At 35.3% G+C, this 72089-nt stretch overlaps 1 long non-coding RNA gene across 1 annotated transcript; it reads right to left on the bottom strand.

The window, feature by feature from the left end:
* Nucleotides 1-29361: 29361 nt before the first annotated feature.
* Nucleotides 29362-66937, bottom strand: LOC120316801. Its single transcript, XR_005559058.1, has 4 exons — nucleotides 66822-66937; nucleotides 45965-46026; nucleotides 35838-35939; nucleotides 29362-29505 (listed from the first exon to the last, which is right to left on the bottom strand). It is a non-coding gene; the product is annotated as an uncharacterized LOC120316801 (long non-coding RNA).
* Nucleotides 66938-72089: the final 5152 nt, after the last annotated feature.

Genomic DNA, 72089 nt, shown 5'->3' with positions numbered 1-72089 from the left:
ACTTGGGTAAGCTTACACTTCTTCCTTTCCAGGTGATGTAAGGCATCCCACCTTCGTCGCCAGTGTTGAGTCCTTGGCGAAAAAGCAAACACGAGAAGCAGTTGTAGTTCTCAGTTTTCTTTATTCTGTGTTCAGCTCACAAGTAGATGGCTTCAGCAGCTCCCAAAACCTCCCAGCTTCTTATATAGGCATGTCCCGGGTCAATGCGATACTTTTCCCGCGCCAGCACCCGCGCATGCGCACGGCGCTGGCGACAGCCTGTCTGGTCCCGGGCAGCTTTGCACCTGCCCAGGACCGCCTGCAAACGCCCCGAGCCGTTTGCAAGGCTCGGGACATAACAGAAGGAATTTTACCTTCCTGATTGCTGCAGAAAAATAAATGAAATTGCCTCTTAAACTGAAAATGATCATCATATCTCTCAGCTGATCCAAATGGAAAATTAAAAATATTAAATTCAAAATATGTTTAATCCTAGATTACACTAATAAATGCCCATGCCTTCTTATTTTTGTTGCTTCTTATTTTTGTTGACTTTCCTTGTCAGAAGGTTGCAAAAGGTGATCACCTGATCCCAGGACACTGCAAGTATCATAAATATGAACCAGTTGTCAAGCATCAGAATGCAAATCATGTGACCATGAGGATGCTGCAATGGTTGTAAATATGAAAAATGATCATGTGACTTTTTTCCATGCCGTTGGAACTTTGAATGGTCATTAAACTGTTGTAAATCGAGGACTACCTGTATTTTGGCTTGCTGACTATTTAAAAAAATTAGGTAGGCATTATGGAACATTGTAATAATATTATTTTCTCATTTTGATTCTGAGGATCTACAGGAAATTTCTCTGCACCCCAGAAGGCTACAGTGAAATTCTGAAATCCCACTACTATTTCCTTATCCAAAAGAGAAGGAAAATAATGTTTTCCCTCTCTAACTGGAATGTATAAATTTATTTTTTTAAATCCCTTTTGTTATTAAATAAAATCCCTGAAGCTGCTTTAAAAAGAATTGGGGAAATAAATAAGGACAATGCATTACTAAGCATTGTGTTATAGACTAGGGTAAAGCTACATATATTACTAGCCATGTGAGCTCCACTAGTTAGAAGCACCAGTTGATAATAAATGTGCATACAGCCTTTTCTGCCTCATGTATGCAAATCCTGATTTAAGAAGGAAGAGGAACAGAAGGATCAGGATTAAGAGCTTGCCTAACCTTATCTTAAAAAGCTAGACCTATATCTGACAGTGATGAAATTGCATTCTTCAGCCTTATGAACTCTTCTGCATAGAAGCACCAATATGCTTCCCTCCTGTCTTGGATAGTGTATAAAGTACAGTACTGCATTCACAGCCTATCTCACTGCCTTGGCAACAAGGCCACTCAGTGCTGCTGCCCACACACACACAGTTTAACAGAGAATAGTTTCAGGATAACAATAGGTGGGCTCCTGGCTGGTTTTTCTCTGCCCTCCCTACAAATTACTCCCTGGAATATGAGAGAAGGACAGCTGGGCAGGCAAATCCTGATCAATGAGTCAGGGCTGCTAATTGCAAAATGCGTTTTAAAAAGTTATATACAGAACTTAATATTCCTGTGGTAGGAATTTTTAAAAAGAATACTGTGACTTTAAACCCCCCATTCTCCCCCCCCCTTCAGAAGGCTGTCAGGGCTGATGGCAGATTCTCCCTTTGTTCAATGTAGATCAAATCCATTCCCATTCCAGTCTTAACTATCCTGGTCAGTTTTACTTTCTCTTCCTCCCTTGTTTTCCTCCTTTGCAAACAAAAGGGTGGGAGAGGGGATAGAATAAAGAATGAAATTGGTCAGGGAATAAGGAAACCAGTGGGAAATGTGGAATGGAGATTGGGTACCAGGAGATCTTAAATTAACTGTTTGATCTGCACTATGAACATTAATACTATTGCATTCAGTATTATATAAGGTTGATGTTCCCACCCCTGAATCCTTTTCAAAAAGGAGTCCAATGTTCAGAGACAGTGTGTTTAGTAGCTATAGCATAAATGACAATTAAACCTCAGAGCATAATAGAATCTGGAGGGGGTAGAGATCCTACAGCAGATCCCACAGATCATTGACTTCTATATAATGTTCTTCTATATGCTATGGATTATCTGGATGGGAATCCTTTTTGGTTTTACCATTGGATTAATGTCAGAAAACTTTAGATAGGTTTAACCTATCTTAATAGCAGGTGTCTATAAGAATGGATATTCTTATGAAGAGACAAAAGAGAATTTTGACAAAATGAAGAAAGAAATCCATGACTTGAAATCCCAACTAGAAAATTTTCAGCAGAAGATTAAAAAGAATGAGCAAAGGATTCAGACAATAGAAGACAAGTCAGTAGAAACCAACCCAAAGTTGGAAGAAATAAAAGATAAAAACCAAAGACTGATGCAGGCAATTAAAGAATTAGGTTCTGGAAATAGAAAAGGCATCCTATTTTTAAAGATTTCAATACATAATGGAAGACAAGGAAGAAGACCTTGCTGATTTGATAAAACTGTTGGCTGAAGCGTTGGAAGTTGGGAAACAGGAAATGGAGGGAGAGATAGATCAAACATTTAGAGTTAGCTCAAGTTATGCAAGAAGAAATAAAATCCCCAGAGAGATACATGTTAAATTTGTTAAAAGATCAATAAGAGATGAGATATTGAGAAGAGTGAGAGATGACCCATTGCAATACAAGGAAAAAGAAATTGTAGTCTTGAAGCAGATACCTAGGACAATAAGGGACTCATGAAGAGAATATCAATTTATGACCAAAAAATTAATTAAAAAAGGAGTAAATTTGACTTCCAGTTCCAGATTGTGGAGTATCCATCGTACAGACAGATTCATCTCTTTGCTGGCTGTTTTCCCTCTGCCGGTAGACCCCTAATCGGGTCGAAAAGTCACCCTGGAGGGGCAACCACCATTGAGGAGGCTCTCATCTGATTGTGGAGGGGTGGCAGCTCCCTCCGCAGTCTGATCCAGCTCTGTAGGGCTGACGGAGAAGAAGATCAGCCAATAAAATGGCCAATCACCCAGCCGCACCAGCTGAAAGTCAGAAGAACAGCTAAGCATAAAGAACCTCCATGGTGAATCTGGGTGAGACCTTTCCTTCCCTCTCCTTGCACTAACTACTTTCCTGTAAAAAGCCTTTGAACTATTTCCTTGTGTACTGGGGAAGAAGAGCTTAAAAGAAATAAAATACTTAACTTTTTATTGACTATTTAATTTTTGGGATACCTAGGGGTCCTGAAAAAAAAAAGAAACATTATTACTACTCTACTTATTATGCTGGAGATACCTGTTTTTCTTCTTCTATTTTTCTAATGAGATAAAATTTTACTAACTTTGAAAAAAGATTTTACAGTCCACTGAGGACATCTTGTGGTGAAAAGTATCATTGCAATTGTATTTCCTTTTGCTATTTGAAGATGATTTGATCTTCAAATGATAATAAAAGGGAAAAGAAAAAGGACTTGGAACAGCTGGGTGGTGAATTTGTCTACTAGAAATTTTGGAGGTGGATATTTGTTGACTTTTATTAAATACAGCCTCCATTAAAAGATTAAAAGACTATTTTACCATTGAAATGGAGGAACCCTACCCACAGCTTGATTATGAACTTATACTGGAAAAAATCTTGGAAACTATGGAGTATATGAAAACTTATATGAAATCTTGGAGAAAAATTAAAGATGATATTTCAGAACCACAAATTGACTGTCAAATAATGGACCAAGCTATAAGCCAAAGAATAATAGAGGAAGAACAGATTAACCCCAAAGAGGCCTCTACTCACCAAGATATACAACTTAAAGAGATAGAGGAATTACATCTACAATTCAGTTATGAACTTACACCGGGAGAAATCATGGAAACTACTGAGCAAATCAATTCTACACAACCCCATATACAATCTATGGAGAATTTTGATGATCAAAGAATAACTTTAACTGAGCTACCTGAATTGCCAAAAACAACAGAGATTGACATCCAGGTACAAGTCACCAAAAGTTGTGATAATGTGGACATCAACTAGTAATTACAACATGGGATAAAATTGATTATATCATTCAGATGATATTGGAAGAAAGGGAAGAGAACCTTGACCAGTTTGAAGTATTGAGAAATACTTCCATTCAGGTGTTGAGATTTGATGACTCAGAAGCTTTACTATGGAAACCGGTTTGGCATAGAAAGAAAGCTAGAGTTAGGTTTAAAAATGTGTTTCAAAATTTCATTTAATGGGTTAAAAAGGCTTTAGAGATTTTGACTGATTTAATAACAAACAGAGTACATGAATTCTGCAAAAGGATACTTCTTGTAATAAAACCTTGTATTAGAGATAAGAATTTAAAGGGGTAAATTTTATTTAATGGGTTAAAAAGACTTTTTATAGATATAGACTGATTGATACGATATATATTTAAAATAGATAGAAATGTATTTTGTGGACTGATATTTTTATTTTAAGTAAGACAATTATTTTGTAATAAAAGGAGAAGAAGAGGGATTTGTGACAAGAGAAGAAATGATATTAATAAATGATTTATTAGATTAAGAAATAGGTTATATGTGAAAAATATAAGAATGCTGTTCTTGGAATAATATATCTATCTTAGATAGAATTATTATGTTAGGGAAAAGGGAAATGAGGGATACCCGAAGTGTTAATAATTTGTTTATTTAAGCCTAATTGGAATATGGTAATTGTAAATTAGTAAAGCTGAAAAACAGGATCTGCTCTTTTATAACTGAAATGTGATTGATGGCTGATTTGATTGATTGAATTCTATTTAGAAATGTATTAATTGGAATATGTAATATTATATGTGGGAAATAGAGAGGGAATTTCTAGTGAACTAACCTGAGTTATATAATATATGATTTTGCTTTTGAACAATTGATATCCCCATTACCGCGTTGTTTCTTAAGCACTTTGATGTAAAAATGAAAAAAACAATAAAATTTCTTATTAAAAAAAAAGAAAAAGAAAGGAGTAAATTTTAGATGGCTGATGCCGGAGGGGATACTAATCAACTGGGATACAAAAAGATACAGATTGGACTCTCTTTAAAGCAATGGAATTTCATGACAGATATAGAGCTTTCCTTGAAGAAGGAAATTCAGAATTCCAACCAGAATGGGAATCTAGAAAACAGGAAGAGACAGCAATAGAATAGGCGGCTAAGCAAAGGAAAGAAGAAGAAACAGAAAATATAAATCAAGAAGAAGGGGCAAAAGGGAAAGAACAGAGACAGATAAGAATAACTAGGAGAATAAAACCTAAATATAATTGAAGAAGATGGAGAAGGACAATGGGATTCTTTCAATGAATATAAATGGATTGAACTCCCCATTAAAAAGGAATTTTTTTTACATGACTACAAAAACTAAAAATGGATATAGTCTGTCTTCAAGAAACACATATTAAAAGACAACATTATAAATTGGAATGCCTGAAAATTGGGAAATTTATTTTTCATTAGCACAACAAAAGAAAAGAGGAGTAGCTCTATATGTTAAAGAAACTATGAATCCCAAATAAATCTACTCAGATGAAGAAGGAAGATTACTAATGGTAGAAATAACGATAAACCAAAAAGAGACATTGATGTTAGCAATTTATGCACCGAATAATAAACAAGAAGAATTTTACCAAAAATTACATAAGAAAATAGTGGAAACGAAATACGAAAATATCTGTTTAATAGGAGATTTTAATGCAATTGTAGATGAAAAGCTAGATTATAGAAGTAGTAAAATAGGGAAAAAAGGAAGGAACATTTTACGTAAGGCCTTTTTAAAATAGCAGAAGAAATTTGTATACAGGACATCTGGAGAGAAAAAATCCTAAGAAATCTCAATATACATTTTACTCAAATAGCCATAAATCATGGGTTAGAATTGATATGATATGGATATCTCCTGAATTAAGAACAAATATACAACAGATTGAGATAGAAACTAATGTATAGGCAGATCATAATCTGATAAAAGATGACATGGAGAGGAACAAAGAAAAAATTAAGATGGTCATTAAACCAATCTTTATTGAAAGAGAAAAATTTATACAAAAACAAAGGAAATGGAATTTTTTTTAAAAGAAAATAAGAAAGAAGATACATCACTCCAAAACGTTTGGGATATAGCCAAAGCATATTTTAGAGGATTAGCCATAACTTATATAGCAAAAAAGATCAAAGAAAAACAACAACAACAAATGAAGCTAAAAGAAAAACTCACGAAATCAGAATCAGAACTACAAAGAGACGCACAAAAGAAAACTCTTAAAAAACAAATGGAGATAATGAAACACAAATTAAACTTCATAGAAGCTGAAGAAATGGCTCAACAAATCAAAAGAGCAAAACAAAGCTTTTTTGAAAATGCTAACAAGCGGGATAGATGGTTAGCTTATAAACTGAAAAAAGAAAGAGAGAAAAAACTGATAAACAAACTGCAAGATGCGAGCGGCGATTTAAAATGTCAAAATGATGCAATTAAAAAAATAAAGAATTTTATGAAACATTTTATGAAATAGAAGAAATTCCTCAGGAAAAAGTAAGGCAATACGTAGAAAACACTAAGCTATCAAAAATTTCAGAGAACTTTAAAAACATGCTAAATGGAAAAAATAACAGTGATGGAGCTGATGGAAGCTATAAAAAGACAAAAAACTGACAAGATACTGGGCCCAGATACTGGGCTACTGGCAGAATTTTACAAGTGTCCTCAAGACATATTAAGCCCATGAATGCAAGACGTATGCAATGAGGTACTATTAAAGACCAAATTACCAAATACACGGATAGAAGCCAATATTACTTTAATACCAAAAGAAGACCCAGACCTGACCCAGATAAAGAACTATGGACTAATATCTTTCTTAAATGTGGATTATAAAATTTTTGCTTCAATAATAGCAGAAAGATTGAAGAGATTTCTGATTGAATTTATACATCCAGACCAAAATGGATTCTTACCTAAGAGACAAATAAAGAACAATCTAAGAATGATTTTAGATACACTGGAATATTATGAAATGCATCCAGGGAAACAAGTGGCCTTAATTTTTCTAGATGTGCAGAAAGCCTTTGATAATGTTAACTGGCAATTTATGGTACAACAGCTAAACTATATGGATTTTGGAGAAAACTTTATAAATATAATCAAAACAATCTATCATAGACAAATGGCTAAAATAATTGTGAATGGAGATTTTACAGAGAAATTTAATATTAAAAAAGGTACAAGGCAAGGGTGTCCATTATCTCCATTATTATTTATTTTAATCTTGGAAGTGTTGAACAGAAATGTTGACAGGACCCAGAAATTAAAGGAATAGAGATGAAAGATGAAAAATATAAACTACAAGCATTTGTAGATGATTTGGTATTTATATTAGAAGATCCCTCTAAATTATTAACAAAGATTGAAGAATTTGGAGAAGTAGCAGGACTGAAATTAAACAGAGAAAAGACTAAAATGATAGTTAAAAACCTTACAGACAAACAAAAAAAACCCAACTGTCAGAAAAAAAAAACAGACCTTCAGGTAGTTAAGAAAGTTAAATATCTTGGGATATATTTAACAGCCAGGTGTGCAACAATAAAAGAAGATAATTAAATAAAACTATTAAAACAAATAAAACTAGACCTGGAAAAATGGAAAAATTTACAACTATCAATTTTGGAAGAATAATGATAGTGAAAATGAATATTCTACCAAAACTACTTTTTTATTTCAAACAGTACTTATAAAAATTGAGAATTTTTTTTGATGAGTTAAATGTATCAATTTTGAAATTTATCTGGCAAGGGAAAAAAGCCAGAATCAGATTGAAAATGTTATAAGAAGCGAAAGAAAATGGAGTATTCGGGCTACTAGACTGGGTTCTATACTATCAAGCAATAAAATATTAAAAAAAAAGAATGGAGATTCCATGTAAGGACAATTCCTCAGCAAAAAATAAACGGGCATCCTTATGCTATAGCAAGTGGGCCTGATTGATGAGCTACAGAGAGTTGACAGTCAAAAGGTTAAAATCTGGAAGGAAGGACACTATGGGAATAATGTTTTATTTTTTTTCCTGAGTACTTGTAATTTTGTATCTTGTTTCTGTTAAAACTGGATGAATTTGGATGGATTTAGGAAGTTTTCAGTATAAAAGCTTCTGCTCTGAAACCATCCAATTTCTGAAACAATTCTGCAGCAACCTTATCTTGTGTTCTCTTTAAATTTGGTCCTTTTAATTTCTGGATAATTGATCTTTGTTATTATTTAAATCATAGAATACTTTATTATCTATTCATTGGCTCCTGTGCCGGTACTTTGGCTCTGCATCTTGATCTTTTTAACCATATCTTTTCATAATTCTCCTATGATAAATGTGATAACAGAATATCAGACATCTTAACATGTGATAACTCAAATCTGATCTTTTAACATGGAAACTTGTTGATGAAAACTTCAAACAAGATACCAATGTTGAATTTTATTATTTAGATGTTGACAACTGCAATTTAGTGTCGATGCAGATTTATATATACAATCTTACAAAGAAATTGGACTATATACTTCTCAATTCTCAGATTTACTGTTATCAATCTAAAATTGCCTTCTTCCAAGCCAGCGGCCCCCAACCTTTCCAGTTCCATGGAGAGAGGTTTTTCCACGGACCAGAGGGTGCATGGTTTTGCATACTACCTGCATCCTGTGGATGGAACTTCATTTATTTGTGTGGCCTGGATTCTGGCATGCCGCAGCCCAGTGCTGATCCATGGACTTGGACCCTGCTCCAAGCTTCTGTATTCCTATGTGTATTTCTATAGTCACGGTATATGCTCATAATCTCTATTAGCACAGCTAGTTGGGCGATGATGAGGAACAGCTGGGGGCAAATCCCAGATGCGCAGATGCGCAGAGAGGAAAGGCGAGCAAGACAGAGGAAGGTAGTGGAGTGGCTCCAGAGGCAAAAGAAAATTCATTAAGAAGCCACGCCTTGGCTGGACTATAAAAGGGGGAGGTGTGATAGGTGCTGATTGCCGAAGGGAACCGTTCATGCTGTGGCTTTGTGTTTTGTTGATTGGGTTGTTTGCCTCCGAAGTCTTGGACATTGAGTCAGGTGTGTAAAAATAAAAAGGGGTTTGTTTTTCTTGTGGGTCCTGCCTGGTTCCATGAAGAGGGGTTTTTCCTCATGAGTAAAGCAGTTGAGCAACTACTTGCATAGGCTGGGACAGAACAGTAAGTACATTGACACCTGGGAATAATGTTGTATCCTTACAAATAATCTTTCATTTTCCTTTTGATTTGTGTAAAGGTCTTTTTATGGTACTGGTTGGAATGTATTTCTAGAAACTGAAAACATAAGAGCTGCTAATCCCTACTGCTAAGCCCTTCTTGGGCTTGCTGTCCACATCTTCTGATTCAGTTTTGGGCTGGATCTTTCACAACAGATCCAACAGAAAGAATATATAACTTTTTTTTTTTTTTTTTTTATTGAAAATTTTTAAATTTTACAAAAACAAATCCCCTTCCCATACCCCCCCCAACCCTACCTCACCCCCCTCCTACCCAACCTCCCAAACCCTCCCCTGGACTTCCCAGAGCTGAATACAGGCTTAATTGAGAAAAAAAAAACTTAAAACACTTTTAAAACCTAAACAAATTTAAATACAATCATCATTCTATATAAACTCCCTCCAAAAACGCAAATTTAAACATTACTTTCTTTGAATATCTATACCTATAATGTAAAATCTAATTTCTCCCTCTTTCTTTATCCTAATACAAAAAAATAAATATATAAACCTTTGTTATACCATCAAAACTAAATACTCTTAGAAAACTTAAAGTAAATACATATTTCCTTCAATCTTCATAATCTTCTCACCTATCCAAAAAAAAACTTAAAAATCCTAAACAAATCTAGACACATTTAGTTAAACAAATTATTTTCTCTTAAAGATATTAATAATATTTAAAAACTTGAAACACTTTTGAATCCTAAACAAATCTAAATACAATCATCATTCTATATAAACTTCCTCCAAAAACACAGATTTAAGCATTACTTTCTCTCCTAAACAAATCTAGACATTTAATTAAACAAATTATTTTCTCTTAGAAATATTAATAATAATATTTAAAAACCAAATTTAAGCTTTACTTGGAACTTAAACAAATTATACTCCCTTCAAAACACAAATTTATTAAAATCCCCTCACTTTCCAAAAACGATATAAGTTTTACTTCTCCCACAATCTCAATAGTAAACTTCTTGTCTAAAATTCTCATTCAATGTCCATAATTTTCCAATAACCAGTTGCACCCACTATAAACACAAACTTCTTATCTAAAATTTTCATTCAATATCCATAATCTTCTGTCTAATAGCCAGTTGCATCTACTATAAGCACAATCCATATCGGTCTCTCTTGCCCGCAAGCATCGAAAAAAATGCGTGGAATTCTGCCCTTGAAGATCGCTCCAAAGAGTTTGTAAGTCCTGATTGACCCACCAGCTCAGGAATCAGTACCTGTGAAACTTCCTCAACCTCCTTCTTCTGTTGGTCTTTCTCTTTACATTTATATGTTACTTTTTCTTTACATTTATATGTTGCACAAGTCTCAGGGACCGATACCTGTAAAACTTCCTCAGTGAATTCCTCCTTGTGTTGATCTTCACAGTTGTAAGTTGTACAAGTTATCCTCTGCCCGTTCCTCTCTTGTTGGTGCCCCTCAAGCTGAAATTTCCCAATTTCAATTTCAGGCAGCAATTCCACCCTTGAAGATTGCTCCAAAAACTTTGTAGGTCTAACTTCTCCCAGAGCCACCCTTGAAGATTGCTCCAAAGACTTTGTAGGTCCAACATCTCCCAGAGATTCAGAGACCGCTGAATATGAAACTTCCTTAACCTTCTTCTGTTGCTGCTTTTCTTTGGAGTTATGTACTATACAAGTTGTCTTCTGCTCCTCAATCTGGACTTGTTGAGACCTAATAGATGGCGATGGACATACCCCCAGGACCGAAGTATAAAAATCTTTTGCTTGAGAAACAGTATTAAGTCTATGACATGTCCCCAGGTAGTTCACCACCATTCCAGTCGGAATATCCCATCTGAATAGAATTTTTCTCTTTTTAAGTTCATTTACTAGAAAAGCAAACTCCTTTCTTCTTCTTAAAATTTTAGATGGGATCTCCTTAAAAATTATGACATCTTGTGAAGCAATTTGAAATCTCTTCTTATAATAGGCTTGCACAATTTGATTGCGTAAGGATCTTTTACCAAAGTAAATTACCACATCTCTTGGCAGATTCTTCTGTGCTGCCACCACAGAGTTAACCCTAAATAATTTTTCAATTTCACTAAGTATTCCCTCTTTTTCTTTATTCAAAATCAATGCAAAGTCCTTTGCAACCATTTCTTTCAAATCTTCTTGCAAAGACTCTTCCAGGCCTCTGATTCTTAAGGCATATTCCATTTGTCCATATTGAAGCATAAGAATCTCATTTTCCATTTCTTTTTCCATACTTTCAATTTTCCCCTCCATTATGTCCACTTTTTCAGCTACCTCTTCCACATGGGAGTTCACCTTTTCAAGAACAGAAGCAACTCCTTCTAAAGCCAAAACAAAATCTTGTCTCAAGATCTTATTATTTTCCTCTAAAATCTTTTTCATTTCTGCCCTAATTTGAATTATAACATCTCCCATCATGTTTTGCAAATCCTTCATAGTTATTAGCTGACCCCCAGAAGAGGGTGAAACTGTTGATTTAGAAGCTGTAGAAATCCCTGGACGCTTTGGAGCCATCTTAAAGAAAAACCTTTAGCCCTTCTTAAAAAATTATAAAAATTCCTTCAAAAATCATAACTCCCTCCAAGGAAGGTCATTATAGTAAAAAGAAAAAAGGGAAAAGAAAAAAAAAGGAAGAGAAAAAGAATTGAAAAAAGCTTTACTCCTTCTTAAAAATTACAAAAAATTAAACAGAAAAAAGTCCTTCAAAAAAGAGTCATTACAATAAAAAGAAGGGAGAAGAAAAAAAAATAATAATAATTAAATAGAAAAAGTCCGTTCCAAAAAAAAAAATACTTAGAAATACCAAAAACAACCATTCCAATCATAAGAAAATAAAAAGGGAAAGGGAAAGGAAAGAAAAAGAAACACCAAAAAGCCTGCCGGTCAGCATTCTAACTTCAAAAAAAAAAAAACACCGAGAGATTTGCCGATCGCCATTTTACTTTCCCTTTCAACAAAGAAAAAAAAATAAAAAGAGAGAATAAAAATAGAAGCAAGTCTTAAAACTTAAAATCCAAATAAATCAAAGAAAGCAAAAACTAAATCCTCTACTCAGCTCTGTCCGTTTATAAAAAAAAAAACTCACCAGTTCTCTTTAAGCACGGAGGTGTTTGCAACGGCTCGTTTTGTCCCTAAGGACAAAAACAGCTGGGAAGCGGAGACAAGTCTGAACTCCGTGGGAGCACTCCTTTCACCCCCCCCAAAAAAAACTTGGGGGGTGCAAAAGAGGCTCTACCACTATTCAGACACTCTCTACCCCCCCCCTTTGCCCGGGAGGGGGATTTTGAACCGCTGAACAGCTGATGTCTGCTGTTCATAGCGGTTCTTACACTTACCCAGGAAAGACGGCTACAAAGTAGCCGCCATCGCGCGCGCAAAATCCACCGGAAGTCAAGAATATATAACTTTTATATAGTAGATGCTAGCTCTTCAGGCAGATGGACTATACAATACGTTTATTTTCAGATATTTTACCAGTCGGAGTGAAAAGTGTCATCCATGCTGACAGAGTAAATTCTAATTTTGAAAAGTCATCGTGATTGAGAAACAACAGCTTATCTTAAATTTATAGTTAAAAAGTAGCATAATATCTTAAAAATCAGAAAATATTTTCTTTTCTGTTTTGCTAAAAAACTTTAGACTGAGGACAGAAGACTGAGAGATCTCTGAGAGCTGATTGCTATCAGATTTATAGATGCATTTCTATGGTATGTCTAAGCAAGTAGTTTCTGTTCTCTGCAGGATGTTGCTTCAAACACTAAAAACTCACAGTGTTAAAATGAGGGCAGGGATCTTGTTCCAAATGACAGAAACCCAGGAGTTCTGATAAAAGCATGGAACTTAGCTTTTTATTCAATCTCCATCCTGCTGCCCTCCCCATATGCTATGTGATAACAGATGCCATGTCATTAACTATTTGATGCTTAAAAATAAAATAAGATTAGCCAAATTCTTTAGTGGAAAGTAAAAATGTCTGCATTCTGGAAATTTAGCCTTCACATATCTGATGGATGCAAAGTTAGGGAAACATAAATGTTTTAAGTATGCCAATACATTGCTGGTACTGTATAATCTGGGACAGAGCGATTGGGTCTCAACTTAACAATGCTCAAACCATCTTTTTATATGGATTCTATGAATAATTAAAAGCAAGGGCCTGTTGGATATCTGCTTTGAGCAGATCAAATAAAAAGAAGTACCATCTATAGATACCTTGATTAAAATGATTTAATATGACTGATTGTGAAAATTAATATTTGACCTTGAAGAATGGAATGTATCACCTTTAATAGATTTTTTTAAATCAAAAAGATGGCACAGAAAATATATTTTGCTATGATTATATATCCATACAGTCAATTTAATAAAATCTACACTTTTAAAATAATGCATGAAAGAGCATTTCCTACAAATATGAATCAATATTAAAGGAATAATCTGGATCTTAGGAAGAAAGTAATAAATAGTTACATCCTTTTGCTAAAGCAGTACTACCTTTTCTATTGCAAATCAGAGCCATTTTTCCTTATGAAACAGAGTGAAAGCATAGTAATGTATATGGAAAATTGAATGGAAATGTTACAGAGATAAAATGATTTTACATTGTGCATTAGAATATCAACTCATGTTGATAGAATATCTGTCATGTTAATAGAGAAGATTTTTTTAAAAAAGCATACGGTTTGAGACACATCATGGTGTGAATAAAAGTGAGTTATAATATGGAATATAGGCAGTTTTGCCTCAAATGTCAATTTATAAAGACTCTGAAAACTGTTCTGTAATGATGAGATTCATTTTATTGAAGATGCTGATATTGATGTTATTGATATGTTGATGTTATTGATGTTATTTGGACAAACATGCAGTTATGACAATATGGAGCTGCCCAGAAATACATCATTGTGTGATCTGGAAAATTTTTTCGCTGTTTTATTAATATTGCCATTATCTATGGAAGCTACTTCTTAAACTCTGGAAATGATCTCATCCTATTAAACCTCCAGAGAAATGGGGAAAGATTATCCTTTCCTATCACTATGATTCTACTTGCACATACAAATAGTTAAGTGTGCAGTTTGCACTGATAAATAAGGCCACATTATAAATTGCTATTTCTAATTGATATATAATGTATAACATCTAGGCAATACCAGGCTGGGAAGGGCTGATTTAAAAGCATTTTGGATTTTTTTAAAGTCAAGGTTCACATTTCTCAACCTCAATTCTCCCTCCTGCCCAATATAGTGCATTATTCCGATTTTGTAGTAGATAATTAGCTTTCTGCTTTTAATCTTTTCTGTCAGGTTACTGAATTTAGTAACTGGAACAGTAACATGTACGACAGACAGAACACACAGTTGTAGTTGATTAGCTAGAGAATGCTGACTCATACATGAGGCAAGCTATGCTATGATTGGTTGCCATAAGTATAAAGGGGGAGTTTCCCTCCCCCCCAACTTTTTCTTCTCTTTGTTGTGTATACTGTTTAATTTACATCATGATATCCCTCTGTTGATAACTATCTTGTGTTCTTTCTTTCTGGATGATGACAAAGACTGTTGTAAATTTAAATGTAAAATATATTTATATGTAAATAAAGAAACTACAAGTTTGTGTTTCTCTGACTTCATCTGGACAGATGCTACACAATTCCTTGACATTTTCTTCTAACTTAATTATGAATCACACAGCATACCCAATGGTCAAGGAACCATGAGGGTTTGGGTCAAACAATATCTGGAAGGCTCTTGATTTGGCAGATCTGGTTACATTTAGAAAGCAAACTGTGTATGGTATGGCAGAAAATACTTGCAGGATTACTTCTTCAGCTTCCTGATAAAGATATCTTGGAAGAATTTGCTAGTGGTCTCCCACCTCCAATAATTGAGAAGATTGAGTTTTGCAGCCATGATTTGACTGTCCTTTGGAACAGTTTCCCCCCAGGAAATTGATCTGCCCCTACACTGTCAGCTTTTTGTAATCTATTAAAAAGTGAGCTTTTTAAGGAAGCCTTTGATGTATGAGTTGACATGATTATTGATAGTATTTATAATGTCACTTTGTTTTATTTGCATGTACCATGGATGTATTACTATTCTGTACTGATGGATGTAAGCTGCTGAGAATTTCTTCTATTATAGAAAGGCTAAATAAATAAAAAAAATCGAGGGTTTTCTCAAGCCAACTCAGATTTTGATTTATAATAATTGGATAAGGCTTTCTTACAATTAAAATACTAAAATTCAATCCACTAACCAATTCCTTTATATCTCTATTGTCCGAGCCCAACAGCTTTCAAATATGGATGGAAAAGTCTGAATGCAAAGTTGGTGGTACTAATTTTGGCCAACTCTGTTATGGTACCTGGCCTTTAAAACAATATAACTTGATCCATCTTTAAGCACTATTTAAGAAGTTGGTCTTTTCCTTGCGCCTTGAGTTAGATGGGTGGGTTTCAGATGCTACAGAGGAGACTATTGCAGGTATCTGTATTCCAGTACATGGTGTGATATGAAAGGATGGAGTCTGTGAATGCACACCCCCATTTTGTTGAATGTGGGAATTCAGTGGTCCTGTCCCTTTGGTACTTTCTCATCTACTGACCACAAGAAAGCAGTGGAATGCTTCCTTGGGATTTACTGAGTGTCCTCTCTTGGTGCTTCCTGTTCTTTGTTTAAGGGACTGATACTTTGCAGTTGCTTCCACTTTCTTCTGCCTTTGTTCCCAGTCACACACAGGTGTGTGCATACACATACATACAAAAAAAATATGTTCTCTGATTCTCCTCCTGGTAGGATGTAGCTAACTAGATTCTGATCTTTGCCTATCTTAATGCATTTCCATACATAAATACTCTTTCTATTATATTATAAAGCCTGCTTAATTAGTCATTATTCAGTTTATATTTTCACTCTAAGAAATATTCACATGCACACACAGAATTCTGTCACCCTTCAGCTGATTCTTTCCTCATCACACTAGTTTTTGAACTCCTGAATAGGGCAATTGTTATGCCACATTTTGACTGAGATCACTTTCTAAGAGTGAAATCTAATACATTGAGGAAGACTTCTGGTTTCAGGATGAAAATAAATTACTATACTTGCTAGGAGCAGAAGTTGTAGACAACTCTGAGATAATAACAGAGGGCTGGCTTTGTTGCCAGGAAGGATGATAACAAGGAAACATTATTTGGATCCCAGATATTTTTCAAGGCATAGGACAGCCAGTCAGCATAAATATATAGTCAAGTGTAAAAGACCAGAGCTGGAAGCAAACGTTTGAGACCATTGTGCAAAACATTTCAAACATAAAGTTGAATAAACATGGAATAACTCATGGTGTGACACAAGAAATGTATGGTGCCTATATTGACATGCACATAACTCTAGTTGTTATTTCTGTCTGTTCTCCTCTTGGACAGGACATGGGATAGAGTAAAATATAATAATGGAATATGTGATGAACAAAAAAAATGATATCAAATAAGGAATGGGGACAACTAAGTTGTTCCCAACAACATTATGAAAGAAATCTGATAGTGATTTATTTTACTGTAAACAAACTCTACATTCCTAGTCTGCCATTATCAATAATTGTAGACCAGAAATGTTTATAAAAATTAGCATATAAAGTTGGGAATATTGAGTAAAGAAAATGTTTGGGCTAGGTTGTGTTTTAATAAGTTATAACAGAAAAAAACTAAAATGGTTAAAAATACATGCATTGTGGAAAAATCAATATATCAGTATCCCTACCTATTCAGAGAGTTTAAAAAAGGCAGTTTACTGGGAACTTAGATAGAACAGGATTCTCCAAAGTTGACAATTTAAGACTTGCGGTCTTCAATTCTCAGAATTCCTCAGCCAGCATAACTGACTAAGGAATTCTGGGAGTTGAAGTCCACAAGTCTTAAAGTTGCCAAGTTTGGAGACCTCTGGGATAGACCATGGGAACACATGAAGTACTGGTACCAAACAGTTTTCTAGTGATCTACATATACTTATTTTCCACCACATCAAGTGCTTCAAATTGAAGAAAATGATTTGTTCCTAGATTAGACCCCATACTGGAATCATGCTGTGCCATACTTGCCGACAATGGGTCATATTCTAATCTAGACAATGCAATGACTCTTATGTCTGGACCATTTTTTTTTAAAAAAGTGCAGTTTGATTCACTATTTAGTTTACAAAGGAAAATTAGTAATAGAAAGGTTGCTCCAATTTGCTGAATTTGGTCCCTTGGTTTCAATAAGGGAGAATCAGTTAGAGAAGTCCATTTTTTTCAGAATTTAAAGATGGGGTTTTTATTTAAGTGTATGTTTGTGTGCATGTACACACACACAATGTTCAAAAAGACAGTGAATGATGTATGGCTTTCCAAGACATTTCTCCCCCTTATCCTAGCTTTAAATGTCAGTTAATTTGTCATGTTTATGGCAGATGGGGGAAATGGTGTCAAGCACAGCTGTCACCCTCTGTGTTTGGCCTTGGCAGTTTTTCTGCAAAGATTGAATATTCCATCTTGTTTACCATCCAGCCTTTAGTTAGCTGAAAGTGCTTGTAACTCTGCTGCAATTAAGAGGGCATCTGAGATTTTGTGAATTCCTTAATCCGTTAGTTTGATCTTAGCCTAATTACATTGGGGAAAGCTTCTTTCTGTTCTTTTAATTACTTAAATTTAGTTTACTCAAAGAGAGATCTGAGTCGGTTCATTCCAGATTTGCCACTTAAGAAGTTTAGACTAAGAAACATTACTTTCAAAAATTGGTTCAGTAGGAACTTTTGTGCATTTAACAAATAGGGTAAAAATCTATAATTACTTTTATTTTGCATACTCTACTGAAATGAATGAGCAGTGAAAAAGGATTTATTTCTTCTTTCATGGGATTTGCAAAGAAGAATTTCTTGCTAAATTATGCCCATGGTTTGCACATTGATTCGCAAGGCAATGACTGAATTAGTGTTCATGTCTGTTTTATCATTTTTGAATTTTTATAAAGCCTGGCACATATTTTTTGATAATTTGTAGAAGCTATTTTGAAAACATAGATTATCTATACATCTGCTGACCCTGTTTCTCCAATATCCCCTGCTTTATAGTATATAGGCTTTTAGATTAGACATTGCTTGTATACATCTCTGCTGATGTAGAGGTCTTGAAATGGTGTCAACAAGGCATTGAAGTGAGGAATATCTTTCATTCATTCTCATGGTGTATTTGACCTTAAGTAAGGCTAAACTAAGTTGAAATATTATGAAAAGGGAAACATTGTTTGCTAAAATTGCTCATTATCTTAATTTCATTTGCTTGAAAATAACTTTTGTTCATCTCTCTTTCTCTCTCTCTTTCTCCCTCTCCTCTCCTCTCCTCTCCTCTCCTCTCCTTTCCTCTCTCAGGCAATCAGTTTTATCAGTATATTAACCTACATTATCCTTGCCAATTTTGTCATTATTATCTCAGTACTTGTATCTGCTTGAACAAGTTAATATTGATAAAATTTAAAAAATTAGTTGGTTTACTGTTCCTAGAAAGAGCATAATTGTACTTATAATTACAAATTTTAGTTTGATTTGATCATGCTCTATCTCAAATAATAGGAAACAGGCTGGCTAAAAAAGTAGTGGAACCAGTTAAATTGGAGGCTTTAAACAGTTTTGTGGTTGATGCATTTTTCCTAAGCTCTTTCTCATAATCTCCCATATTAATGATGTTGCATTTAATCACTTTACCCAAAACAAGTATTTAAGTACTTAATTTGATGCATGGAAGTTGATAGGAAATGCATCCTATCATTCAGAAGGACAACATCTTATAGACAGCTAATTTCTGAAATGTACATGTACTACAGAGCCATGGAATAAATCACTTTGCGTATGGATTCATATAATCTGAATTCCTCATCTCTTTTAGTACAATTTACTTCCATGAGACTACACTGAGTTCAGCCTCATTTAATTCTCTATAAAATTGACGAGAGACTCTTAGCAAAGTAGGAGATCAAGAAATTATGTCTTTATGCTGCCCATAAAATTTTGGAGAAGTATATGCCAATTCATGCATTATCAAGTTTATCTGCCACCGTAAGCAAATGTTAATATTTTGGATAATCAGTTGTGGGCAAAGTCTCCTTCACAGGTATTTTCTGTTAGCCACTCAGAGTTCAGACTGCAATGTTATTTGGATCTTAAGATATCTGAATGATGGAGCAGTACGTTTAGAAAGGAAATCTAGACAATTAATTTGACAAATTTTTTATCCCAGTTTTTTAAAATATATATCTATGACATATTACCTGTCCAGTCATGAGTAATATCCGTAGATGACAAATCAGTTCAAGACAGGCGGCTTGTGTTTAACATTTTGGTTTGTAATTTTGAAGACTTTGACATGACTGATTATGGCTAAGGCTTGGGGCAATTTACTAAATTAATGAATAATTGCTAATACATGAGAATGATTAATTGAGATGCTTATTTGGATAGTATTCAGTGTAATGAAGCTTGAGCAATGACAGGTGCAGAGATATGGGCCAGATTCTGTACACTTTACTCAGTTGAACACTTATTAAAGGCAATCAATCATCATGCAGTGGGTAGTGCTGAATTAGCCCATGCATGAAATAATGCAGAAAATGCTTGGGGCATAAACCTAAACTGACTGTCCTGGTTAACACTTTTTTTTAGGTTAATAAAAAGCATATTCTGCTCTCAGGTTGATTAATAACTACAATTCAGGCAAATTCTTGGGATTATTACTTTCTCTTCTGAGGTTCAGCTTTTCAGGGTCATTTCATACATTACTTTGTCCATCACATAATTAATCTGTTAGAAGAGTCACCAAATGCTAAAATCTATTTCAGTCTATGGTAATATTTTTGTTATTATTCTGTAATTATTATTGTTCTTGACAGAGATGTTATACTATTTTATCCTATGGAATTTCTAGTGAATATGTCTGGAAATTCTGGAGTCACACAGTGATAGAATTTGCATTACAGAACTACAGTTCAGTTTGTTTCTAGTAGGGGTGCAGTAGCTGAGTGGTTAAGATTCTGGGCTTCTTGACTGGAACGTTGGCTGTTTGAAACTTAAGTACTGCGTGACAGTGAACTTCCTTACTTGCTCCAGTTCTTGCCAACTTAGCAGTTCAAAAGCATGTAAATACATGTAGATAAACCACCTTTAGTGGGAAGATAACAGCGTTCCATGTGCCTTTGGCATATGGTCATGCTGGGTACATGACCATTTTTGGACAACTCTGGCTCTTTGGCTGTGAATATGATGTGAACACCACCCCCTAGAGTCAGACACGACTGGCAGGGGAAACCTTTACCTTTTTATCTTGTTTCAAGTGCATTTTTTTTTAAAAAAAATCTCTGTTAGATGAGTCACAGATGAAAAGCAATATAGTATTATTTGGGTCAAACTCCTATTAACTTTATGGACAAGCACCTAACTGGCAATTCCATTTAAACATGATTGGATTCAGGTTAGTAGCTGGAAAGGACTCAATAGGTAGACCAAATGCCAAATCCAGTCTGAACATCTGTCTGACTGTGCGATGATCCATAATAATAATAATAGTAATAATAATCCTTGACGTGGTTGTGGGGCTTGTGTACTCTGAGGAAGATGAATGCTATGCCAGAGGTTCAAACATACTGGACAGGTCTCATCAGAGGAGTCAGATAAAGAGTGTCTCTCCCATAAAAATATGGTGAGACGTAAATTACAGAATGCCATACCGGCTCGGATGTTGCCCGGGTTAACAAGGTCCACGCTAGATATTGGAGTTCCTGGATATCTGGTGAAAAATGGGTTACAGGATTCAGGACTGTTGGCTGAGCAACCAGGGCCAGCAGCTGCAGAACTACTGGAAGAAAAGGTGTTTACCCGTCGCAGATACACAGTGATGGAAAACAAAGAAATAATGATCTGTTACTACAGATCAAGTCCAACAAAAAGAGGATATCTAAAACGAATGCACCAGTTCTGGAAAGAACAACATCCAGAATCAGAAATAACAGAACAGAGACTAGCAGATCAACGCCGATTTATAATACGAAATAAAGTATTCACAGAAACAGAATTGGATGAACTGCAAAGGTTTACCCAGGGCAAAGAAATCAAAGCCTTACCAGAAGTAATTCAGAATGTAGAGGCAAACCAGGGGGAGTTGGCAGTGAAGGAATCCTGCAGAGATATACAACTGTTCTCATTTGGAAACCAGGCACCTCTTCCTCAGGAAGAACAAAACCCTCTAACTAAAGAAATAAAAGAATTGAAACAAAGAATAACTGAGCATCTAGAACAGCACAAAAACAACAGAATAAGGCTGCCTGCATTGAAGCTTGTTCCAAAGAAACAGCTAGCACAAGCATTAAAAGATGCAAATACTGTAATATCAAGTATAAGCACCAATTCACTGCAAGAAACAAACCAACTAATGTACAGCACAGCTGCAGTTATAACTGAATACCTGGGATGCAAAATCAACAAAGAAGAAAAACAAACAAACAGTGCACCAGAAAAATGGAAGGTTAGACTAGAAAATAAGATCAGCAAGTTAAGATCACATGCAAGCAAGCTAGAACAGATGAAAGAAAAGAAGCTGAAGAACAAGAAGACCAAAGAATACCTAATCAAGAAATACCACTTAGAAACAAGGAAGATCAAGGAAGCACTGGAAATAATAAAGCAACAAATAACAGCTATAGCCAGGAAAATCAGTAGATATGAAGCTCGAATTGCAAACTATAGGCAGAACCTCCTATTTCAATCCAATCAGAAACATTTCTACCAATCCATCAATGGTGAAACTGCAAGGAATCAGTCAGTACCCGACAAGAAAGAAACAGTGCAGCTCTGGAAGCAGATATGGGATAACCCAAAGAAATACAACAAGGATGCGGCTTGGTTAAAAGAGGTGGATGCAAATAAAACAGAAGTTGAAATGAAAGAACTAGTAATAACAACAAAAATGGTAGAAAAAAGAGCAAAGAAAATCAAAAATTGGTCCCCACCAGGTGAAGATGAACTGCATGGGTTTTTGTTGAAACATCTAACTGTTATACACCCACTCATTGCCAAGCAGTTCAACAATATATTACAAGGAGGAGAAATAGAAAAGTGGCTAACAACTGGGAAAACCTACCTAATAATGAAAAATCCAGCAAAAGGGGCAGCACCAGGCAACTACAGGCCAATTACCTGCTTACCAACAACTTTCAAATTACTAACTGGTGTGGTAGCTGATGCAGTACAACAGCATCTAGTTGAAAACAATCTCTTTCCACCTGAGCAGAAAGGAAACCGCCCCAATAGCAGAGGAACAAAAGATCAACTCCTAATAGACAAAATAATCTTGGAAAACTGCAAGAGAAGGAAGACCAACCTGAATGTGGCATGGATTGACTACAAAACGGCATTTGACTCTCTGCCACATGATTGGATAATAAAGTGCCTAGAAATAACAGGAGTCAGTAGAAACATCAGAAAATTTGTGCAAAGATCGATGGCACAATGGAAGACCCAGTTGCAGATCAATGGTGAGAGGCTGGGAGAGGTTAATATCAAGAGAGGAATATTTCAAGGAGATTCATTATCACCATTACTATTTGTAATTGCACTGTTTCCTCTGTCAACAATACTGAATAACTCAGGACATGGCTATCAAACATCAAAAACATCTGCCAGACTATCCCACCTCCTTTACATGGATGATCTGAAGCTGTATGGAAAAACATCATCTGAAATAGAATCGCTGCTCAACACTGTCAGTATATATAGCCAAGATATTGTAATGGAGTTTGGCTTGGACAAATGTGCCACACTTACTATCAAACAAGGAAAAATAATGAAAACTGAAGGAATCAAGATGCCCCACGAAAATAACATTAAGAGTCTGGATGAGGAAGAGTACTACAAATACTTGGGTATTCTTCAAGCTGACAACATCAAGCACACTGAAGTCAAGAAAAAGATTAGAAGTGAATACATCAAGAGAGTGAAGAAGATCTTAAAGTCCAAACTCAATGGAGGAAATACCATAAAGGCAATCAACACTGGGCAATTCCAGTCATTAGGTACACAGCTGGAATAGTGGACTGGACTCAAGCAGAACTAAAAGCAATGGATAGGCAGACCAGAAAAATAATGACAATGAATCATGCCCTTCATCCAAGCAGTGACATTGATAGACTTTATCTACCAAGGCAAATAGGTGGGCGTGGAATGCTACAAGTACATCAGATGGTTGAAGAAAAAAAAATGGCTTTGGAAGAATATCTGAAGAACAATGATGAAGATGCACTGAAATTAGTATATAAGGAAGGCTTACTAACTACTGGAGAGACCAAACTGGCCTACAAGAAAGACCAAATGAAGAACAGAATAGAGGCATGGGAAGACAAAGCACTACATGGCCAATACATGAAAAACATAGCTGGGAAAGCAGATAACAATAAAACCTGGCAATGGCTAAGAGCAGGAAAATTGAAGAAAGAGACCGAGGGACTAATTCTGGCTGCACAAGACCAACCCTTAAGGACAAATGCATATAAAGTCAAAATTGAGAAGACAGCAACAGACAGTAAGTGCCGCCTATGCAAAGAAGCTGAAGAAACAGTGACCACCTGGTAAGCTGTTGCAAGAAGATTGCACAGACTGACTACAAGCAGCGGCATGACAAAGTAGCAACAATGGTGCATTGGAAGATCTGCAAAAAATATCATTTGCCTGTAAGCAAAAACTGGTGGGATCATAAAATAGAGAAAGTCATAGAAAATGATAAAATTAAACTGCTCTGGGACTTCAGAATTCAAACAGACAAGCACCTGCAACATAACACCCCAGACTTAACAACTGTCGATAAGAAAGACAAAAAAGTCTGGATAGTAGACGTGGCAGTGCCTGGAGATAGCAGAATAGACGAGAAAGAACTGGAGAAGATAACAAAATACAAAGACCTACAAATAGAAATAGAAAGACTGTGGCAAAAGCAAGCAAGGGTAGTACCAATAGTAATAGGTTCCTTGGGTGCAATCCCAAAACAACTGGAGCACCACTTGAACACCATTGGCATTGACAAATTCGCTATTAGTCAATTGCAAAAGGCGGCCTTACTAGGAACTGCTTCCATCCTGCGACGATATCTGTAATACCATCAAACATCCACATCTGCCTATCCCAGGTCCTGGGTAAGGACTCGATAGGTAGACAAAATGCCAAATCCAGTCTGAACATCTGGCTGACTGTGCGATGATCCATAATAATAATATTGCAAAAGGCAGCCTTACTAGGAACTGGTTCCATCCTGCGATGATATCTGTAATACCATCAAACATCCACATCTGCCTATCCCAGGTCCTAAGGACCCAATAGGTAGATAAAAATGCCAAATCCAGTCTGAACATCTGACTGACTGTGCGATGATTAATAATAGTAATAGTAATAATAATAATGGTTCTGCAGAATTAGCTTGAGAGATTAGATGCTTAGCAGAGCTCCTTGTTAGTAGCTCCTGGACATTTGCCTCTCTTTCATAATAGCATGGTTTAATAATAGTCAACTGGGTTAACTAAAGATTCCATATATTCCAAATGCAGACTGACATCTACAGAAAATCTGATTTTTCACCAACTGGACCTAGGACAGATCAGATGGCTAAAATGCTTTGGATCTTTCACAGGATTCACATCCTTCAGTGAAGATCTTATCACAGAATGACTGAAAAAGAAATCAATGCATGCTGCGAGTGTAATCTTTGGAGAAATGTACAGGAACATCAATCTGTAAATTGCAAGTGCAGTGCTTCATTTTAAAATATGTTCTCTACGCCCTGACCTCTTCAGTTGCTTATCAGTTCAAATTATTTTATAACAACCTGCCTTCAACATCAAGCCAAGCTTTGACTAAATTTGGTGTCCCTTTAAAAGAAAGATAATTAAACAAGGAGCTGTCCTTTCCAATTTCAATGATTCAAAAGAAAGGCTACCTGCTTGCTGAATATACTGGACAAGTTGATTATGGTAAATGACTGACTTTTATTTATATGTTGATAAAGAGACAGAGCATACATTTATTATCACAATTATAAATAGCTTGAAGATGATATTTGGCAAAATCAGATGGATTATATACAGTGGTGGGATTCAGCCAATTCACACCAGTTCAGCAGAACCGGTAGCTAATTTTTTGTTGCTCAGGCCCAGAATGAACAGCATCCACACAGAGAACCAGTTGTTCATATATTTAAATCCCACCACTGATTATATATGAAATGTTATATTGACCTACTGAGCTTTTTGAAACTTCTGAAGCTCAATTGCTTTAGGAAATTAAGGGATGACTAAAAAGAGGATGAAGCTTTCTCCTATGGTATGTAGGACTCTACGTAAACCACTTTCTAACACAATCTTGGCTATATCAAATAATTGCTTTGCCCTTTCAGTGTTTCAGTGTCTGTAAGTTGGAGTCCTGTATACACTTATCTTGTTTGATCACTTATTATTACTAGAGATGTAATATGTCTCATTACTTTGTTCCAGATCTTGCCAGGTATTGTGAATATGTAACTTAGAAGAATAAAGGGTACTCGGGGAAATGTGAATTCTAAATATGGATTTGTGAATAAATGCACTTTCCACTAAAGGCAATCATCTTAAGATATAATCCAAGTTTCTGCCAGGCAAGGAGACAGAACACAGACAGGAGTTCTTTGTGACTACTTTTCAGTTATGGAACTTTAATTCTGTGGCTATTCTCCATATGAAAATGTGTCTGTTCTGAAATGTATTCCATGACAAACCTTAGAATCTTAATTCAAATTTGTTTAATGGATTTTAAATTGAGGTTAAGGGAGCAGAAGCTCATGTACAGAAATGTTGTTCACAGAAGAGTACCAATTTGTCATCTACTAAATTCCAGGCAAGCTGTTGATACCACAGTTTGCAATTTGGGAAACAACTACACTTCTCCATTATGCAGTGTGGGAAAGTGTTTTGAATGTTCCCTATATAGGTAAGCCCTTGACTTATGATTGGTCGCTTAACAGCTGTTCAAAGTTATGATAGACTTTAAAAAAACCTGTCCTTGAAATTACAACTGCTGCACCCGTCCACAGTACATGTTGCATTTTGGTGGTTGGCAACTGGGTCACATTTATGACCTATTGAAACATCCTGTGGTCATGTGACCTGAATTTGTAACCTTTTTTTTTTGCTGTTTTAGGTACTTTTTTCTGTTTCTGGAAAAAAGAAATCCATTAGATATGCTAGATTTGCTGACCACACTTAATGACCATGTGATTTGCTTGGGTGAGTGACTCATTTTATGACTGTAATAAAAATGGTAGTAAAATCAAGCTTGGTCATGTGGTTCCTCAACGACAGCAACACTTTACTACTGCAATTCAAGACTACACTGTGGTTATAAGTTGAGGACTACATGTTATAAATAACAGCTATTAGCTGGAATGTTAATATCACTTCCAGCTTCAGAGTATAAAACTCATTTTATTATAATACCTGTCCTGTGGTATAACAAATGTGGTACTTTGGATATGGTGGTAAAATGCTATCAGATAGTTCCCCACATTCTAAATATTAACAACTAAAATATACAAACTGACGCTCTAGTTTCAACTTAGGCTGTGCAGAGATTTGCTTATGGTTGCTACATAATAAAATAAGTATGATTTTTTTTTAAAAAAGTCTAATTGGGTAATAATATTTTTAATTTGATTGTTATTTGAGACCATTATTTAAATACATATATATAATATTGTGAACCCACCTTTGTGTAATATTAAAATTCTAAACAGAATAGTGTAAAAGTGATCCATTTATGAATGGAGATTCATGTGCCCAATCCATTCTGAGGGTGCACATTCTGCAACATTTCTTGGGACAAGACAATAGCATATTATTTCCTTAGGGTTTGGTTGACTCAACCTTCCATCTTTCTAAGATTGGTAAAATGAGGAGCCAGATTGTTGGGAGCAACATGTAAATAATGCTTCTACATTGTAAACTTCCCAGAGAGCGCTGTAAAGTGCTATGGGTCTAAATATAAGTCTAAATGCTATTGTTATTGCTATATTCCTTCCTGTATACATGGTGCGAACAAAGAATTCTGATTACCAAGCATAATAATTTAAAAAAGGAAATTAAGTTGTCCATTTTAAATTCATTTAAATCAGGAATGTATAAGTTACCTGTGTTCCCAAGTGCCCCTCCTTTTTTTCCCATGCTTTAGAAATCTTTTGGAATATCTCATTAACAATTAGCAAAGGTCCTAAATATTGGTAATCAGTGTGTGCGTGGGGCGGGGGGCGGGAGGGACTTTAAAAAAGTGAAGATGTCAGCCACAGTTATAGCCAATATTTTGCCTGTTTTATCTCCCCCCCCCCCATTCACTGTGCAATTTTCTGTTGCTGTCTGGTAAGAAGAAAACCAAGCAAAAGCTGCATTAAATCTTAGAGGATAAACTTAATCAACTTAAAAGGTCAAATCAGCTATGAGTAGCTCCAATCACTTGTATTAGCCACAAAAAGAATAGAGAAACTGGTTTCCTGTCCCTGATTTAAATTACAACACGAATATGACTACAGAATAAGATAGCCTTTTTAAAATAACAGTATTTACCACTTTGTTATGAAAAGGGTACGATGTATTAAAAATTAAAACCAGGAAATGAGCCCTGTAGCTTCTGATTATGCTAGATTTTAAAGGTAAAGTTATCTACAGGGAGAAGCATTATTCCTGTCAGCCTCAGATGATGATAAGGAATTTGCATGCAACTTCCACATTACTTCTTCCATCCTGTACTTTCTCCTTAGCTTGTAGAGTCTTTAGACTTTTTCTCCAAGATGGTATAGCCCTACTTTCACCTCTCTGAAAGTATCATCAATCATGTTCTGGACCTAAGATATTTTTCTTCATATTCACAGCATTTTATTTTTAATATTCAGGCTGTTATGAAGAAATCTAGACATAAACATTTAGGAAGATTGGAAGCAAGGGAATATTGACTGCATCATATTAAAACTGAAATAAATACATCAAACTGTATTGTCAAATAGGAAGCAAAAATGGCAGAGAATAATTAAAGACAATTCTGTTCTGACAGGAGTCATAAGGAAGAGATAAGCTTCCAGTTCTCAAGGGCTGCTGTCAAGGTCATATTTATCAACTTCTTGGAATGAGTTGCAGAGAAACTAGCTGCAAGTCTAGTTTAGCTCTAGTGGGTGGCTTTCAAAAATGAATTTAAATACTTTGAAAACAAAAGTATAGAAAATCTGCATTTAACCTCCTTCCCCTTTTGAGCTTGAGGCGAAGGCCAAATGACCATCTCACTTCCTTTCTGATTAACCTCATTCTTCCTAGCAGTTGTATATAGCACTGTGACTCCAGCCAGCCACACATCTATTATTCTCACAATTTGCATCATTGAAAACAATAATCCTCAACTGGAGATCTTGGCAATTGGAAATCTTGGCCACTGCTTTCCAATGTTTCATTATTTCATGCTGTCTGACTAGTTTATTTTCTTCTTCCAACAAATAGCAAATAAAAGAGAATAAAGAAAGTATAGTATACAGCTTTTTAAGTACCCGAATAGCTGTCACACAGAAGTTCCTAACTTGTTCTCTATTCTGGAATATAGAGCACTGAATAAATACAGGAAGACCAATTCTAATTGAATATTAGGAATTATTTTCCAACTCTGAGAGCAGCTAGATAGTGGAATTATCTATCCATAATTCAGTGATTTTATATACCATTAACCATGTATCCTGAATTTCCTGGGAAACTTGGAAATAGGAGACCCTGGTTGTAATGTTCCTATTTCTCAGGTAGTTTTGGATAATATGACTTGAAATTAGTTGCTTCTCACAACAATTATTATATGGTTGCCCTCCCTGTTTCATGCTCTTCTTTTCAGCATTTTTCGGTATCAATATGCAAATTCTGAGTAAATATCAGGAAATTTGTATTGGAGTCATGCCTATATTAATATTTCAATAACATATATGGGTAACAAGGTGGTTTACTAGAACTTCAGTTAGACTGGAGACAGTTAAGTCAGCCTCATTCTATTTCAAATTGCATTAGGATCAGCTCTTGGTATTCTCAAACTTCTCCTTTATCCACTTGACCTTGTTTTCTCTGTTTGACCTGGCAATAAAGTAGAAAAGGAAAAATGGTCAAACTCATAAGCAGATATTACTAGTGTTCATTCTATTTGCACTATAATCTTGCAACTGAAATCTAGTTTGGTAGAAACATATATAAGCTTGGGTAAGGCCACTTATCTACTTATAAGTGGCTAGCTGAATCAAATTAATAGGGTTTTGTGCAAATAAACTTTTGCAGGAAAGAGTAAATAGTGTTCCAGGCTGTGAGTTAACATTTTTTTAATCCTGTACTTTCTGAAGGCTTTGCAATTTCCTTTTAACTGTCCATTGTAGTCTACAGTCCAGGTAGTCTCCTATATTTCTCCTATGCACCAGGATCAAATCTGGGTCATACCTGGCCAGGAAATCACCAGAATATCACCAGATTAGTTTCAGCAGATTTTATAAAGGAAAAAGAAAAAGAAATGAAAACTATTTTTAAAGTATGTTAAAAAGTATGTAAAGATAAGAATGCAAGATAAGATTAAATGTTATTATTTGACAAATTCCATCCATCTGTCTATCATCTATTAACAGTATCTTACCACTTTTCTAGTCTTTTCTTAAAAGCAAAGTTTGAGCCCCTGTTTGCTTGGTTGCCCTCTCCTACACTTCTTTCAGGTCCATTGTAGCCTTTCTAAAGGCAGTTATCAGAAAGGCACACATATTATAGATGCATACGTGTCATGGATTTGTATAAGAAAACAACAAAGTTAGCTGTTTTATTTTCATCACTATTCCTAAACATCCTTAGCATGAAATCTTCTGTTTTCATATATGTCTCATAGTGAGTTGACATCTTTATTGAGATATTGTCAACCTTTAGCTTGAGTATCCAAATAAAGCCCACCATGATCTACAATATTTTTCCAGATTAATTATAGACTAAATTCATCAATATGTGTGCATAACTGAGAGAGAAATCTCTCACAATACATAGAACATAGAATACAAGGGTTGGAAGGGACTTGGAGGTCTTCTAGTCTAACCACCTGCTCAATCAGGGGTGTCACTCGCAGCGTCATGTGACATGTTGCAATGTATCACAACTTTTTTTTGCCATTGCCGGCAATGGGGTGCTATGATCCATCTGGCCCATGGGCTGGCAGTTTGACACTCCTGCCCTATGCCATTTCAGACAAATGGCTGTCCAACCTCTTCTTGAAATCCTCCAGTGATGGAGCAGCCACAACTTATGGAGGTAAGGCATTCATTAATTAATTGTTCTCATTGTCAGGAAATTCTAGGTTGGATTTCTCTTTAATGATCTTGTACCCATTACTTCTTATTCTGTCCTCAGGTGCCTTAGGTCAGCCCTTTCTTCTCTGTGACAGCCCCTCAAATACTGGAAGACTATAACACTCTTAGTCTTTTCTTTGTTAGACTAGACATACCTAATTCCCTCAATCGTTCATTGTATGTTTTAGACTCTAGATGCCTTATCATCTTTGTTGCTCTTTTCTGCATTCTTTCTAGGGTCGCAACATCATTTTCGTATTGTGATAACCAGAACTGGACACAGAAGTATGGTCTCACCAGTGCACTATAAAGTAGTAATACTTCATGTGATCTTGAAACTATCCGTCTGTTGATGCAACCTAGGATTGCATAGACTTTTCTGGAAGCTGCAGCACACTTCTGGCTCATACTTAAGTGCTGGTCTAATAGGATACCTAGATCCCTCTAACAGTTGCTACTATTGAACCAGATATCACCTATTCTATACCTGTATAGGATCTTATTTTTCTTACCACTGAATTGCATTTCATTGGCTAGGGCTGAGGATTCAAGTCTATCAAGATTGTTCTGAAGTCTATCTGGTGTTAGCTATTCCCCCCAGCTTGGTGTCATCTGCAAATTTTATGAGTTCCTCTTCTATTGCCTCAACAAGATCATTTATGAAGATGTTGAAGAGCACCAAGCCCAAGAAAAGAACCTTGAGATAGCCCACTGCATGCTTCCCTCAATGTAGAAGTAGTTCCATTGAGGATTATATGCTGAGTGTGGTTGATCAGCCATTTGTCAATCCATTTGGATGTGGTACTGTCTATCCCACATTGTTTTACCTTACCAAGAAGTAGGCTGTGGTCTACTTTGTCAAATGCTTTACTGAAGTCCAAGTGTACTATCTCCATAGCATTTCCTTTATCTACTAGATTAGTCACTTTGTCAAAAAAGGGCAATAAGGTTTTCTTTTTCAGGATTTTCTCAAGTCAATCTGTAGCTTTCTGGATCCACTCCCCCCCCCCTTTTGTAGATTGGAACTACATCAGCTCTTTTCCAGTCCTCTAGTATTTCCCCAATATTCCAGGAACTTTGAAATATTGTGTTCAATGGTTCCAGGATCACATTTGCCAGATCTTTTTGAACCCTGGGATGTAATCTATCTTGTCCTGGTGATTTGAACTCATCTAGAGTGGAAGATTCCTATTCCATGCTGTTGAAAGGAATTAGAAAGCTGAATTAATGTCATTTTAGAAAGGAAGTTAGGACACTTCATTGTTCCACAAAAATAAAAGAGTGATGTAGGACAGATAAAGAAGGAGCATGAATAAATGTTAGGCTTCTAGCAACAGGAAATAAGACATGTCAGTTAAAAAATAAGAAATGAGGCTTTTCCTTATTAGGAAAGTTAAAGTTGATTTTAGTTCAGATATGTGCAAACTGGTTGTTTATATATGATTACAAAATAATTTACATTACTTGCCAAGGATCAGCTGCATTCAATGTTTTTGTCTTGTGTGCTAATAAACTTTTGAACTTTGCCATCTGGTGTTTTGTCTTGAGCAGATAACAAATTGTAGGAAAGGAATTCTTCAAAGATACTTAGGAGAAAGTATTAAAAAATGCCCAAGATTATAGTGGCAGTGACATGATAAAAGACCCATCCATTTGTAAGTGCACATGATATTGATGCCTGTACAAAAGACCAGGGCTTTGATCAGGCTGTTATGATTGCCATTTTTTTTTACTATTAATACAGTAAAAAAAAAAACCTAATAAAATAAGCATGATCAAGAAATCATGATTGCTATCTTGTTCTGTTTACCCCCTTCAGCAACCACTGGATGTCACTGATCTCAGCAAAACTGTGAATGAAATAATGCTCATTCTGAAAATGCAGATCTAGCTCTTAGAAGAATGCAGCTTCATAAGAAGCTGCTAAAAACACAACTCTAATAATGTTAATTTGAACAATCAAAAAGCTGTAGTGACCACAATATTGATAAAATGTTTCCTAATATGCCTTATAGACTAGGTATAGAGCAGAAATTTGTTTTATTTACATTTGAAAATAATCTTAATGAGACGTTCATTCTTATATTTTTATATAACTTGAAAGTAGTATCCAAATTTTGCAGCATGGATTGCCAGTAACATACAATAAATATATGTAACAAATCTGCATAAAATGTATTTGTTCATAATATTTCAAGCTAACAAATAAACATAGGAATTTAATGTGAACTTTCTTTAAAAAAATAAACCTTTGATATGTGAATGGGATGAATCACATTTACAGATGGAAAGATTAGATGAAATTAATAGATTTGTTCATTCCAATACTACCGTACACATAGACAATATTTTTCTCAACCCTTCCAACTGGAAGCTGCTTGCATTGAAGCAGTGCTCAGAGAGAATAACAAAGAGATGATGTAGACCTCGCAGGACAGGTTGTCATATTCATATGTCCTTTATATCTGTAGGTTCAATGATGCTTTTTGATTTTTTGTTAATTTCAAGGAATGTGATACTGAAATTCTGTAGAACCTTAAGCTTTTGAATACTTTTTTTTGTTTAGAGAGAGCTAATTACAGTTAAAAAAATCAGGAAGTCTCCAGGCTTTTCCATGCTAGGAGAACCTTGCCAAGTTGAATTCCTTCAGAGCTCTATTTCCGCAGAACACCCACGATAGCTCTTTTTCTACTCATACAGGACCTGAATTTTCAATTAGAGATTACAACTAACTCCAGAAATAAATAGCATTTTAAATTAGAATTTTAATTAAGGCTGCAATTACAAACATATTTACTTGGATGTAAAACCAGAAGCAGTGTAATTTATTACTAGATAGGTATGTTTTATATTGCATTCGTGTGAAATAGAGATCTGTTTCTCATTGGAAAAATTCTGGTAGTTGGAAAGTATTGATTTTTGCTTATCCTTTTCACTTTTACATTGCTTTTCTTTCTTTTTTTCTAGTACTTTTACAGATGTATTGGAAGAGAAGAAATTGCAGAAGGGAAACAAACAGCCTTAGCTAAGATAGCAATCTTTTCTGGGATGCTCTAGGAAAAAAAGTAGCACAGGTGTTTTATTTAATTGTTTATTTGTAATCGCTTTTATGATGCTTTTTCTGGTGACTCTAGATGGCTTACAAAACAACCATGAATTATTTATAAAAATAATGAGTAATTAAAACCATCAAATGCTATTAATAAAAATGGCAGTACAAACTGTTGCTATTGATAACTTGACCTAACTATGAGAATATCTGCCTGAAGAGGACTGTCTTCATCATGTTATAGGACCAGGGCACATCTGGCCTCAAGAAAAGCTGTTTCAGAATGATGAAGCTGCTACAGAATATATCATTTTTGGGGAGGTTACAACTGCCATAATCTCTTCTGAGGTGAGGTATCTACTTTAAGCATTCTCTCCCTACTAGATTGGTAGATGAATATAATCTTGAATGCAAAGGTCCTAATTCATGTAATATATTTCCAGTGTAAGTTAGATAGATTCAGTGACAATATATAGCCTTATAGGAACAGAGTATCACAGAGAAAATTTACCTATGTGATTTCTAATTGTTGACAATTACTTGATGGCATATAATCAAACAATTGTGAACCATTTTGTTTCTCCAATTTCACTCTTCCAGTAATTTTTGACTCATTGTAATGATTATTACCATGATATTTATAATTGTTCTCTAATTACACTGAAAATAGGCAGTATTTATGGTATTCTAAATACTCAACCTTTGTCTTTTTAATAGTAATTTTATTGAATATTACAAGTAAAAAGATAAGAACCAATACAAACTAAAAAAATAGTGGCAAAAAGCAGAGAAAAATAGAAAAGAAAAAAATAAGAATATTTTACATACACACACATAACTTTCTGCTTAATAGGAACAATTATAAACAATTTTAGCAATTTACCATCTTCTCTTAAAATACAACAAATGATCTTTTCTCCCAATATCTCATCTCTTATTTATAAACAAATCTTTAAAGCCTTGTCATTCAATCCTGGTCAGCAAAAATCCTTTAAGAATTACTAGAGATAATCCAATTAACTTTGATTAAATAAGCCAACTTTATATTCCTTCCTTTTACTTTTAACAACCTATGTTTTTATTTTCCTTGCCTTTTGACAATCTTGGTCTTTAATTCCCTTAAATAATGTTCTAAAATTTTATTTATTCTCATTTTTCTTTGTTGTCAGAAATTTTTTCAAAATTTTAACAAGTTTTGTTTGTAAGTCCAATATAAGAAAGTTATCCAGATCACTTCAGCTTTCCATATCAGAAATTGTGTGCGTGTGTATGTGTGTGTGTGGGGGGGGGGAAGAGAGAGAGGGGGGGAGGGAGGGAGGGAGGGAGGGAGAGAGAGAGAGAGAGAGAGAGAGAGAGAGAGAGAGAGAGAGAGAGAGAGAGAGAGTTATTTAGATATTGAATCCCCTTGTAAATATCTGGGGGAAGAAAGTCCTTTTAGAAGGGAATTATGAAATTGGACTGAAATTACCAGTCCCAATTTGATCTTGTTTGGTCCTGCCAACTCCCAAATATGCCCTCTTGATCAAGCTAATTATATAAATAGATGCAGTAGATGCAGTATGATAAGGCCTGAAGGCAGAAATCTGATACTTGCCTTCCAATTTGTTACTGGCGGAAAGACAAAAGCAGCAGGTTTAAATGAATGCACATTGGCAGAACTGAGATCTTTGTAGTTTTGCTATAACTACTCTTGTAGTCAAGTTAATCTGACGGTGGCCAGGCATTCTGAAACAAAGGGAATGCTCCTTTTTACTTTAATTTTAATCAGAAAATCTGCATAGAGAGGGAGAGTTACTATGTGATTGATTAAACTTTACTATAAATAAAATGATTATAGACTCTGTCCTTTCATGCTTTCTGAACAGCATTTGCTGTGACTCACTGGCTAGGACTAAGGGAGTCAAGAGTAACTTAATTTGAAAGGATTCTGAATAAACTCCAGAAGAATAGAAGAAGTTCCTTGGCCAATTAAATCATCAAGGTATCTAGCTTAATGATTCTGATAATGACTGTAGGATCTCCACAAGGCTCTTTCCCAGTCTTACCTGGAAATAAATACCAGGAAGTAAGCCTGAGTCTTCAGCCTGTGAAGCCTGCATTCTGTCACTGAACCAGTCACTTTAAGCAAGGCCACTGAGAACTGAAGTCTGAAATAAAATATAATTAACATGATGACTCTCCATTATGCTTAATAATTTTCACTCTCACGTTAAAAACAAGAGTTTGGTGATAACTATTTAGGCTTGGGAACTCAAACTCAACTTTTTATGGATTGCCACTGGGACCCTACTTTTTTGGTTGCATATTTCTCATCCTTGTAATGATGATAAAAAAAGGAATAAAATGAGAGCTGGGTATTAGGGATACATATTAGAGATGGAAAGCAGACATAGCAGCAACAGTATAGTGCCTGTATCATCATTTGGTTTCTTGTGGGTGCCTCATATGGCATCTAACTCCGGTTTGGAAGAGACGGGTCTCTCATATACTCTGCTGCTAGTCTATCAATTAAAAAATTAAAATGCAAAAATGGATATAATTTCAACAATGCTGCCTCCTGACTTTCTAAATAATGGCAAGTGGACTAGAAAATTAATCTCTTCCTCATGGGAGATAAACAAAACAAAACTTTATTTTAAAGGTGATAAAAAGGTTGCAATTCCTTTTAACTTGAATTTTTTAAAAAAAATTATTAGTTTTGCATGTACAGTCAATGGAAAAAAACCCCAAGAAAATAAAAAACAATAAATAATTTAAAAAGGAGACTAACAAACTTTATGAAATTAGCTAAGAATAAAAACAAATACATTTATATTATGGAACATGAGAATATTCCCATGTTGGAATATTGTATGACATTTTATGTCAATACTATAATATTTAAATTATATTATTATGCAATAGTTAGTAGCTATAAGTCAGTGGTGGTGAATCTATGGCACAGGTGCCAGAGGCGGCACTCAGAGCCCTCTCTGTGGGCATGCGCGCCGTCGCCCCAGTCCTAGGGTTTCAGTTGGGTTTTATAAAACCTTTTTGCTTTAGGCCTCCGCTGCCGTGTACCAAAAAAAAAAAAAAAAAAAGGTTCAATCAGTCAATTTCAATTTCTCATGGGAAAAAAAAGATCTTGCAAAGTTGGAATTGATTGATTGAACTTTTTAGTCCCATCCAGTCTGCCATTACCACTGCAGCCATGCCCACCCATGGGCCACGCCCACCTGGCACTCGACGATGCATAAGTGGGTTTTGGGTTGCAGTTTGGGCACTCAGTCTCTAAAAGGTTCGCCATCACTGCTATAAGTGGTATAGTTCAAATTATAAATTGAAATAAGACCAGTGCCCTTAGTTAGTTTATAATCTAGTCTAGTCTAGTCTAGTCTAGTCTAGTCTAGTCTAGTCTAGTCTATATGATTCTGTTTTATTCTCTACTCATACAGTATGAAGGCTACAATGGGAATGACATGATTTTTATAATGGGGTCAATCAAGAAGGTCTTGACTTCATCAGGTACAATTGAAACCATAATCAAACTTATCTATTTGAAAGAAAGCCATGCTGTTTTGAAAGAAATCTATTCCCAAATAAAGACAGACTTTCAGATTCCACCTGAGGTCTTCTATAGTGGCTACATAGCATTCCAAAGGGGTGAGGAAAAACAACCACTTTTTCTTTCCTTCTTTAATTCATTTTTTCTATTTTCTGATGCCTTGATATTTACCTCCACTTTCTGAGGCATATAAATTTAATAAATAAATAAATAATAACACCCAAGTAATTTATCTTTCTTATAGTGTGGTGTGTCTATCCACTACTATATAGTTGCACCACTGCGGATCATCATAATCTCCCAGCTTCCTACCAGTCTTTAAGCTATTTTAAATGTTACTGCAAGCAAATGAATAAAACATTTCAGCAGTGGGAACCTAACCCTGTGAGCATGGATTTCAGAGCTAAATCTCCTAGATCCTAAATCCAGGATATAAAAGCAGCTACTATGACTTTCACAGCTTTGGCAAGCCAGCATATTGTAGAGGTTAGGGTAGCTGGTCTAAATAAGGAAAGACCCAGATTTAGACCATGGAACTCAGTGAATGGCTATTGCCAGTTGCTTTATCTCAGACCAAACTACCTAACAGGGCTGTTCTTTGAATAAAATAGAAATGATTCATGCACGCATTTTTAATTTTTATTTTATTTTATTGCACTTACTCCTGCAGTTCTCACCACTACAAATACAGGTAGTCCTCAACTTACAGCAGTTCATTTAATGACTGTATTGCAACTGTATTGATTTACTTTAACAAATGTGGCAAGGAGGGTTATAAAATGGGGAAGAACTCACTTAACAACTGTCTTGCTTAGCAACAGAAATTTTGGGCTCAGTTGTAGTCATAATTTGAGGACTACCTATAATGAGTTACCAACAAGTCAAAACTTAAGAGAAAATAAGAGAGGGTAATGTTATTAATAAACACATCCCATATCAATAATAACACATTCCATCTTCCTTGTCATTGTGTTCCTGGATCACACTCTATTCTGACACTCTTCCTTTAGTAAGTTAAGCTCCTCTTTTATGAGGATTGTTTACAGGCTTGGATCTTTTCCTTAGCAGAAATTAATTTGTTAGTGCTGTGCTCCAGCTAGCAACAATAGCAAAATAAATATTTTATAGCTATCATTTTAATGTGCCATATACCTTATGGGAAGTTAAGAAAGCAAGGAGACCAATTATGATCAGTTTCCAGATCATGGTTTGGGAGAATAAACATATAAAAGAGCAAGGTCAGAGAACTGTCAAGCCTAGTCTAAGTTGCTGCATATTGAAGTAAATCTGGATTTCCAAGCATGTTTGAAATTACTATATTTGACCTTGTTGACTGCTAAATATTCAATTAGAATGACATTATAGTGGACATTCACACAAGGCTTACTAAAATTATGAAATGATGGTAACTTTCTATGTAGTTTCTAGGTGCAAGGAAAATGAAGGTTTTCTTCAAGAAAAAGATAACATCACTTTTCTTACCTTCATCTCTCTCTCTGTTTTCTGAGAAGAGTTTTGCTACCCAGGCCAGCAAAAGAGATCAGAAGGTAGACAGCAAAACAAATAAATTTGGAGCTGTGTGGAATATGATTATAGAAGTCAGATATGTTTGTACATGTGAAGTACTTTCTGAAAATTCTGTCAAGATAATTTTAGTGTCTTATTTTTCTTGTTAGATGACGCCTTCAGCATCCCTTACCATTTAGCCCATGTTCTGATATGATTTATAAAATATCTTGCCTGATCCTGTCACAAAGAGATTTGTTTCACTTCTAAATTGTTAAAACATTCACATACAATCCAATTGCTGAAGCGTTTACTGCTTTTCCAAACTGTCAACTTACAGAAGTACTAGGCAAGGTGGGGGCGATAGGAGTTGTAATCCACTGTATTGGAGGGTGCCAGGATAGGGAGAATTGAGGTAAAAAAATTCTTTCTTTACTCATCAGCAACTGAAAGTTAGCAACAATATTTGTTTTATGGTTGTTTTATAGTTCTGGTTTTACTGTCGTGGTGAGCCACCCAGAGTTGTTTAAGAAGGGCAGCCATATAAATCTTTTAAATAAATAAAAATCATAGCAGAGTAAAAACAAAAATTCTGTTTTGATTCAGGAAACTCTAGGTAAAACTAGAAAATATTTATGTCTTTAGCTGGTTGGACCATAATCCAGACTTCACAAAAATGCATGCATGAATCATTTCTATTTTATTCAAAGAACAGCCCTGTTAGGTAGTTTGTACAGCTTTTAGTCTTGGAAAAATGAATATATTAATAGTCTAGTCTTCAAACTAAGTAACTTTGAACAGTCATGCTTCCTTCCTCATAAACATGCTTATATTATTCATTATGTAAAATTTATGTAACATTAGCAATGGGCCATGTATTATCTGTATATTGATTTGACAGTTCTCTCCAGGATGACTAAAAACACAAGCAAAGGAAACAAACCAAGCAACTAGCTAAAAGAGTACATTGTTAATATATTTAAAGCTATTGTACTTTCCAACTATTTTGTATTTAATGTGAATTCTAATGTACATATAAATCTCCTTTGCTTTTTATGGATCTATGCTACTTAGTTCAGTCATTAAAAGCAAGATACCAGTGAATTCCTTTGTTCTTTTTTGCATACAGTATTTGTTTCCTCTGTTGAAGTGAATGTGACAATCTGCATAAACAATAACACATACCATCCTGGACCCTTTGGTTAAGAAGGTGTGCTTTTTTAGGGGAAATTCTGCTGTGGAAAATTTATGTCTGATTTTTAATAATATATTTGGACATGCATTTGTTTTTCTGTTCAGGGTAGTTTATGGTTGATGCATTGGTTTTTCCTTTCTTTTCAAAATAAAAATATTTTAATTTATTGCTGTGGAATCTGCAGGGGTTGCTACTCCCCCCCTCCACACACAGGATGTCAACAGTCAGAGCAACCACAAACAAAAAATACAATCATTCCAGGAAGTGCTGCATGAAGCAGAACACTTAGTAGTAGACTGCTCTGCATTCTAGGCAAGATCTATTAGAAAAGAAAATTATATCTACCATTTTGTCATTGGACTGCATGCATAGAGTGAAAAAATATTGCTATTCTATATTTGTTTCCTTTAAAAACAGGTTTAATGCATTGTATTATTATTATTAATTATCATCATCATCATCATCATCATCGCACAGTCAGCCAGATGTTCAAACTGGATTTGGCATTTTTGTCTACCTATCGAGTCCTTACCAAGGACCTGGGATAGGCAGATGTGGATGTTTGATAATATTACATATATCGTCGCAGGATGAAAGCGGTTCCTAGTAAGGCCGCCTTTTGCAATTGACTAATGGCGAATTTGTTAATGGCGATGGTGTTCAAGTGGTGCTCCAGTTGTTTTGGGATTGTACCCAAGGCGACTATTACTATTGGTACTACCCTTGCTTGCTTTTGCCACAATCTTTCTATTTCTATTTGTAGGTCTTTGTATTTTGTTACCTTCTTCTGTTGTTTCTCATCTATTCTGCTGTCTCCAGGCATTGCCACGTCCACTATCCAGACTTTTTGGTCTTTTTTATTGGACAATTGTTAAGTCTGGGGTGTTATGTTGCAGGTGCTTGTCTGTTTGAATTCTGAAGTCCCAGAGCAGTTTAATTTTATCATTTTCTATTACCTTCTCTATTTTATGATTCCCACCAGTTCTTGCTTACAGGTATTTCTTGCAGATCTTCCAATGCACTATTGTTGCTACTTTGTCATGCCACTGCTTGTAGTCAGTCTGTGCAATCTTCTTGCAGCAGCTTACCAAGTGGTCCACTGTTTCTTCAGCTTCTTTGCACAGGAGGCACTTATTGTCTGTTGCTGTCTTCTCAATTTTGACTTTATATGCATTTGTCCTTAAGGCTTGGTCTTGTGCAGCCAGAATTAGTCCTTCGGTCTCTTTCTTCAATTTTCCTGCTCTTAGCCATTGCCAGGTCTTGTTATTATATGCTTTCCCAGTTTTTTTTTTAATGTACTGGCCATGTAGTGCTTTGTCTTCCCATGCCTCTATTCTGTTCTTCATTTGGTCTTTCTTGTAGGCCAGTTTGGTCTCTCCAGTAGTCAGTAAGCCTTCCTGATATACTAATTTCAGTGCATCTTCATCATTGTCCTTCAGATATTCTTCCAAAGCCTTTTTTTCTTCTTCAACCATCTGATGTACGTGCAGCATTCCATGCCCTCCTATTTGCCTTGGTGGATAAAGTCTGTCAATGTCACTGTGTGGCTGAAGGGCATAATTCATTTTCATTATTTTTCTGGTCTTCCTATCCATTGCTTCTAGTTCTGCTTGAGTCCAGTGCACTATTCCAGCTGTGTATCTAATGACTGGAATTGCCCAGGTGTTGGTTGCCTTCATGGTATTTCCTCCATTGAGTTTGGACTTTAAGATCTTCTTCACTCTCTTGATGTATTCATCTCTAGTCTTTTTCTTAACCTCAGTGTGCTTGATGTTGTCAGCTTGAAGGATACCCAAGCATTTGTAGTAATCTTCCTCATCCAGACTCTTAATGTTATTTTTGATTCCTTCAGTTTTCACTATTTTTCCTTGTCATCTTCCTTATCATCATCATCATCATCATCATCATCATCATTATCATCATCATTATACTGCAAAGTTCTCAGCCCTAATGTTAGGAAAAATATTGCACTAAAATAACCCACCTAAATTTAAATGGTTTAGAAAAATTGTACAGATAGATGCTTTACTAGTAAGTTTATTTTAAGGCAGTTAGCTGTTTTTCAATTGAAAGGATGATATAATTAAATATATAATATTCTTGTAATGTGTTCTTAATTACAGTTCCAAATTTCCTAAGTTTGGTAAATTCTAATTTCCTTTATATCAGCCTTCCTTACTCTATTGTTTTCCTAAAACTGATCCTGACAATCAAGAATAATATTATATAGCAGTTTTCTCCATCATGCTATTCTTAAAACCTATTGACTTTCAACTCTTCAATTTTTTGCAACATGTCAAACTCTGATGTGTCTAGCCTTTTGTTTTTATTGGTTTTTTTAGATGAATCAATTATTCCTTCAAAGGATGACTTTCTGAATTAGAGATCTGCTAGACAGATTTTACGTAGCTCTACTAATCTATGCCACTTGCTTTAAGCAACTATTATATACTTCCTTTTCCTGTTCTTCTCAAGCCCCAGCAATAGTCTTTTTTAGTATTTTTTTCAGACTGGTGGACTTGATTCTTCTTCAGTTCCAGCAATAATCCTCTGGTTGATTCCTTCTGATCCTATGTTTTATATTGTCATTCAGAAATTTATTCTAGAGAAAGCATAATAACTAGTTTTGGCCTAATATACAATGACAAAGCTATAAATAAACTGTAAATCTCCCATATCCTAATAGAAATTATTCACAAGATATACGTAATAAAAATATATTAAAAATTTCTTTACAGACTACAGCACATTTCTTTATAGTACCCAGAAATCTATATAGGTATTCTGAAAAGCCCACATCAGTACAATCATCTGATTTCCTTAGGAAGAATAGTTTAAAAGTACAAAGGATAGAACTATATATAGTCTAACATGATCCAAGAGAATATGAGAAAAATAAGTCCTTCGATTCTCAATATGTATTTATTTGTAAACAGAATATTTTAGAATAGAATAGAATTCTTTATTCGCCACGTGTGATTGGACACACAAGGAATGTACTGTCTTCAGTACATAAGCTCTCAGTGTACATAAAAGGTGCACCGAAGACAAATTCCTTTTGTGTCCAATCACACAACTCAACTATGCCTTGTGTGGAGATGCACATCCTGCATGCTGATTGGTTGATCCAACTTTCTTAAAGGAAAGGAACTCTGGGCTCAAGAAATGCTCAAGCTTTTTAATTCTATATTGGAATTATTACCAAAGACAAACAGGTTCTCTGAAGATAACTGAAATGAAGTTTAAGATGAACTTAAAAATTATAGCCTACAAGAAAGATCTTGAAATATTGAATTTACAAATGGAATTGGATGATCATTTAAACATTAAAAAAGACATAGAAACAATATAACAAAAGACTGATGTGGATTACACTTTTAAATTGAAATATGAGAAATCTATTGGAGTTACTCTGTGGAAATTACAAATGGATTTGGATAAAGATGACAAGAATGTCAAGAGAAGAGACAATGATAGAAGGAAACAAGACTTAGATTTTTATTTATGAGACTTAGGAATGGCCTGGAAGATCAAGAAAAGAAATACAAAAAGATTTATTTGATTATGGTTAAATAATGAGTTAGTGATGCTTAATGGTTATCTTGATTGAATAGTTTTTTTAAAAAAATAACTGGGCATAATGGATTAGTTTGCAATATCTATATATTACTTTTGATATGTAAATAAAGGGTTACTATTTTGGTAATGTTTAATGGCTTTTCATTTTATTTCCAATTGTTATTTGGGATTATTAGATTTTGATTAAAGAGAGAGAAGGAGGATTTAAATTAAATAGAAACAGTGATTATATGCCAATATTGTTAGGTATTTTATTAATTTTTATTGGATCTTTGCTGATTAATAAAGAGAGCTAAAGAGTTAGAGATAAGTTAATAGAAAATAGGGTAATGAATGGAATGATCATGTATTTGGCTGTCATGTTTAATATATTTGCTGGGGATAAAAGAGGACATTATTTTACTACTACCATTTGAGGGAGAATTTTTTCTACAGTTTAATATATTTTTTCTCTTTCATTTTGTATGTATTTTTGTACTATGTTATTATATTAGTTTTATCAGTGAAACACTTAATAAAATTATTGGGAAAAAATGGAAGCATAGCGAAGTAAGAAGTAATTTAAAACTAGATTCCCTAAAACCAATTAAAGTTATATTTTAACTGAAAGAAGATTGGAGTGGATCATAAAAATGTTATTCTATTAATCAGTGCAACAATCAGTCTATAAATCCAACATTAATTCATTTAAATTATTATTTCAGGTTTATTAAAAAAATTCAAGATTTTGAGCACAAGGATATCCATCTGTACTAGTAAAAATACAGTAGTGATTTTTATTTTCTTTTTTAAAAAACTGCAATTGTCTTTTAGAAAACCTTATTTATAAGAATTACCCTGTCATCTTTTGAATTTCAATAACTATTTTAGAGATCCCTGCTACTGTTCCAATTATCTCAATTTAATGAGTACTACTGTTTTCTCTCAGTGGGTTATTAAATATTAATGATATTTCCCAGTAGGGAATTTTTGAATGATGCAGGGGAGAGAAAATATTCCAAAGAGGAAGCACTATTTTTTTTTAAAAAAATATACAACTTATTCTAAATTCTGTAATTTTAACAATCAAGGTAGCAAGCTAACCTGTTCTAGTTAATTCAACCAAATTTTCCCTTTAAAAGGTTAATTAGTCTATAGTTAATATTTTTGGACATTAACTCCTCCTCCTCCTCCTATTCATCTCACTGGGCAGTATCCCAAAGACACTTTTTCAAAAGGCATCTGGATTTTGTTTATCCTTGAAGATGTTTTGGTTCTCATTCAAAAAGCTTTTTAAGAACAGAAGATGCTTCCTGGATGAGATGTGAAACATCTTCAAGGAAAAACAAAAAAAGGTTCAGTTACTTTTTGAAAAAGCACCTTTGAGACAACCAGGACATGGATATGATATTGTTGCCATTATGGAAACATGGTGGGATGAAACCCACAAATGGAAGATACAGCTAGAGGGATTTAAATTATTTAAAAGAAAGAGACCAAATAAAAGAGGAGGTGGAGTTTCTCTCTATATAAGAAATAACTACATCACTACAGAAATAGAGCACAACAATGATGAAAACTGTCTTGAATGCATTTGGGTCAATATAAAAGGGGGGAAATTGCCATAGGTGTATGTCATAGGCCACCCAACCAAACAAAGGAAATAGATGAACTTTTTTCTAGCCAGTTAACTAAGGTATGTAGGAAGCACATCACAATAGTAATGAGGAACTTTAATTACCCTGACATCAACTGGGAGATAAACTCTGCACCAAGTGGAAGATCAAACAGATTCCTGACAAATCTAGCAGACAACTTTGTTTCCTAAAAAGTAGAGAAGGGAACTAGGGGATCAGCCATATTGGATTTAATTCTCACTAACAGAGATTAAATGATAGAAGGTGTTGAAGCCACAGGAACTTTGGGAGGGAGTGATCATGCAATATTAGAATTCAACATTATTCAAGCACAAACAATAGAACATAATTATACCAGTGTCTTGGACTTTAAGAGAGCTAATTTCAATAAACTTAGAAAGAGCTTGGGAAGGATTCCATAGATGAGAATCTTCAAGGGGAAAACAACTCAAGAAGCTTGGGAAATTTTGAAAATTGAGATTATAAAAGCCCAGTCTAGCACAATACCAACAAAGAAGAAAAATAACAGCACTCAAAAGAAACCAGTATGGCTGCATAAAGAGCCAAAGGGGCATATTAAAGCTGAATATATGTCATTTGCCAATGGCCAAATAATAGGGTAGAAAATAACTTAGTATAAATTGTAAACTCTTATGCTTAGGGAAGGAAAGATATAAAGCAAATTCTTTTTGGGTCAAACTTAAGGAAACATTATTCATTTTGGGCATTTACCATATGTACTCCTCACTTCCAGGAATTGCTCAGGAGCTATGGTTTTATCACCCAAGAACAACCTGAAAAAAAGAGAACAGAATTCTATTTCATTTCATATGAGGTACTATTGACTAACTTGGATCATTGCTAAAGTAAGGCACAATTACATTTTAATAAGACCATTAGTTTTCTGTGGGAAAGTTCTCCAAAATATCTTTGGCAAAACTGTCTTTGCTATAAATAATTATTTTGTCCCCCTCAATCACATACATGAATGATATGAGTGTAATTACTGTTTCCTGTTACATTTCATTGTTAGTAATGAGATCAAAATTTATTGTAATGAAGGTTTGAAAATGATAATATGGTAACTCCAGATATCCAAGCTTTGCTTACAGCTGCCTTCTTCAAACTGGTGTTCTCTATTTATTCTCTGTTCCTTCAGAATTCTGAAAATGATTTATAGTGTAAACCATTCAGGTAGTGCTACTTACGTTCCACTTGTTTGCCAATTTGTCATTCCATAGGATTAGCATATCAGCAACCATAGTCCTTCTTTTCCTGCAATCATCGCTTTCTTTTTTACCCTAGAAAAGTGCTGGGCTCATCATCTAGATCATGGGAAGGCAACCTGGGCTCTTTTATGCCTCGTGGACTTCAACTCCCAGAATTCCTGAGCCAGCCATGCTGAGGGCAAAGGGAGAGGTTTCCAAGCTGAGCCATGCTGGCTCAGGAATTCTGGGAGTTGAAGTCCACGAGTCATAAAAAAGCCAAGGTTGCCTATCCCTGATCTAGATTATCAGGCATAGCCTTGGTAGCTATGCATTTCCTTTTGTGTGAATTGATTTCATTCAGAAATGTGATTTTTAGATTACATTTCAATTATGCTTTTGTTTTTGAAGTTGAATCATGTGCTGAAATTTGAGATCATGACAAAGAAAAGAAAGTAGATGCTCAATTGTTTATTTCTTTAAACACTACTTCTGAGTTTTAAAATCTATTTTTCAAGGTAGATTACCCTTTTTTCAGTCTGAATTTAAATTTAATATTGGCTGAAGGAACTGGTGGAATGGAAACATTTTGAATATAATGTAAAAATTCAGTAATTTTGCAATGCCTATTCTAATAAATGCCCCCATCCAAAATTAATCTGTAATGTTAGACACAAATTCATGTTGCCAAAACTTAATAATATAGTATATTCGTAACTTCATCATTTGAATTGGAAACTTAGGATGAAGTGAGTGAAGGTAAAGCATAAGACACACAAACACATAGACTGATTCATGTTTTATACATATATAAGCTTAAAAACTTAAGCAGAAGGAAAGGAATAGTTAAAGTAATTAAAAATAATTTCAGCTTGAGGATATTCTCACCAAGACACGCATTTTTGTGAATGACTTTAACTGCCCCAGCTTCTTGATTTTCATGCAAAATTAACTACAACTCATCAAAATTTCATGGCCTGTAAACTAAGCAACTTCAGCTATGTACCATCCAGATAAAATAGTGAAGTGTGACCATGGCATTTAGCAATAACTGCAAGATGAAATCGGCACAGGGTCAGAGTGAAAGCTATAGCATAGAAGTAAAGGAAAGCAATTATATATAATGTACAAAAAAATTAGCATTCTGAAGAATTAGAATAAGGTCTGACAAATAAATTCAAGAAAAAAGATGTTTAATTCATTATTGTTACGTTAATTTATTATAAATTTGTGCCTTATTATCAGTATCTACTTCAATCTTGTATTCCTCTTATTTTATTCTAATTACCTGATCTGAGTGATAAAAATAAACTGGAGATTTTCAAGGCTTAATTTTTCTCTTTTGGTTAAATATTACCTTGTTTTTTCTTATGATGGAATCCTTTAATTCTTTGCAGAGATGTCATCATAACAATTAAAATGAGCTAATACTTTAACCAGTAGGAGGGGAAAATGAAAATCACCAATTTCTTTCTATCATCTAGGTTGAGTCAAGTTTGAATCCTGGTGACAGTCATGGCATGATCTGGCCCTAACAATGATGTCTTCCAATAACATTCCAGTAAATTGTCCTATTCATCTATCTTATTCATGGTCTTATATTTCTCTCCATCTTACCAAACATAATAATTGTTTACTGTTCCATTGCCTGTTGGTATTACAATTCAACATATGTGAATTTCTATTTGTTAAGCACCAACTCAAGGGAACATTCAGCATCTCTTTGGTCCAGGAATGATTGACTGGTTCTGGCAATCTATGATACTCTTTGTACTAAGACTAAATTATATAATTTGAAAGCAATTTCCCCTCCTCCTCTTTATTTCTTCTCAAAGTCTAACTTTCATTGGCATGTATTACTACTGAAAAAATAATTGCTTTAATTCTTTAGATCTGTTTATGCCTTTGAAATGTCCTTATTCTTTATAATTGTCCTGAGTTTGACATTATCTTTCTCCTAAAATTAATCTCCTCTTTACATCTGCATTATCCACTTTTATTTATTTTTGGAAAAAAATTATCTTCCACTTCACTTCTTCACCATCAACTGCAAGTTCACTAAATATTCAGGTTGACATTATCTGTAACTTCTTAATACTTAACATATCTGTACTTTGTTAGCAAAATGAGATATATAACTTTCTCTATTTTTTCCAATATTAGTATTCTAATATTTCGTCCATATACTACTAAAATTTTTGTGCCTGTAACCTTTACCTGGGTGAAATAGTACCTCATACGAACTTAGCAGACAACTTTGTTTCTCAAAAGGTAGAGAAGGGAACTAGAAAATCAGCTATGCTGGACTTAATTCTGGCTAACAGAAATAACATGATAGATGAGTTTGAAGTTGGGGAACTTTGGGGGAGAGTGTCCATGTCATTTTGGAATTCAACATAATGCAGACAGAAACAATAGAACAAAGTCAAATTAGTATCTTAGACTTTAAGAGAGCTGATTTCAACAAACTTAGAGAGAGCTTGGGAAGGATTCCATGCATGAAAATCTTCAAAGAGAAAACAACTCAAGAAACTTGGGAAATTCTGAAAAATGAGATTATAAAAGCCCAGACTAGCACAATAGTACTGGAAAAAAAGAGATTCCAGAAGAATCCAGTATCACTGCATCTCTGATAAATTGTAAGACAAAAAGGACAAATATAAAAAATGGAAAGAGGGATACATAACTAAGGCACAATACTAGCATATAGCCCAAATCTATAAAGGTGAATTCATGAAAGCTAAGGCTTGCAACAAACCTCAAAAATAATAAAAAAATGTTTCTTTAAAGATGTAAAAAACAGGAAAAAAGCCAAGGAAACAACTGGTCAAGAAATAGGATAAGACGGCAAAAAAAAAGTGATGGGTAGCAGGGAGGAAGCGGAACCGCTTAATTCAGCCTATTTCTTGATAAGATAGCAAAATGTGGGATAGACAGCATCAGCACTATGTGGATTTGTAATTGGCTAATGAATTGCACTCAATGTGAAGCCTTCAATGGAACTATATCTACATGGAGGGAAGCATCCAATGGGGTACTACAAGGTTCCACCTTAGGCTCAGTACTCTTCATAAAAGATTTAGATGAGGGGACAGAAGGGAAACTCAACAAATGTGCAGATGACATCAAGCTGGGGGAAATAGCAAACACGTTAAAAGATAGGTTCAAAATCCAGAAGGATCTTGACAGACTTGAATAATTGGCTCTTTTCAACAAAATGTAATTTAATGTTTTACATTTAGTCAAGAAAAACCAAATGCATAGATATAGAATAAGTGATATCTGCCTCAATATCCATAACTGTGAGAGTAGTCATAGTAGACCACCATTTCAATACAAACCAGCTGCCAAAAAAGCCAATGAGGTCCTAGGTTGCATCAACAGAGGGACAGTATCAAGTTCATGTGAAGTGTTAATATCACTTTATGCTGCTTTGGTAAGACCACACTTGGAATAATGCAGACAATTTTGCTCACCATGATACAAAAAAATGTTGAGATCCAAGAAAGAATGCAGAGAACAGCAATAAAGATGATTAGGGGGCTGGAGGCTAAAACACGATGAATGGTTGCATGAACTAGGAATGTCTAGTCTAATGAAAAGAAGGACTAGGGATGACATGATAGCAGACTTCCAATATTTGAGGGGCTGTCACACAGAGATCCAACCTAGAATTAAGGAGAAATTTCTTGACAGTGAGAACAATTAATCAGTAGAACTGCTTGCCTCCAGAGGTTGTGGATGCTCCATTAGTGAAGGTATTTAAGAAGAAATTGGACAACTATTTGTCCAGAATAGTATAGGGGCTCCTGCTTGAGCAGGTGGTTGAATTAGAAGACCTCCAAGGTCTCTTCCAACTCTGTTATTCTCTATTCTGTAGTCTAATTTTTCAAATCTCAGATGGATTAATTTACAAAATATGTTCAAAATCAGAGACCCATGACTGCTGTGGAATTGAAATCTGGCATCTCTCTCTCTCTCTAGCTCCATCTCCATCTCTCTATTATCTATCAACCTATCTATTTATCTATCATCTATCTATCATCATAGAAATGGTACATTGAATGGCAAAACTTTTTCAACCAAGATATCTCAAATGAATTAATTTACAGAAGGAGTCCAAAATTCAGAACCCATGACTACTGTGGAATTGAAATTTGGCAGACTTTATAAAACATTTTATGATATAAAATTCTCATAAAGTATTTTATGACATAATACAAAATGCCATAACACATTTCCTGTAATCAACTTTTGATGTCTGACTATGCTATACAGTTCAACATGGATTATTTTTAAAGGCAGATACATTTTGGAATATTTCCCTGAATTTTTAAGAATCTTTCAAGATTGGTAGAAGCTCTGCTCTTATTAAAGGTATTAAGAATCTGGTCAGGAAATATCTCTGAAACAATGACCCAAGGAGTCATGGGTTGTCAAGTTTCTTATAAATTTTGACATGATCTGTGGAACCAAAGGATTTGCTATTATCAATAAAGTAAACTTTCATCTTAACTTCTCCATAAATAATCTTACTTTAGTTGCCTGATCTCATGTCTTCTGTTTTTTCTTAAATATTCTGTTATTTAGAACTCCGAAAAAATTTGAGATCTTATGAACAATATTTCCCCTCCTATTGTATCCTATTTTCCTCAGCCCAAAAAGGCATAACATGATTTAATAAGCAGTCTGGTTTGGAAGATCTTCAAAAGCTTTCTTATCATGTAGTTCCTTTCTGATTGTAAATCTAATTCTAAACAATCTAAAAAAATGTTTTTCCTTAGGGAAAATATTTATGTATTTGTTAAATGTAACCTAACAGATCCTCAGATGTCAGCCCAAGTTCTAAAGCTTGCGGATCACATAATCAGCTTGCCTAAGACAGATGTGTATGAGAGAGATTTGGTATGAGATGCTTTGCTATGAATGTTTCATTTCAACAGACAGACATCAGATTATTCCCAGGACTGAAGTTCCCTAGCTGTCAAATCACTATCATATCATTGTTGCTGCTTAATATATTGGGCTGGGACAGAGGAAAGATGCAGCAGAAAACCAGCTGAAGAACAAATTTCAAATCAGTGGTATCATATGGTATTTATAATAGTAGGGCATGTTAACCACAACACAATCCACCATCCATCTGAAAACAGTGCAAGAGCTTATCTCTGTGGTTAGAAAAGAAATGGCTATTGATTGCCATATCAAATTAAATGCTTAGAAACAGCAGCATGTCCTTTGGATGTTGAAAGCTGTGAACTGGAACAGTCAAATATTATACCACACCCTCAAGAGATTTAAAAGCAATTGCCGTACAAGAATAGCTCTTATTAGGAGAGCTTTTTAAAAAATGATATTAATGGTCTGTTCTCCAGGGCTAAAACAATTACCAAAGTGTGATCTAACTAATAGCTTTTTATTAATTAAAATTCTAAAGAAAGAATTTCATGATATGCCCTTCCTATTTTACTAAGCAAAATATTATAATAAATGCTTCTGAATGTTTCCTAAAATATAAATGAAACTATGGATATATGTAGAATACTCATATGGATGAGTGGATGAGAAACAGTAATTTTAAATTAGACTAACAGCTGAAGTAAATTCAATGCAGAGTTATATATTAAAGGGCAGTTGTATTGGAAAAAAATGATCTTGGAACTGTAACTGATCACAAGTTGAATATGAGATAATAATGTGATATATTTGCAAAAAAAAAATCAAACACAATTTTAGGCTGTGTCTATGGAATCTGAAGGGAGCAGCAGGTAGGAAACTGAAGTACTAAAGGTTGCAGTATTGCAACACAAACTGTGCCTGTTTTGTATGTTGTGGCATTGCACATATACATTAAGGGGGGTGGTTTTATCACAATGTTGCATTTCATCATTCTGGCAAACCTGGATGCCTCTATATACAAATATACAGTATACAAGATATAGTTTCAATTATTGTTTCAAAATCATGGAAATCTACTCTATTCTATGCTGATTACATTCTGAGATGTTACTTTAAATGTCAACATAATATTTTATAAAGGATTCAGACAATCCATAGCATTTTCAGAAAGCGACAAAAAACGATCAGGAGACAGTCCTATGATGAGATTTTGGAGGGATATAAAACACTCTTCAGATATATTGTATATGATCTACTGTGTTTCTTTACTATCATAAAATACAGACACAGGGCAACAATCTAACGTTATAGGAAACCAGATTCCTTGTAATATTATGAAGAAACTAACAAAAAGAGCAGTTTGACACTGAAACAAATGATCAGAGAAGTGATAGTTTCTTTTCCCTGGGTATACAGGTAGTCCCCAACTTACGACCACAATTGAGCTCAAAATTTCTGTTGTTAAGCAAGACATTCGTTAATTGAGTTTTGCCCCATTTTACAACCTTTGTAACTTTGTAAATAAATTGTTGTAAGTTGAAGACTAGCTGCAGAGAGTAATCTGTTGCAGCTATTTTGATTTATATTCATGGTTTAACAAGGAGTTGTATGCAAGTCACTCAGTCACTATGATTTAGTTCTGTGATGTTATCTATTTTTTTCAACATATATAATCATAATGCTACTCACTTTTTGTATAAGCAAACATTTTAATTTAAAAATGAATACAGTATAATGAAGTAAATAATTATTTTGAATACATGTGCTAAACATACTTAAAGAATAATGAATTATGTGGACAAACTTCAAATGAAATGGTTTTATTTGGTTCTGATGTATGGCTCCAATGTACTATCAGAAAAAGGAATGAAGTTGTTAAAAAAAAGGGATTAGAGAGAAAATGAATCTAGTAGAATCTACTTCATTTTAGCATAGTTTTCTAATTTTGCAAACTCCCATAACTTCTACCACAGTCATAAACCAATTTATATTTTTTATGATGCCCTTGGAACTTGTCATCTCTCTTTCTCTCTCTCTTTTAAGGACCTTATCAGCTTTATCCAGCCATACCTTCTTGGACCTCCTCTTCCTTTTCAATCTATTTAATTTGTGACTTGATAAGTGTTGTGTCTACATGACCAAATACCACCCCAACCTAATTCTTTTGTACTATTATTCACTTTTGTATTTAGCCTAAATTTATTTTTCACATATTGATTGTTGAACCAGCTGTTAAACCACATATCCTTTTAAATTAACTATTCTCACTGCATTTAACTTTGTTTAATGTTTTTCTGTAATATACAGTATAACTCTGACTTAGGCATAAAAATGATTAGTAATATGTTGTTAGAAATAGCCATTTTCTCTTACGTTGACAAATTGTGTACTATTTTATATTTCCAGCGCTTCCGCTTCTTGGAATTTTTCCAGCCATTTCCCCCAACTACTAAACATTGTATGAAGCTACACAAATTCATAAAATTGCTCTAGATTTTTGCCATTTATCTATAATTTGCAGTTATTTCCATTTTCCCTGTCAAATCTTCCTTGCTCTTTGACATATTAATTTTCAGGTTCATAGTGGTTTTTGCATTTTTTTGCTTCTAATCTTCAAGATTCTCAACCAGCAATTCTGCAAAAGTACACTCACCAACCCACTTCCACTATCACAAACATATTTATCTATAAATAAAATAAATGTATCCATAAATAAGTGGCCAAGTGAACATCAAATATTCTTGTCTTATTCCCTGCTCTGTATTAAACTGTTTTGCCAAGCATTTCATTTAGTCCCATGCATGCTTTCTCGATCATGTACAATTCTCATGGCATTCAACAACTCCATTGTTGCCCAAACCTTACATAATCAAGCCAATTCACTAAAATGCTCTTATCAGATCCTTGGAAATAATTTGCAAAACATCTTCCCAGGCACACCTAACCATCTAATCCCCCCTGCAGTTTTTTGTTGCCTTTTCCTTTGTTTATGGAAAGCATGGTTTCCATTGCCCAGCTGAGATGGAGTCTTCATAGACCTATTGATTATTTATAGAGCCACTCTCTTAACAAGCCATATCTGTATTTTAATATTTTGAGAAATATTTGAGAATATTTACATCATCTATACTGTCAGACCCGCCCCAGTCTGATCTCTTAGGGAAGTAAAACTGTTGATTCTATTTGAAGTGAAAAGGCACTTTTACTAAGAGATGCTGATTGCAGGAAAGTCAAGTGGAATCTAAAATTCCTGCATGCCAATACAGAATTAAAACCTCTGATTTCCTTGAGCCCTCCCTCCCATGGTCTGTTCGTGTGTATTCAATCCAGCACTGCTGAGATGTTATGAGAAACTCTGAGGTGTTTGGGCTAGTGAAATTCCACACTCAGGGCAAATGGCCTTGAAGATGCCAGCGCCAGGACAAACTGGATTCCAAACGCCTCTGTTCTTCCTCAACTGTAAATTCCCTTCTCCCAATTTCCAGTCATAAAGGTATACAACAAATTGCCCATTTTTTCCCCCTTCCCTTTCCCATTGATGACAGAATGCCAGCAAGGCACCAAGCCAAACCTGGTGGTTCTGACATATACTTTGCTATTTTTCATCCATTTTTTTTCTTGGATGCTAACATTTTAGCTTTAATTCCAATTTCACTTCTCAATATATTGATACAAATCTGTAAAATACTCCTATCAGCACTTCCCTAAATTCAAATTAAAATTGCTTGTTTTATTCTACTTCTATTTAACAACTTTAAAGCCTTTTTCAGTTATATCTTCTATTTGGCTGTTGGCTGTAATAAAGATGAATTTATGCATTCCCATACTTCAGTGTCAAGAAGGGCTATAGGCCAGAAACTTTACTGTTTAATATTTATATAAACACCTTATACACTGCCCTGAATGATTTGCTCACATCACTGAAATAGGCACAGAAACATATCTGTATGTTTAATGCCATTTTGTTTGTTTTTGGACATTATGTGCTCTTGATGCATGTTGCCTAGATATAAAATATGATAAGATTAGAATATTTATCTTTGCAAAACACTCCAAAAGCCATTCTTGAAGACTCATTGAGACAAATTAGAACATATTAAAAATCTTTAAATATCTGGTCATAAACTGTATCTCTGACAATTCATACTTAGAAGGTATAAAGAATATATACTTAGAATATATAAGGGAGGGGTGTTTTATATATTCTAGCTACCATATTTAATAGTCAAAGCTTAATCAAATCTCCCCTACAATGTTCAGTTAGGTCCTTTTCATTCTGGAGTAATTTCAGTTACAATTTTTGAGAAATATGTTTTAGATAACTTGATGCATCCTGAATTTAATTTTCCAATAAGAAGTGGGAGAGATTACAGATAAAGATTCCATTTAGATGGGATAAATTGGAAGGGGTGATTTTTACTTCAAAATAGCAGAGATTTAGACTGAACTCTTTGCAGAAAGCAAGAGACTTTCTGGGAAAATTCAAAGAACTGGAGGAAATGCAAAAAGAAGGAAAAACAACAGATGTGACTAGTCAAATGCCACAACAGGATGCTAAAAATGCCATGTTGGACATGAATTGGTTTTTCTAAAATCTTGGCTTAACTTTGGATTATAATTGCTTAATGTGGAACATAAATTGAGCAAATGATCCCCAAAAGAGAAAAAAGTCATAAGTTAAAATAAGTGATTTGCTTACAAAAATATGTGTATTATGAAAAAGGATATAAAATATTTGAATCACAAAAAATTATTTCAGCAGGTGTGGAAAAAATAGATTTGTTTTGAATATAAATGCTTAGCTCTATCCAACTTATATTGACAGATGATTATGGCAGAAACGTTAAGGTGGAAAATAACTTGCAAGTGGCTAAAATTTAAACTGGGAATTTTTGTCCCAAATGAAGATAAAATAGCAATTTATAAAGTATTGATGGATAAACTATTGGACTTTCTGTATGAAAATTGGTGTCTCCTGAGAGATTGGAATGGGTTGGCTTCCCCACAAAAAAATTCCCCTCTGAGATAAACATTAAAAAGACACAAGGCAAACTACCAATACTTTCCTTTTTCTGAAGGAGGTAGATCTTTTTCAAGGATAGATATGATTTGGACCTCTAAGGCTTTGGCTACTAATATTCATAAAATGGAAATATTACCAAAGATTTTCTCAGATCGCAACCCAATGACTTTAACTATTAAAAGGAAAAATGACTGTTTCAGATGGAGATTGAATGAGATGCTGTTGGAAAAGGAAATAATAATGGAAGATCACAGAAAGAAAAAAGAATCTAGAGAATAATCTTAATAAAGTCACAGAAATAAGAACTGTTTGGGAGGTGAGGAAAGCTTTTATTGGTGGTTATTTCATACAATGTAACAGTGAATTTAAAAAGAAAAGGCAAGAGGAAATCCAAGTATTTTGGATGAGATTAAAAACAGGAAGAAAAATTTAAAAAGCTCTAGAGAGAACAACTATTACAAAGGTAAGCTTCTACAGAGGCAATTACCTATGCTAACAGAGAAATGCAAATAAAGATAAATTAGGCAACAGAAATAAATTTTGAATCTGTAAATAAATCTGGGAAATGTTTTGCATGTCTACTGTAAAAAAGGAAAGAAAAGAAAGTGATATTAAAGTACAATAAGACAATGCTGTAATAATAGATAATGCAAATATGCAAAAAGTGTTTCACCAATATTATTTTACTTCCTATAAAGGTCAAGACATTTCATTGGAAGAATATTTACATAAACAGAATTTACTTAAGGTTCAGAAAATCAGAAAAAGTATGAATGGGCCTATAAGAAAAAGGGAAATTTGTGAAGCTATTAAAAAGACACCTGGTACAGATGGTCTGCCTGCCTCTTATTACAAATGTTTTCAGGATGAACTTTTACAAGCTTTGCAACAAACCATGAATATTATTTTACAGAACAGAAAGATTTCTGACAGTTGGAAAGAGGCAAATAGAAAATTAATACCTAAAAAGACCTAGGCCTTGACTTTAAAAAGAAATTATCAAGAAATATCTTCATTGAATAATGATTATAAGTTATTTAAAATGACTTTGATTGAAAGATTAAAATAATTTTACAGGACTGTATTCATGAATATCAATGTGGGTTTTTATCTAAAAGACAATCACAAGATTATAATAGAAATGTGTTGGATATTCTAAAGTATTTTGAGCAGCACAGTGAAAAGCAAGCTGCTTTAATCTTAGATAGTGTGATTTTCTTGTTTAGCATTATGGAAGATACAAATCTTGGAGATAATTTTATTAAATGGGTAAGGTCAGTTTATACCTTACAGAAAGCACACGTCATGGTTCTGACAGATGAATCTCTTCAAAAGAACTTCGAGGCATTGTTTTTCTTAAAGAATCTTTTATTTGAGAAACAAAGTATCAGCACTACATAGTTGAAGCCAAGAACTGAATTCCCCTCCCCTGGCACAAAGTAGCAAAGCGCAATTCCCTCCTCCAATTAACAGTCATAAATCACATTCCCCAATTAACGTGAAGTGTGGGCTTTCTCCCCATCTCTCCTGCCTGCCAAATTTCTATCAACTCCGGACCTAATAAATTTGTGTTATTATTATTATGACTAGCTGGACTCCCATTCACATTCCCCCTCCCAGCATCAATGAACTCTAAAAGCGATAGAGAAAAGATGGCTACATTTCCATCTGTTGTCAAAGCAAGAACATCCGATGTTAGCAGCATTGACAGCACAATTGCTATGAACAATTGGAAGTCTTAAAACCTTTCTTAAAAACACAGGCCTAAAAACTGGTGTCGTCAACAGAACTTCAGCTTCCTAGACCATGGTCTGCATTACCTAGATGAAGAGCTACTGGCAAGGGATGGACTGCACCTCACAGAACTGGAAACAATATATTCGGAAAATGACTGGCTCATCTTATCAAAAGGGCTTTAAACTAAAATTGAGGGGGGAGGGAGAGCAATCTTCACAACCTATAGAACCTAATTCCAAGCAAAAACCACTAGATAACCAATCACATAAGGAGGGAGAAAAGAGAAAAAAAGAAATAAAAAACAACAATGAAATAGAGAGTGATGGAAAGAATGGAAATCCCAGTTACAAAGTAGGAGATATAAGAAACATACCCAAGAAACATAAAGGACTCAAATGCCTATACACTAATGCTCAAAGTTTAAGGAACAAACAGGGTGAACTTGAAGTATTAGTTCATGATGGCTGATATGATATAGTTGCCATTACTGAAACTTGGTTGGATGAAACTCATGACTGGAATATACTGATGGAAGGATAGAAACTATTCAAAAGAAACAGACCTAACAAAAGAGGAGGTGGAGTTGCATGATATAAAAAAGATCACTATATCTCTACAGAAATACACAAAACCAAGGATGAAAACCTCCTAGAATTCATATTGGTCAAAATAAAAGGGGAAAAAATGACATTGCTATAGGCATATACTAGAGGCCACCCAATCAAGCAGAAGAAATAGATGTATGTAGGAAACATACCACAGTAGTAATGGGAGACTTTAACTACCCTGATATCAACTGGGAGTCAAACTCTGCAGCAAGTGGGAGATCAAACAGATTCCTAACAAACTTAGCTCACAACATTGTCATTCAAAAGGTAGAGGAGGGAACTAGAGGAAAAACTATACTGGATCCAATTCTTACTAATAGAGAAGAAGTAATAGAGGGAATTGAAGTTGCCAGAACCTTGGGTGAGAGTGACCACATCATACTGGAATTCAATATAATGTAAACACAAACAATACAATATAATCCAACTAGTGTTTTAAACTTTAAAAGAGCTGATTTTAACAAACTTAGAGAGACCCTAAGCAAAGTTTCACGGATAAAAATCCTAAAGGGGAAAACAACTCAAGAAGCATGAGAAACACTGAAATATATAATCATAAAAGCCCAGTCCAACACAATACCACTAAAAAAGAAAAACAAGAAATCCAGGAAGAAACCAGCATGGTTGCACAAAGATCTCTCTGATAAACTGAAAGACAAAAAGAATAAGTACAAAAAATGGAAAGAGGGACACATAACTAAGGCAGAATATCAGCAGATAGCCTAAGTCTGCAAAGATGAAGTGAGGAAAGCAAAGGCTCAGAATGAACAAAAACTTGCAACAAAAGTCAAAGATAATAAAAAAAGTTTCTTTTAACATATAAATAACCAAAAAAAAAAAAATATCAAGGAAACAGTCAGTCCACTAAAGAGAGAAGATGGCAAGGAAGTAACAGGCAGTAGAGAGAGAACAGAGCTGCTTAACTCATTCTTTGTATCAGTCTACACACAAAAAGAAATTATAGCCCAACCTACCAAAAACATAACTGTAAAAATCCTGGAGCACTGGGGAACTACCAGAGGATTGGAAAAGAGCTGATGTGGTTCCCATCTTCAAGAAAGAAAAAAAAACAGACTAGGAAACTACAGACCAATCAGCCTAACATCAGTACCTGGGAAGATACTGGAAAAAATAATCAAAAAACAGATGTGTGAACAACTAGGAACAAATAAAGTTCTCACTAGGTGCCAACATGGATTTGTTAAAAACACATCATGCGAAACCAATCTTATTACATTCTTTGACAAAGTGACTAAATTAGTAGACCAGCAAAATGCTGTGGACATAGTATATTTAGACTTCAGCAAAGTAGACCACAATCTACTTCTTAGTATGCTAGAAAAATGTGGGATAGACAGCATCACCACGAGATGGATATGTAACTGGCTGACAAACCATATTCAATGAGTCATCCGTAATGGTACTACATCTAAATGGAGGGAAGTAAGCAGTGCAGTACTACAAGTTTCTGTCTTAGGATATCTTCAATATCTTTCTAAATGTCTTAGATGAGGGAATAGAAAGGGAATTCATCAAATTTGCAGATGACACTAAGTTGGCAGGAATAGCCGACACCTAGAAGATAAGTTCAGGATCCAAAAAGATCTTGACAGACTTGAAAAATGGGCCCTATCCAACAAAATGAAATTTAATGTGGAGAAAAGCAAGGTTTTACATCTGGGCAGGAAGAACCAAAGGTACAAGTACAGACTGGGCAAAACCTGGCTCAAAAACAGTAACTGTGAGAGGGATCTTGGAGTCCTAGTGGACAATCACTTAAACATTAGTCAGCAGTGTGTGGCAGCAGTCAAAAAAAGCTAATACACTGACTGTGCTATAGAAATCATCCCAGGGGCGAAGCTACCAAAGCCAAAAGTGTACTTTATGACCCCCAGGGAATTAGATGAACTGGGAAAAGGAACTTGAAGCAGTTTCAACACTGGCTCCATAGAGAAAAGTTTTTTAAGTTTCTCAAAAGCGGCTTGACCCTCTCCTGTCCATTTTAATGGTTGGCTGGGCTTTGGCTTTGGTGTAAATATCACCAGGTAAACCAACACCCCTTTGTACAGGTGATCATGTAGAGCCTCATTGATTAGTTGCATGAAAACTGCAGTCCAAATGGGAGGACATTAAATTGGAAGCAGCCATGGGGGCAATTAAAAACAATTTTCCACTCATCCCCTTTCTTTATCCATATTCTATAATAAGCTTCTCTCAAGTTCAGTTTGGAAAAAAAATTCCTTTTGATAGGTGAGCTAACAGCAATGCTATGCACTCCAGTACAGGTTTTACTCCATTTCAAATGGCTAATGGTCAAACATTTATGGCCATGCCTGAACTTCCTGTCAAGGAGCTTGAAATCTCCTCCTTGCAACAATGGATTAAGCAATTACAAAATACCTGGCCAGTAGTCAGGAAAGCTCTGGATGAAGCCAGAGAAGCCTATAAGGCTCAGGCCGATAAATAGAGGGTGGAGCAAAAACCATATAAAGTTGGAGACTGAGTATACCTCTTCATGAAATATTTGCAGTCTTTACAACCTTCTAAGAAATTAGGCTCTAAATTTGTAGGACCTTTCCCTGTCAAATGCATCATCAATCCTGTGACAGTTGAATTGGATTTGCCAAAGAACCTTCAGAAAATCCACCTTGTTTTCCACTGCAGTTTGCTCAAACCAGAGATCACCTCCCCCATTAGGCCTCTTGCACCTCAGGCCCCCACACCTGGTTGAGGGTGAACAATACTTTGAGATTAAAGACATTTTGGACTCTCAAATACATCATGGGGTGTGTTATGTTTGGTGTTCTGTGAGGCATCGACGAGGCAGCAGGTGAACAATTCTCTTAAATATGTTGGTGGCCTTTTCGCCCGTTCCAAACGCCTCGGAACTGCTGGAGGCCCCTGGTCAGTCAGATCGCCTGCCAGGCTTGGAAGACCAGGGCTATGGGACCCATCTATCACAGGTAGACTCAAGTCTCCGTGGCTGGGTTGTCCTGCTAGGCCCAAGCCAGTGTCCACAGATGGAACAGAGTCTACCAGTCCTGACAATGGAGCCATCAGCTGGTATTGTTCATTGGTTGTGATATCAGTGGTTGGGACTGACTCACCATCCCTTAGTCAGAAAGCTCCACCGTCGCTGGCAGAGTCTGATGCACTACTGCCATCATGCTGCTCCTGAGTTTGACTGTTACTAGAGTCATGAGTTATTGGCTGGTTTGCTAACCTCCGCCACAGTTGGTCAATGTGCCTCTGTAGCATGCGACCGTCTTCCAGGACCACTTCGTAAAAAAGTGGCCGAGTCACCTTACAAACCACAGCTACCACCCACAGTGCCCCTTGCCCATAGTTCTTCACCCAGACCAGGTCGCCAACTTGCAAGTGCCATAGTGCCTTTGGCTGTGTTGCTTGTGAGGCAACTCTATCTGGATGTAGGCAATTCAACTTTGTGATCAAACGCCGGCCCCATCTTAATTCTGCTGGGCTTTTGCCCATAGAAGTGCATGGGGTTGTATGTTGGCAGAGTAGAAAATCTGCCAGTCTGTGTTGCCAGTTACCTGAGACCATCCGCTTTAAGGATTTCTTCGTTGTTCAGACCATGCGCTCTGCTTGACCGTTCGAAGCCGGGTGAATGGGGGCTGATGTGGCGTGTCTGATCATATTTGCCCTTAAAGAGGACTGAAATTCTGAAGCAGTAAATTGGGCCCCATTATCAGAGCTATCACATCGGGTAACCCATGTGTGGCAAAAATACCCACAGTTCTTGTATGGTCCTGGCAGCAATCGTGGTGGGGACAGGTGCGACCTCTAACCACTTGAAATGACTGTCCACCACAATGAGGAAGAATTATCCCTGGAAAGGCCCTGAATAATCAATGTGGATCCTGGACCAGGGGGCGTGTGTGGTTTTCCATCGGTGGACAGGGGTATGGGGCATCTCTGGCCTAGATTGCTGGCAAATATGGCAGCTGTGTACCTGAGCCTCAATATATTTGTCCAGTCCAGGCCACCAAAGGTAGCTTTGCGCAAGTGCCTTCATCCAGACTATTCCCAGATGTCCCTAATTCAGAGACTCCAAGACTCTAGTCCTCAGTGAGTTTGGAACTACCACCTGACTACCCCACAAGATGCATCCCCTGTGGGCTGACAACTCATCCTTCTTCCTGCTGAAACTCTGAAAATTAGGCCCGAGATTATTTTCCGGCCATCCTGTGAGCACCCAGTTCAGCACACGGCTCAGCGTCATGTCTGAAGTTGTCTCTACAGTCACATCCCCTGTGTTAAGGGGAAACTCAGGCAGGTCCTGAATAGCCAGGATGCGCATGGCTGGAGCAGGGTCGGGCTCTAATTGTGGCAGGGGCAGTCTGCTAAGGCCATCTGCATGGCCAATTTCTCTACCTGGTTTATGAATCAAACTATAATCATATGCTGACAGGAAAATTGACCACCTCAACATCCTAGGGGATATGATCTGGGGTATTTGCTTGTTTGTTGTGAACAGCCCCAGGAATGACTTATGTTCTGTGAAGACCGTGAAGGGTCTATATTTTTCATTGAGAGTATTTCTTATTATATATGTAAAATCTTTTATTAAAACTGTTTTAAGAAACCTATGAGAAACATAAGCTCAAATATTTAAAAAATGTAATAGACCCAGTCTATAGCAAAACACAAAGAATATGTAGCACAATATGTTCTAATGTGTTTAAACTGATGAACATATATCTGCAAAAATGTAAGTGTAGATGATACATTGGAACTTAAGCTCTTTCCTTCATCCAAACTAACATTTCAACTTTTTAGACGATCAAGAATCATAATTAGAATTACTATTTAAGAAAAGGCCTGTATCTCTTTTCAGTTCATTGTGGCTATGCTATCTTATAGGTTTTACTTGTTATCATACAGATGTTGATATTGGGCATCTATCTGGGAGCCAGTTTTGGGATGTAGCGGTTCAGGCATCAGGCTACAAACCTGGAGACTGTAAGTTCTTGTTGTGCCTTAGGCACAAAGCTGGATGGGTGACTTGGGCTTGTTACTCTCTCTCAACTCTTGAAAGGACTTTATCTAAAGCACTTCTGAAAACCTTGCCAACAAAACAGCTGGAATCTATCTAGGAAGTCTCGAAGAATTGGACATTATATGGAAGATTTTTTTAAATTCACCTGAATATTTAACATCTTGTAGTGCTAGAGGTGGTCTTTATTAGCATGCTGTGAACTTCTAGCCCATGGCTTTTCAATCTTTTCACAGATTGTATCACTTTTAGGACATGACAATATTTGAGTACCACTAGTGCTTAGCAAGATGTTAAAAATTTGATGACTAAAAAAAAAAGATTTTGGGTTTTACTGATTAGATTGATTTGTTGTTATAGAAATGGCTAGTTTATACTACTATGGAAAAGTAAAAAGTTGAGTTTTGATGTTAATGCTTCATTCTACTGCAACAGAGGAAGTTGGACGTTAATACCTTTTCCTTTCCCTTTCTCCCCCTCACTTTTCTTTCCTGTTTTCCTCCCCATTGTGTCTGACTATTTGCTTTTGTATTTTTGTATCATATTCTATAATCTAATAAAATGTCATAAACCATAAAAAAGGGGAAAAGTACTGATTTTAATTTCTTTGGTGGCAGTTCCTTTGCTGAATCACTTTCCCTTTGCACTGATGAATGTATGATGAATTTATCCATATTTATTAATATGCACCAATACCCCCGTCTCCTTTTCTCTTCCAGATGTGGTAGAAGCGCCAATCAGCATGTAGCTGCGCACACCAATCCTGGGGCCTCTGCTTCGCCCCAGCAGTTCCAGCTGACTGTTTCTCCCCAAGGCCTGTCTGCTGCTCTCAGTGATAGCAGATGCTGCTGGAAGCACCAATCAGCTGGAGCCATGTGCGCCAATCCTGGGCCCTCAGTAGAGCCCCGTCAACAATGCAGCTTCAGCTGACTCTCCCCCAGGCCTGTGTGATGCTGCTGCTGCTTCAGCTCATCCCCCCAGCTACACTTGTCTAGGTGACGTACCATCTGCCAGGTGCCGAAGTACCACCAGTGGTATGTGTACCCACAGACTGAAAAGCTCTGTTCTAGTCCAACCCCTGCTCAAGCAGGATTATCCTATACCATTCCAGACAAGTGGCTGTCCAGTCTCTTCTTAAATGCCTCCAATGCTGGAGCACCCACAACTTCTGAAGGAAGTCGTTTCACTGGTAAACTGTGCTCACTGTTAGGAAATTTCTCCTTAGTTCTAGGTTGCTTCTCTATATGGCATAATATATTTATTACAATAAATAGGTTAGTAAAAGCTGACAACTACAATTGAAGAAGAGATGTTCATTTGCCTGCTGTTGTCATAATGATTTTGATCTATAGCATTCTATTCCAGAACCTTGGCTTTCTGTAAGATGAACCACTTACTGAGCCAATTAATAGGGGAAAACTCTGGCAAAATTTCCAGCCAAGTTTCAGCAATGACATTTGCTCCATTCAATTCTTCTAAATTATATATTAGCATCATTAAATGCAGTTCCAATCTCATTATGTGGGAATAATTAATGAATCATGAATTATTTGAATGTGGATAGAATTATACTCTAATGTATTTGTCAAAAAGCTGGAACAAATAGCAAATAGACAATCCCTTCTTTTCAGATCAATCTTTTTTTCATCAATGTGGACGTTACACATAGAGAGAAAGTGAATATAAGGAGAATCTGAACAATGAATGTGTCCCATTCTGACACTTTAAAGTGGTTAACATTCAACAACCGCAACCAAAATTTAATAAAAATAAGCTGGCCAAGTTTAACATTTGCTATGGTAAAAAAAGGATTATGAACAGATCAATGCAATGGGAGTGCTTCTTTTGTACAGAAGTTTCATTAAAATGTCAAAATTTAGGAAAGAAATCCTTTGGCGTGGTGATGCTCATTTTCCTATAAGCCATATGGGAAAAATTAGTTCTGGGGAGGAGCACTTTGTTTTAGTTTCCAAATAACCCATATAGTGCTAAAATAGGATGAAATACCAGTGTCCTAACATCTGAAATAACCCTCTTATATGTATCATGTGAGTGTGTGCAGAATGGCTAATTCAGGACATCATATTCTGTACTACTCCAGCAAAATGACTTTTTGGGGGAAAACAGCATAGTGTGGGTTTTTTCAGGGTTTTAAAAATAGCTCTTTTTCTGCTAACAAAATGGCAATTTTTAAGTACCCCTTGCCTATCTCTTAGCTCATCATGTCGCATCTATGTACAAATAGTAAATACATTCTTGCTTCTGCCAGCAATAATTATCCCTCAGAGACTTTTTATTTTTATGCCCTTCAGATTTCTCAAGTAACCCTAAGGAATAATCTTCTTTATCAAGATACCACACTGCCAAACATTCCACTTTTCCAGGCTGATGTAAATTCAGTGAAAAGGCTTCCAGATTTTTTTTGACAATTAAATTTGGATACAAATAATATCATCTATGTTATTTAGAATAAGGAAATATTTGAAATCTCTGCCAAGCCATTCAAATGTATGTTAAAAACTAACTTAAATAAGTAATACATGTGTTAAAATACTTAACATGTGTAGGAGTAACTGCCTAGCTGAACAACTCACAAAACCAGCCTCAAATGGTCATACAATATCCAGCAAGATAGCCTTGAGCCCTGCTTACTAAGCTGTCTCCAAAGAGCCTTTAATCGTGTCAACCTCTGAAATTTGCCTAGAACAATAAATGTCTTTTTTGCATAGCTTTCAATGAAAGAGCTGCTATAGTTCTCTAGCTGTTTGAGATTTAGAACAAGACTTACTAGGCCTGGGCTCTGAGTAGCTACAGCTAATCTAGCTGCAGCATCTAATTGACAATCATGTACTGTTAAGTCAAAGTGAAATGAATAGTTCACCTTGAGAAAAGAGGGTCTCTCAAATATTAAATGTAATCTGCCAAAGATGGCTTCACTTCATCCTTTGTCTACTCAGCATCCTATTTCATCTCCTATCACTACTACTTCTTAGCAGTCTGAATTATGTGTGGGGATGAAACTGAACGCAGCATCTAGAAAAGCATCACATTATTGAAAAGGCTGAAGAGTGCTGACCCCCTGTCAACCTCTAATACATACCACCTCTCTGAGAAGATATGTAGCTGTCAAGGAGCTTGCCCTAAAATCACAAGCTAGGCACGAAAACACATGATTTCATCTGTCTGAAGTTTCTTTCTACCTTTATCCCTTGGCACTGTGTCACCTAGGGATAATTATGAGCTCACCAACTCTTTTTTCCCCTTGACAATGTGTCACTTAGTGATAAATACAAAGTTATTGGCTATTAAATGACATTCAAACCTTGCATTCACTAGTGATGTAGGCTGAGTGATGTGGTTTTTATTTGTAGGTTAGGGTCTTTTGATATTGTTTTTTTCCAAGAAACATATGAAGGTAAGCCCATGAATATAAAGAGGTTTCTTTCTATCTCATTTTTAGCAGCACTAGTCTGAGAAGGAGCTGTGCTCAAAGGCACCTCAATATCTTAATGGCATCTGATATTTTTTATTCAACCATTCCAGTGCCAATTCTTTGTAAATCTTTAGAGTTTAGGCCTGATAATCTAAACCCCTTGTTAGTTTCACACCTTTTTCTGAAAATAACATAATCTGTTGGATTGCTATGAGGATTATCTTTTGAAGGTGATTTTTTTCAATTTTTGAACTCTGAACTAATTCTGACAGATGATTTTAATGTCAGACCCGATATGGATGATATATCTCTTTTCCACCATTGTATCTTCCATTAAGTGTCCAAGCATTTCAAGTTTACAATCTGTTTATTGGTGGGGTTATAAATAAGTTAACTTGAGAAGCTGAGGTAAGGCTTGCTTCATTAGGTTGTAAATCAAGTCAGAAGTTACAGAGAAAGTGAATTCTTGTGTTAGAATCAGAGTATATTGCTGAAAAGAACTAACTCAAGCTGTAGTCCACTGAGTCCAGAGTTTAGGCAAAGATTCAAATTGTAGAACAAAGAGGCAGATTCAGCACATAGATCTAGAGATAAGCAGAGTTGTTTCCAACAAAGGAAAACAGAACTTGGAGGTTGCTATATACTATTATTATTGGCTCCAGATATTGGCTTTAGGAGAATTGACACCTTCTCCTCTCAAGAGCAATTGACCACGTGGTCAATTATGATCAGGCCATTCATTACTTGAATCATGCCCCTTATTCTCAGGCTTATTGTTCCTGGGAGCTGCCTCAGTTATCTAGTTGACTGTTGGGTCCTCAAGCTGGTAGTTAATGTGGTCTGCCTGATTAACTGCAGCATCAACTTCAGAGATGTGATACAGTTTAATTGTTATCTAGCTAGTTATCATATCTTAATGTCTTACCACTACAAAAACAAAGGAATCAGTAATGTGATGGGGGAGGAAATGAGCTAGTAAATTCAATCTAACCATTCTAAATGTTCAGTCCTAGGTGATTAAATAGCATAATTAATTTCCTGGATCTCAAGAGCACTAGTTCATCAATTATGAACTGAACATACATTTCACTAATCAAACAACTTTTAAAGGTGCCTCTTACTCTAAAAAATGATCATTTCTTTTTTTTTTTCTGAGTAAAATGGTCAGAAAATAAGATCAGAAAAACGAGGATCTGATTGCTCTCTAAAGAAGGCTCTCATACGATAGTTTGAAAAATGTGCAATATCAAGTACAGTTTTTCAGCACATTTAGCAAACTCCATCTTAACAATTTGGGTAGTTTAAGTGAATGATGCCAACAAAGTTTTAAATATATACATTGATCTCCAGTTGTATTGAGATTCCCAGCTCTAAATTTTCTGCATCCCAGTTTTATAAGGAACATGTCAGAATGAAGGTCAAATTAAGACTATAAGACATAAAAAAGTCTTACAGTCTCTTACTAGTATTTGATGCCATGAAAAGGGCTATTTATACTGCAATATCAAGTATAAGCATCAACTCACTGCAAGAAACAAACCAACTAATGTACAGCACAGCTGCAGTTATTAAAAGAAACCCCAAACAGTGCACCACAAAAATGGAAGATTAGACTAGAAAATAAGATCAGCAAGTTGAGATCAGATGCAAGCAAGCTAGAACAGATGAAAGAAAAGAAGCTGAAAAGTAAGAAGACTAAAGAATACCTAATCAAGAAATACCACTTAGAAACAAAGAAGATCAAGGAAGCACTGGAAATAATAAAGCAAGAAATAAAGCTATAGCTAAGAAGATCAATAGATACGAAGCTCAAATTGCAAATTATAGGCAGAACCTCCAGTTTCAATCCAATCAGAAACGTTTCTACCAATTCATCAATAGAAAAGCTGCAGTGAATCAGTCAGTACCTGACAAGGAAGAAACAATGCAGTTCTGGGTGCAGATATGGAATAACCCAAAGAAATATAGTAAGAATGCAGCTTGGTTAAAGGTGGATAAGAATAAAAAAGTTAAAATGAAAGAACCAGTAATAACAGAAGATCAAGAATAGGTCAGCATCAGGTGAAGATGAACTGCATGGTTTTTGGTTGAAACATCTAACTGGTGTTACCCACTCATTACCAAGTAATTTAATAGCATAGTATAAGGAGGCGAAATTGAAGAGCAGCTAACATCTGGGAGAACTTACCTGATAATGAAATATCCAGCAAAAGAGGCAGCACTAGCCTACTACAGACCAATTACCTGCTTACCAACAACTTTCAAATTGTTAACTGGTGTGTTAGCTGATGCAGTCCGACAGCATCTAGTTGGAAACGATCTCTTTCCACCTGAGCAGAAAGGAAACCACCCCAATAGCAGAGGAACAAAAGATGAACTCCCAATTAACAAAATGATTTTGGGAAACTGCAAGAGAAGGAAGACCAATCTGAATGTAGCATGGATTGACTACAAAAAGGCATTTGACTCTCTGCCACATGACTGGATAATCAAGTGTCTGGAAATAACAGGAGTCAGTAGAAACATCAGAAGCTTTGTGCAATCAATGGCACAATGGAAGACATAGTTGCAGGTCAATGGTGAAAGACTGGGAGAGGTTAATATCAAGAGAGGAATATTTCAAGGAGATTCATTATCACCACTACTGTTTGTTATTGCACTTTTTCCTCTGTCAACAATACTGAATAACTCAGGCCATGACTATCAAACATCAAAATATCTGCCAAACTATCCCATCTCCTTTACACGGATGATCTGAAGCTGTATGGAAAAACAGCTGAAATAGAATTGCTGCTCAACATTGTATGTATATATAGCTAAGATATTGCAATGAAGTTTGGATTGGACAAATGTGCCACACTCACTATCAAACTAGGAAAAATAGTGAAAACTGAAGGATTCAAGATGCCCCCCCCCTGAAAATAACATTAAGAATATGGATGAAGATGATTACTACAAATACCTGGGTACCCTTCAAGATGACAACATCAAGCACACTGAAGTCAAGAAAATGATTAGATGTGAATACATCAAGAGAGTGAAGAACATCTTAAAGTCCAAACTCGCTGGAGGAAATACTTTCAAGGCAATCAATACCTGGGCAATTCCAATCATTAGAAACACAGCTGGAATAGTGAACTGGACTCAAGCAGAACTAAAAGCAATAGATAGGAAGGCCAGAAAAATAATGATAATGAATCATGCCCTTCATCCACGCAGTGACATTGACAGATTCTACCTACCAAGGCAAATAGGTGGGTGTGGAATGTTGCAAGTACATCAGATGATTGAAGAAGAAAAAAGGTATGAAAGAATATCTGGACAATGAAGAAGATGCACTGAAGTTAGTATGCCAGGAAGGCTTACTGACTACTGGAGAGACCAAACTGGCCTACAAGAAAGACCAAATGAAGAACAGAATAGAGGCATGGGAAGACAAAGCACTACATGGCCAGTACATTAAAAAAAATAGCAGGGAAAGCAGATAATAACAAAAGCTGGCAATGGCTAAGAGCAGAAAAATTGAAGAAAGAATCTGAGGGACTAATTTTGGCTGCACAAGACCAAGCCTTAAGGACAAATGCATACAAAGCCAGAATTGAGAAGACAGCAACAGATAGTAAGTGCTGCCTATGCAAAGAAGCTGAAGAAACAGTGGACCACCTGATAAGCTGCTGCAAGAAGATTGCACAGACTGACTACAAGCAGCGGCATGACAATGGTATATTGGAAGATCTGCAAGAAATATAATTTGCCTTTTAATTGATGAAACAACAAATGAAAAGAATTATTATCTAATACAAACAGGAAAAAATTTACAAGATTCTGATATAATAATAAAAATGGAATGGACTATAGAATTTATTTTTTATAGATATTTTATTGGTTTTTAACTATAACAATCTCCAGTGCCTGGTGTATAGCGTGTTGTCTTGGTTTATATTTTAACAAGAAAAAGAAACAAAGGACAGTAATAATTAATTAACAGTCAATAATGGTTAAATTTGATAATTCCATAATTAATATATTCCCTTCTCCCATTTGTATTTTCCTTCTTCAACCTTAGCCAAGATATATTTCTTAATATTTTCAATATATAAATGATTAGGTATAGGCATTTTTTATATTTATACAAATAATAATAATCTCTCTATATAACATTTTTTTCAGCTTATATTGTTCTCATAACCATCATCTCATTAGTTCAGCATACATCCTATTTTTATAATTTTTGTTCGTTTAGATTCCCTTATATTCAATCCAATTCTTATCAATCATAATTTCTTCATATTAGTCATCTAACTGTCTAAATTTTCCCATTTAGGTATATCATCCCAATATCTTATGTCATGCATTATAAAAATACTGTACTTTTTATCTGTCTTATAGTATCTAGATATAGAATCCTTTTTAATCAGTTTATATTTTACTTATATATTAATAAAAGTTACATCAACCTACTATTTTAACATTTAATATATTATAAAACATACTATATTACTTAAATCTCATTATCCTCTTGTTGTAAGGCCCCTTTATGTTCTAAATTTTCTGTTCTTTTAGCCATATTCAAACAAATGTTTATTCATGTAATAGTCCACCTGGTAGGGTGAGTCAAATCTCTTGTATCTGTCTCTGACCTTCTTCTTTTGCCAAGTAATTGTTTAAGTTGATGTAATCCACTTCCCCAACAGTTTCTCTATTTTTACAAATAATGTTGGGAATACAAAAGATGAAGTAAGTAAGATAAATTCTTTCTGTCCCCCAAACTTTAATGGTTCTTCTAATAATTCCATTTTTCTTCTTGTATCAGAACCTTGTGGACTTTTTCCTGTTTGTGTCAAATTGTAAATCTTTTCCTTTGTTATTTCATCAATTTGATCATACTCTTCTAGTTTGTAATCTGCTGTCTCATTTGTTTGTTCCTTTGTTGTT

The sequence above is a fragment of the Crotalus tigris genome, unplaced genomic scaffold, assembly GCF_016545835.1.
Source record: "Crotalus tigris isolate CLP2741 ecotype Arizona unplaced genomic scaffold, ASM1654583v1 scf7180000017589.2436309, whole genome shotgun sequence".
Taxonomy (NCBI): domain Eukaryota; kingdom Metazoa; phylum Chordata; class Lepidosauria; order Squamata; family Viperidae; genus Crotalus; species Crotalus tigris.
This window is presented reverse-complemented; position numbering and strand designations above follow the sequence as displayed.